General features: G+C 36.1%; 1 protein-coding gene across 1 annotated transcript; it reads left to right on the top strand.

The window, feature by feature from the left end:
• Positions 1-30,194: 30,194 nt before the first annotated feature.
• On the top strand, positions 30,195-32,778 carry LOC131067694 (ethylene-responsive transcription factor ERF098). Its single transcript, XM_058002807.2, has 2 exons — positions 30,195-30,695; positions 31,904-32,778. Exon 2 carries the CDS (start codon positions 31,918-31,920, stop codon positions 32,473-32,475), a length of 558 nt encoding a protein of 185 aa, XP_057858790.1. The 5' UTR covers positions 30,195-30,695; positions 31,904-31,917; the 3' UTR covers positions 32,476-32,778.
• The last annotated feature ends 39,311 nt before the right edge of the window (positions 32,779-72,089 follow it).

The following is a 72,089-nucleotide window of genomic DNA, read 5'->3' on the forward strand; positions in this document are numbered from 1 at the left end:
CTCAAATTCTTTCTTCATCTCCTTGGAAAAATCCATACATAAACCATCATCACCTCCAAAAATTATATCATCTACAAATACTTCAGCTACCAACACTCTGTCTCCATCAGTCTTAAGATATATGTTACCGTCCTCACTGGTACGCTGGAATCCTATCTTGATCAAGTGTGCATACAATCTTTCATACCATTCTCTCGGTGCCTGCTTCAATCCATACAGTGTCTTATGTAACTTGCAAACCATATCTTTATCCTCAAACAAAGAAAATCCATCTATTTTTTCTATGTACACTTCTTCCTCAAGGATGCCATTAACAAAAGCAGATTTAACATCCATCTGGTAGACCTTAAATCCTTTAAATGTAGCATAAGAAAGTAACAGTCTTACTCATTCCAATCTTGCTACCAGTGCAAATTTTTCTCCATAATCTTCTCCTTCTTGTGCATAGCTTTTGCATACCAACCTTGCTTTATTCCTCACAACCTTGTCTTCTTCATTCAACTTGTTTCTAAAGGCCCATTTAGTGCCAATCACATTCTCGTCTTCCGATCTGGGAACAAGTGTCCATGTCTTGTTCTTCTCCATCTGATCCAATTCCTCATTCATAGCATTAATCCAATCATAATCCTTCAATGCCTCTCTTACTATTTTAGGCTCAATAGTAGAAATCAAACAAAAGTTTTCTCTGATTTTCCTTCTTGTTTGTACACCAGCATTTTTATCTCCTATAATTTGTTCTTCTGAATGAATTTATCTAACATACCTTGGCATTACCGGTTCTAGTGTTGTGCATTTTGTTTCATGTTCTTCATTGCTTTCTTCATTTACCGGTTGAGCACCTATTTCTGCATCTTCCTGGTCATCATTCTTTTGTACTTCCGGTTCAATAAACACAAATTTTTCTTCATCTTTCTTAGGTTCAGATCTATTGGTCTTATCATATTTCTCAGAGAGTTCATCTACCTTCACATTTGCACTCTTAATGATCCTTTTTTCTCTCTTGTTATAAGATTTGAAAGCCTTACTCTTTCTAGAGTAACCAAGAAAAATACCTTCATCACACTTTGCATCAAACTTTTCAGTGAAATCATCACGTTTAATGAAACATTTACTCCCAAAATTTTTAAAGTAACTTACATTAGGAGTCTTTCTATGCCATAATTCATAAGGTGTTTTTTTGTTACCTCTCTTGATAAGTATGTGATTCAAAGTGTAAACAACAGTGCTAACTACTTCTCTCCAAAATATTTTTGGTACTTCACCTTGAATCAACATGGTTCTAGCAGCTTCAACAATTGTTCTATTCATTCTCTCTGCTATCCCATTCTATTGTGGAGTTCTAGCAGCTTGATTCCCTATTCATCAGAAAACTTCACAAACTCATCAGAAGTAAATTCTCCTCCCCGGTCAGATCTCAAACATTTCAAATTCTTCTCGGTTTCTTTTTGAACTAAAGCTTTGAATGCTTTGAATTTACTAAATTCCTCAAACTTTTCTCTTAGAAAAATTACCCACATCATCTTGGAAAAATCATCAGTGAAAATCATGAAATATCTATCACCATAATAGCTCTTAGTCCTCATAGGACCACAAAAATCGGTATGAACCAAATCTATAATTTTCTAAAGAGAAAGACTTACTCTTAAAAGATATAGAAGTCATCTTACCCATCTGACAGTCCTTACCTAGCACATTATCTAGTTTAACAAGATGGGGCAAACATCTCACAATTCTTGTGTTATGTGGAATTTGTTTTATTGGGCATTAGCTTAAGTGGTGATATTCCTCTTATTCTTGTTAAGTTTTAAGTTGTTTAAGTTGGTGATCAGATTCATATTGTTTTTGTTTGCACTGATTCACCCCCCCCGCCTCTCAGTTCCTTATAAGTTTATCATGATATACTAGGGCAGAGGAGGTCTTCAAGTGGGTGAGAGCCACATAATAGGGAAATGCCAACTCTATTGGAATCAATGAACACTGAGAGGAGGGATGAATCAGTTTTATATAATTCACAAACTTATCAAATTGATTCTTAAACCACTGGATGCATAAGAATAAAAGTAAAGTGCAAAAACATAAACCAATCAACCACAAAACCATAACACCAATATTTTTACATGGAAAACTGGAAAGGGAAAAACCACAGTAGGATTTGAACTCACAATATTATTGTACTTTGATCAGGAGTATGATAATATTACAAAAAGAGAAATGCACTTGCATTCAGGCTCACTGCCTAGAGCTCACTGCTCAATTACAAAACAAGACTACAACTCGGAAGACTCACTATCCTACAAATGATTACAAAAGATTACAATAGTGTCTGAACTGAAGAATAGCATCTACTAATGCCAAATAGCAATTTCAGTTAAGCATGATCTGACTATCTTCCTCTGCTCTACTTATCTACTCTATTTTGTTGCACAATCATATATCGAAGCACCAAATCTGCACACTGATGCTCATTCGCTCATCACACATTGAAATTCTCACATCAACCACACATCAATTACCAAAATGATCATACAAGTCGATCTTATATATCTGCATCAACAAAACAAATCAATTCTCATGTCGGCTTCCAAAAACCACATAACACGCAACATGAAACGTGTAACCAACAAGTCAGCTCAATCCGTCCAGAAATCCATATGCAGACCTAAACAAGATGATAACAAGATTCAAACATGTTGGACCAATCTCCTCAAACTCGAAACCAATCACTGAAATCATCCAGAGGATTCCAGATCACACATTACACCAAAATAGTTATGTTCTACCTAGATTACTGGTTACCGGACCTTCAATCTCGCTCATGAATCAACACCAGATATTAGGATTATAGAATAAGCTGACTCAAACCTCGAATCATCTACCTCTATTACCGCAACCAAATTTATGCAACCAAAATCAAGATCTACACACTAAATTCATACTTTGTCAGTTATTCTATTCCACCTTCTAGACTTATGCCAAATGATAATACAACTTCTGGTAAATCAAATCTACATGTACCGGATATGATTTCAGAACTGAGTTGCCATCAATGACAATTCCTAAGCATTTCTCATGCATCGATCTTCACCAGAACAGTGTCTCTTGCCAACAAACTCAGGGATGGGATTTTTTTTCAATGCAGCCCAGGAGATAGCATACTGGTGGAAATTATATGAGGTTGAAATAACAACATAATAGAGGGTAGGGAGCTTCGCGATAATCTGACAGGGTAGATCGCATAGACAACAAACAAATAGTAGAGGGGTTATGGGGCCACCTAGGGCACTATTAGGAGGATCAAGAGGGGGACCACCACCCTCAAGGATAGGAGACATAGGACCTTCCAAGGCTCAGAGACATTTGAGGTCGATTGGTTCCGAGGGCGATAACTCACCATAGCCCTATTTAGTCTATATTTAGTATCAGTTTTGTATGATGATATGTAGAAACCTAGGGTGATTTTGGGGCTCCCAATAGCCATTATAATTTTGGTATCATTGTATATGACACATTTGTTTTGATATATAGATGAGATGAAATCTATTCTTGGAAACAACTATAAGCATGTGTTCCTATATGATGTTTAATATGATGCGATGATTCTATATGCTTCCTATGATGATGGATTTTGAATGATGTACTATGTGATGTAGTTATGATTTATGTTCTATGATGCTTATGATGAGATGCATTTATGACATGATTTTATATGGTTCTTTATGATATAATGATTTTTTATATGTATGATTATATCATGATGGATACATAATAATTTAATGTGGATATGTATATTGACCTATGATGCTTCTATTTACAATATGTACGAATGATGATGAATTATGATGATTATGTGCTAACCTATGTGGATGTAGGATGTATGTTATATAATATGCTTATATATGTATGACTAACATGTGGTGATACAAGATAGATGCTAATGCAATTCATGCCCCTAGTATTTTTGGTGTGTCATTATACTTAGTCGAATAATGCAGGACTACTTGGGATGAAGGCTAAATTGAGGAGATAGAAGGAATTATGGAAGATAGAAAATATGAAGGTGATGAGCTCTTGTGCATTTATCATCATTGAGCTTATTATGGCAAATAATTGTGACCATCTATATATGATTTTGACCTAGATAGTCAATGTGCCATTTGCATTGAGATAAGACACTTTCAAACAAGGAATTCCCCTGTTTAAACAAGAATCATTATATCCTTGATGGTCATAGGCCATCATATCCTCAGACAAGCCATAGAATTACAAGAGAACAATCTACAAGTCACAATCATGTGACAATGCCCCATCCCAACCATTCTAGTCCATAGACATCCTTGAGAAGCATAATAAGCATGTCACCAAAAGATCAATCAAAGAAAAAGAAAAACCCTAACACCAACAAATTAATGAAATCGTCATGCCATATATATTTCTTGCCACAAGTTTGTAGATTTTTATTTGGTCACAATTTTGGTAGTATCCTGATAAAGGATAGATAGTGTTTAGGAAAATAGGATCATCAGACGTGCTAGTATGTCAATCTACTCAAAAGATTGATTTGGTTGAAGCACAAATGTTTCTCATGTATCACCTGAAATAGCCTCACTCCATGAAACAAACGCTTATTGCGAAGAAAAACATAAACTTCTATTATGGATTAGCCATACAATTGAAACTTTATTGTGGATTGTGAGCATAAGAAGGAGGGTATAAAAGCGATGTTCCTCATAATATGTGATGCAAAGGATCCAATCTCATCACTAGGTTGAGGAGATGCCCCTAGTTAGGGAAATGACCTCATTACTATGGATGAAGCATAGGTGACAAAAAATATTATTGTAGAAGGCAAGTGACCTTTGTAGAACAATAGCAAGCCATGATGAAGATGAAAATTTTATTATGAAAAAATAGGTGGTGAGTGTGTGCACAGTGAAAGGAATGATGGGAAATCCTGAAGGAGAGAGGAGAAAAGTCCCTACACATGGTGTCGATTGTCTAGTTTTCACCATGGTACTTTCCTAGGGTGCCACTAAAATGGTTTTCACCGTTGGACAAATTTATTTCTCTTTACTTTTTTTCAATTTTTTACTTTTTTTTCTTTCTTTTATGTATTTTGATATTTTTTATGTGTTTTGTATTTTTAAGGGATTCTTTGAAGGATTACATGTAGAACTTCTAAAGGTGCATGTTGTTGATAGGATCTTGAAGCAGTTCACCTTCAGGGGTAGATAGCTGATATGCTCCAGAGCCATAGATTGTTGTGACAATGTAGGGGCCAAGCCAATTAGGTTCAAATTTTCCTTGTTTCTCTTGATCTTGTTGATTCTTCGTATTGATTTTGAGAACCAAGTCACCTACCTCAAATGTGTGAGGCTTAACCTTATGATTGCATCTTTGACTCATGTGTTGTTGGTATCCTCTAAGATGATTGAAAGCATTTTCTCTATGCTCATCCAATAGTTTGAGATCTTGAAGTCGGGAGACTCTGTAATCCTCATCACTTATAAGATTGTGCAAGGAGACCCATAGGGATGGCAACTCGATGTCAATGGGTAAGATAGATTTAGGGGCATAGACAAGTGAGTATAGTGTGGTTCTAATGGAAGTGTGAAGACTTGTGGATAGGTCCACAAGGAAGGATTAAGTTGTGTGTACCAGTCAAGAATAGCATCATTGACTATCTTCTTGAGGATTTTCAAGATAGTTTTGTTAGACGCCTCAACTTGACCATTTCCTTCAAGATAGTATGGAGTGGAGAAATGGTGTTGGATATGGAATTTCTCACAGATCTCAAGAACATCTTGATTTTTGAAAGGATGCTCGTTATTCGTGATGATGGAAAGAGGAACACCATTCCAGCATATAATGTAATTGAGGATAAATGTGGTGATCTATTTAATGGTAAGTTGTGTGAGGGGAATGGATTCAATCCATTTCGTGAAGTACTTAGAGGTGGTTATTATGAACTTATGGCCATTGGAGGATGGAGAGTGAATCTTACCCATGAGATCAAGTCCCCATTAACAAAAGGGCCAAGGTGTTGTGATCGGTTGTAGTTCTTGTGTTGGCGCATGTATCGAGTCTTTATGAATCTAACACTACTTGAATTTTTTGACAAAATGATAGGAACATTTCTCCATAGTGAGCCAATAGTAATAAGTCCTCATTAGTTTCTTAATTAAGGTTGGACCACTAGAGTGAGCCCCACATATACCTTCGTGTACATCACGCAACGCGGTTTGGACTTTCTCGTGCTCTAGACATCTAAGGAGAGTACCATCAAGACCTTTGTGGTAAAGGGTTTCAGTAATGATTATGTAGTGAGAGGTTTGGCAAATAAAGGTACGACATTGGTTGTTGGAAATGTTTAGTGGAAGGGTGTTGTTGTGAAGGTAAGTGAAGATGTCACTGTACCAAGGGGAATCTGAACCAATAATGCATATAAGCTCAAATAGAGGGATCTCATATGCTGTAACCAAGAGATTATCCAGCAAGAACTCACAACAGGTTGTATTTTGTGTCATGTCGATCAAAGAAGCAATAGTGGCCATCGCATCAACAACTTTGTTGTTATCTTTAGGAATTTGCTCAAAGGTTATTTCTATAAAGTATTTTTTGAAGTCATCAACCATCTACTTATAAGCAATCAAATTTTCATCTTTTGTCTGATAGTCATTGTTTTTTTGTCAAATAACTAATTGGGAATCACCAAAAATATGAAGATCTTGGATCCTCCATTGAACTACAATCTGTAGACCTATAGTAAGTGCCTCATATTCTGATATGTTATTCATACAAGGGAATGATAGCCTATATGATTTCAGAATGCAATCTCCCTGTGGTTTGACAAAAAGAATGTCTACACCTACTCCATGTTGTGTGAATAATGCATCAAAGTGAATTTTCCATAATCTTGAATGTGTAACTACTAGGATGGATTCATCTAGAAATTATGAAATCAATGGGTGGTCATCTATCATAGGTGCATATGTTAACTGATCTGCAATGACTTATCTTTTGATGGATTTTCTATCAACATATTCAATATCAAATTCATTTAGAATCATTACCCATTTGGCCAATCTTCTTGTAAGATCTACTTTGTTGAGCAAGTATTTTAGAGGATTTATATTTGCTATGAGCTTTATTTTGTGAGTGATCATGTAGCAGTGGTAATTTATATGATGCAAAAACTACAGGAAGAGACACACGCTTGATAGGAGTGTAATTTATCTCATATTCCACTAATGTGTGACTGATGTAATAGATGGCTTTCTTTTCCTTTGTAGTTTGGTTGTGCTAAAAGTGCTCCCAGTTATTCTGTTGGTGCTAATATGTGGAGAAGTAGGGGCTTTCCTTTGATTGGTGGCATGAGAACAGGAGGATTCATGAGATAATATTTGAGTAATTGAAAAGTTGGTTGGTACTTCTCATCACATTTGAATATGATGTTTGTGTGTAACAAATGTGTAAATGGATGACATGTGTTTGTAAGTTGAGCAATGGATCTTTTGATTGACTTTAAATTCCCTTGTAATGATCTTAGCTAACTGATATTCTTTGGTGGAGGAATCTCTAGAATAGCTTTGACTTTCACTAGATCAAATTCAATACCTCATTGTGACAAAATGTATCCTAGGAGCTTCCCAAAGGTTACCCTGAAGACAAATTTCTTGGGATTTCATCACACTTTGTACTTTTCCAATCAAGTGAAGATTTTGTCTAGAACATCCAAATGGTTTTCTCTTGTGAGTGATTATCCCAAGAGGTCATCTACATAGTCTTCCATCAAGGTATGCATCATTTCATGAAATGTTATGGTCATAACTCTTTGATAGGTAGCACTAGTATTCTTTGAGATAAAAGGCATGACATTCCAACAAAATGTTCCCCAAGGACAACTGAAAGCACTCTTTTGTTCGTCCTCGGGTGCGATCTTTATCTAATTATAGCTGGAAAATCCATCCATGAGTGATAAAATTGTGTGTCCAGCTAGAAGATAGACAATTAAGTTTATGTTGGGTATTGGAAAATCATCTTTAGGACAATCTTTGTTGATATCTTTGAAGTCTATACATACTCAAATACGACCATTTGGTTTGCCCATGGGTACAAGATTTGAAATCCATTCCAAGTAATCACTAGGTCTAAAGAAACCAACATCTAGTAATTTCTCAAGCTCAAATTTGACTAAAAGTACCACTTGTAGATGCATTTTACTCAATTTCTATTTTACTAGTTTTGCACCCAGTGCTACCATGAGATGATGCATGAAAAGATTAGGATCTAAGCTGGGCATATCAGCATATGACCATGCAAAATCAATATGAAATTTTTTGAAACTTTTGTTAAAATTGGGACTCTCTTGTTCTAGGTCAATGATACAACAAGATAGATGTTATGCGGTTCTTTTTTCATCTCAAGATTAGTTTGTATTCTCTCTTCCATCAACACAGGGGATGTCTCATGATATCATGTTAAGGGGAGAGTATCAAGCCTTCCATCCTCTGGTGCATCAGAGAGGTTTTCACCATTGGATATGTCCTTTCCTTTTACTATCTCATGGTCTAAAAGCGTCATACTGCGATTTGTTAGTAAGATGAGAGGGGGGGGGGACTGAATCATATAAACTCACAATTCAATATATTCAATAGATTCAACCTTGGTAGCCTTTACTTTAATATGCAACGTAGACTGTAAATCATTCAAACTCATAAACTGATAACCTTAAAACATCACAACACATTTAACACCAGATTTAACGTGGAAACCCAAATAGGGAAAAACCACTATGGGATTTCAGACCCATTAAGAAATATACCCTTCTAGAGTATGCTTAGTTAAAAGCCAATCCTATTACAGATTACATAAACACATTGCTAGATGTGACCCAGTTAAGGGATTTCCCTCAGATCTGTTAGAATCTTGCACTTTGTTAGAAGTGACCTTGTCAGAGGATTTCAAACACTCAACTAGAATGTTACCTTGCTAGAGGATTTACAAATAAGATTGTTAGGTCCACTCAGTTAAGAGATTTTCTGTCACTTACAAAATAAAATAACAGTAATAAAATATATCTGCAACTTCACATCTAAAATGCTAAAGTAGACTCTATGTGCTCAAAATAATCTTGTCATAAGACTTATCTTCCTCCTTGCTGGGCTTCTCAATCAGTTTTTCAATCAGATCTTCAATCTTCTGTGCTCGGTGATCACTACAGAAGCATCACCGTTCTTCTATTTGCCCACATGCATTGTTCATCAACAATTCCTTATTTATAAACAATTCCTAACCGCTTAATCTCCTTGATCACATTTCCCATGATTAATCTTAGCCATCAGATCATCAAACTTGACTGGGTTCTTTGAATCCTTCGATCTGAAAAATGTTTTATCTTGCCTTGGAACTTGTATTCCTTCCTTGGTACTTGTGCTAGGTTATGGCTGTTTAATCTGCACTGTAGATCCAACTCTTGTATTTTCATTGTCGTAGATCCTCAACAAACTTTTTGCATGACATACCAATCATCTATACATTTCCAACTCATTGGCATCCTTCATTTAATAATTCTTTTATTCATCCAATGCGTTCTGTTACTGCTTGTTTTTTACTCGGTTAATACTGAACTTCACTCGGTAGACATTCTGCCTTCTTTAACCGATATCGATAACCTTGGGGTTTACCGACTAGCTTCATAGCTCGGTAACATAGAACAGTATTAAACCTATATTCATGTACTGAATGAAATCTTTTCTTATTCTTATTCAGTCAATGAGTACACATATATAGGATATCAAAACAATCAAAACAACAAAATCTCATCACTGTCTAACTCGGTAATAGTTGCCCATTGAATAACTTATTATTCCCCTTCATTTTCACATTCATTCTGTGTCACTTACCGACATCTTTATACTCATCAAAACATACTTCTTAAGATATGGCAACATCATACTGAATTAGAAAATCAATTTCTTGACATCAATGACAATATAATATTATTAAGACAGTAATTATCCTTTATCAATTATATCAATAATGTCCAACAACCTTCTCAATATCCTTATACCAACAAACTTATTGAAATGCCAACACGATTTTCACTAGAAGACCTATTATTATTTATTTTTTTATATTGTTGCAACTGAAAGGCTTGGCTCCCTCTCCAAACTAAGTCCCAATGTCAATTTCAATGATGAATCCTACTCTAGGGTCCCCGATAGGAAGATCATCTCTTAGACCTAGGTAATCAATGATAGCCTCGTTGTTTTGGAGTGTATCAATTTGTGGAGGCCCTTGTTGGTTCCAGTCTATGAGTTGAGGGTGCACAAGTGGAAGGCCATTGGTTTTGTCAAGATCAGAAGTGGTAAGGGTAAAGACACATGAGTATATATATATGCCAATGGTATCATCAGGGTCATCATTGGTACTCTCATTAGCTTTGATAATGAAAGAAGTTTGACTGACACTACTAGGACACTTAGAAACGAGAGTGCTCACTTTTCATAGTTTAGACCTTGAGCCTCAAGACATAGAGTGTTCAAGATCCCAAAAGGTTTTTATCCATGCTTCACCACTAGAATTCTTATCTTGGGGTGTTTCTTTGTTCTGACTTGTTGATGTTTGTCCCACTCTAATTTTTTCTTCAAAAGTAGGCTCACCAGACTCTCTAAAAGTTTCCTCAAGATCATAGTCATTGGATGACATATCTAAGTCCCATTCCCATTCATTTGAATCTATTGATGGATGATGTTCTTCAGGTAGTGTATTATCATTAGTGGAACTTCAAGGACCAATGTGTAATGTTTCTGGAGATCTAGGGCCACGTAACCTCAAGGGTGCATGTCCTAGTCCTTTGGTCATTTGTTTCTTATGTACTAATTCAGGTTGGATAGGTTCAATGATTCCTTGTTTTTCCAAGCCAAGAGGACCTTTTCCATCATATCCCATCTTTTGTAGGAATTTGAAGCCTTTTCCATATTTCTCAATAGGTATTCTAATATTACCATGATCTGAATGTTCTTCTGGGTCCTTAAATAGCATTTTGAAAAATTATTCACCTTCTATTTTACCCCATTTAGTAAAAGTTGTGGGATCCTATTTGATAAAAACTACCATCATAGGTTGTGAAGAATGCGGTTTGCCATAAATCTTAGGGGAGCCCATAAGTTGTGTAAGATCCATGGATTATTGCAAACTATATTCTCCCATTCTGTTGTTCTTGACCTTAGAATTGATATCAAGTTGCTTGGAAGTAGAAGCTTTTAATGACTCGAGATCAACATAAGATGAAGATGAACTGACCTCTCAATTAATAGGTATTGTTTCTTTTGGCTTAGGATGAATTTTATTGCAATACATATATGGATTTGGATTAGTGGAAACAATAATCTCTATTCCGGTGTGGGAATTTGATACATTAATGATATATAGAAGGAATTGCTCGCATGTCATGCATCCAAGGATGGCCGAAGAGGATGTTATAGGTGAGATCAAGGTCTAAAACTTGGCAGACCACGTCTTCTACTACTGGACCAACTCTAATTAGTAAGGTGATTGTTCCTTTGCATGAGCGTTCTCCAATGTCATAGGCTTTGATTCTTATCTTTTTCTTTGAATCTATGGCCCCTTTAGAGAATCCCAATACTAAAACAACTTTGAAAGTGAAAATATTTAGACCTACTCCTCCATCTATCAAGACTCACTTTATTCGATGTTTATCGACAAAAGCTTCAATAGGAAGGGGTGTGTTGTGAGGTTGTTAGAGAGATGTATCATCTTGCTCAATGAAGGTAAGGTGATGTGGTGAAAATAAGTGTCCCACCATGGCTTGAAATTGATCCACATTTAGGTCGATGGGTATAGAGGTTTCTTGCAAATTTTTGTCTAAGATAGCCATATGTGAAGGGGATATGCGTAAAAGCTCAATAATGGATATGCACGGGCTGGTGCTTTTCCAAGTTTCTCAACAAGGTCATACTAGTTAGAGGATGAAGAGGGTTTGGGTGTGGTTCCTTGTAGGGTGACTTTACCCCAATGCATTGTTACATTACATTTACGGGTTTTGTCCTTAATAGTTATGGTAGACGCATGATGGTCCATCTTAGAAATGTGGCTGATATTATATTCTTAAGAAACATTTGCATAATTGGTATTGGCATTGGAAGTGATCTTAGGAGCCTTTTCTTTATCATGTTTAGGGAAAGGATCCTTAAACATTGCATGTTCTTCATTGGATGAATGGCCCTCAACTTCTATTGCACCAATTCTCAATGAGATATTGAATAAGATTCTTAATCTTATGACAATTTCTAGTCTTGTGCCTTTTGTTTCTACGACATTTATAAAATTTATTATCATTTCACCATGTTGGCTTAACCTTTCGCTCAAAAGGTCAATTTATGGTAAAATAATGAGCTTAATTGCAACCAACTTTTGTAATGTTGACTCAATCGGTTCTTACAAAGGTGTGTATTTCCTTTGTGTCATAGGCCTCATTACCCTTTGGGTATTCACTTGATTTATTGATGAGCTAATTTCAAGAAAACATACCAAAGGTTTTGCCATATTTTCATTCACAACCCCATCATTGATGGTATTCTTGTTCTTGATCCAAAAGTGAGGCTTTTCCTTTGTAATAGGATGCTCTTTGTTCTCTTTCAAAAAATTGATAAGACCTTTCTTAAGAATAACCTTTTCAACAGAAAGACCTTTTTCAACAACTTCTTGAAATGTGGTCAACCATAACTTGTGAATTTCATATCCAATTTCTCGATTTAGGGTATGTGTGAATATCTTAACCAATAATTTTTGTGGAACATGACAAGAGCAACGACTAGCCAAAACTATCCATGCTTGTAAAAATGACAAAAAGGATTCTTCATTGTGTTGTTTGTTGGTACATAAGGTTGTAACTAAAACCTCATGCTCAATATTGTAAGAGAAGTATTGAATGAATTTCTTATCCAAGTCACCCCAAGAATGAATCCTAGGTGGTAATCGTGAAATCCATTCCATAGCTTGTTCCTTTAGACTATGAGGGAAGAGGCAAATTAAGTAATAATCCTCATGGGAAACATTTATACAAGTGTTGAATAATTCTCTAATGTGTTCCTTAGAATCACCCTTTCCCTTGTCAAATTTAGGCACATCAAAATTAGGGGGAAAGGGTGGCATGGGTATAGTCTTGTCAAAAGGATAAGGACAAATGTCTTGAAGTGTGTAATTCTTGATAGGTGTATGGATACTAGCCATTTGTTGTTGTAATTTCTTTACTTTTTATTGAAAATCATCCTTAGGAGGCGTTGTATTCCTTCAACCATGTCTAAGCCACTAAGTGGAGGAGGAGGGGGGATAAAATAATTATGATGACTATCAAGAGGAGAAATATAACTGAGATATTAGGTGCCATGTGGAGGAATGTAGCTATATGGGTCATAATTTTGGTATTGAGCATAAGTCCTTGGATGAGTGTGAGCGTCATGACCATAAGTATGGTTGGCATTGAAAGCATGACCTTGGTTTTGATCTTCAAATGTAACATAAGGTTTTCTAGTATAATGATGACCATGATTATGGCCTTGGTGGGTATCTTGATGTTGGCCTTGAGTATGGTCTTAGTGGTGCTCATCAAAGATAGTATGAGGTTGTCTAATGGAAGCATGACTATGGTTATGAACTTGATTGGTATCTTGATGTTGATCATATTGTTGGTCATTAGTATGTGCATTGGTAGTTCTTCAACCATGAAGATCATTAGTATGAGATTGCACATGGGTTTGTCAGGTATGCATTCAGATAGAAATATTTGGTTTTTGCAAAAAGGATGAAGGTGACTCAGACTCAAAGATATCTCATGTCTATTTTAGCTAGTACAAACATCATTTGGATTGTCCTCCACAAGTTGAGATACATTAAAATTGGGAGGTAACTTGATACCCTCTTGGGCAAGCATCATGAAGTAACGTTGTAGATTCTTGCATAAAATTATCTCAAACAACTTGTTGAACTTTTAATTAGACAAAAAATCTTGAAGTTTTGCTAAGGTTAATGACTCATCATCTGAATTTTGTACAATACTATGATTTTCAAAAGTCCTGGTATTGTAAAACTCTTCTTCATCAAAAGCGTAAGTATCCATGCCTTGAGATCTTAGAGCTTCTTGGGCTTCTCTTCTAAGTCTTTGAGCTTTGGTTTCAACTGTATTAGGAGAATGTTTGACTTTGTGTGAATGAAAGGATGGCAAAGGAGATGGATGAGGAAAAGATATGACAATGACCAAAAGTTGAGAGTTTGCCTTGCAACGGTCCTATAATGAGGTTCCAAATGATGATAAGATTAGGACTATGATAGATAGCCACAAATTGATAGCTCAAGCAAGATATGACTTCCTAGGAGATGAAAAATTCCAAAGGTAAGGTATCCTAACTCAAGAGACTATAATGGAACCGTAAATGATAGATCTAAGAGGGAATCAACCTAGTCATAATAAATTTTTAATGCAAGATAAAGAGAACAAGACAACTTTTTGATTTTGGAAATGTTGATGTTTTTGGATAAATGAAGGTCTGAAAAGGCTGAAAATGGAAAGCCAGCAACGGTGACCTGATGGTTGACTGACTAGGAATCCTAAGGAATCAATCAGGAAGTTCTTTCAATCTCTATGACCAAATATGAGGAAATATACTAGGTACGTGATAACATATGTCACATATGCATTATAAAGATCCATATGCATGCCAATAATGTCCAAATATGCATTAATAATGTTCAAATACATGGTTTTCTAGAACCACAAACATGACAATATGTTTCAAATATGCAACAGTGTCTTAGATACATGACAACATGTCTCAAATACGTGACAAAAAGTGTCAAATATGTGACAATAATGTCCAAATATGCATTTCTGGTAAAAAATGTGTTTTTCCTAATGTTTGTCCAAATTTAAATTTTATTTTTGAGTATCAATGTGACCAAATCTAATTATTTGATGATTATTGTGGCAAGAAAATACTTCTAACAAGATGACACAATGGTTGTGTGATTAATGATAACAAGGGTATGGCCTAGGCTCCTTAAAGCCCAAATTTGCATTGGTCTCATCACAAAAGACGACACTCCAAAGACTTCCTATTCCTAAGGTCAAGTCTAATGGCAGAAAACTCAGGCCCACACTTGGAATCTCCTTCAACTCAAAAGCACAACACCTAAAGGGGTGCTTTGCAATCTTGTCTTTGCAAGAGAGAATAGGTAGGGGCCTCAAAGACTGGAAGGATGACCCAATCACCCTCTCCTCAAAAATCTATGTATAGCTTATGAAAAATTGGGGATTTTTATCTCATTTCAAGGGAGCCATATGGTGAGTAACTTCAAGGTGTGATGCTACACCTTTGCACTAAGAATGACACCAACAAAGCTCAATAGGGTAGGCCTCTAAAATAAAGTTTCTAGTCATTGTTCGAGACTTAATGCCTTGCTAGCACCCAACAAGCCACTAATTAAGACTTTAACCAACCCTACTAGGAGATGTAGCTCACATAAATTTGGATACTTCCCCTTTCACATTGGCAAGGTACTCACTAGTTTGACCTTGGCTTTTTCCTTAAGCTTTTATATAGTGTCTCAAAGGAAAACTCGCTTTGGGTCATCCCCCTTGGAGTGATCACTTCTCCAAAGGCAAGCCCTCTAAAAAGAAAAAAGAAGATGTTTAGTGATTTCTCTTACACCCAAGGTCCAAAAAGGTGAGGGGAGAGGATACTTTCACAAACACCTTAGGGTTTTACAACATAAAGTGTGCAAGTGTACAAGACACTTCAAACAAGAGTTCTTTTTAATACACCAAACTGAAATGTGAGCTATCCTATGAAATCACAAACACGCACCTAGCTACCCCTGCAAATAAAATGGATTAGTAGTTTCAATATTAATCCCCAACCTGAAAACACAAATATTAGAGAAAGATAATAATAACAAGTAATGAAATGGGGCCTTCAACAAACGAGAATAAACTCCAAAAATACAGGATCCTTGCAAAATCATAGTTGCAGCAATACATACTAAAAATGTGTTAGGATTTACTATAGACACATCAGAATAAAATCGTATACCAAATATGCGCTAATAACTACCATATACATGACAAAAGTAGAAAAATCACAAAGTAGAGAAACCCTAATTTAACCAGATACGCATCAATATGCACCACAAATGCTCTTGGATCTGCGACAGACACAACAGAAAACACCAAAAATGTGTCAAAACAAAATTATAGAAAACCAAAAATGCAACAATGTGTCGTATACGTGCTAATAACAACTGCAGACGCAATAATAATGCCCAGAAACATGGTAAAAAATAGAATCTGACAAAAGATACATAAATGCAACAAAAATTGCCAAAAACGCGAAATCATTCAGAAATTGACACAAACTTTAGCCTGCAATTATGAAAACACTAAAAACTCAAAGAAAATTTTGGAAACAAGGGACAAGAGTCCCACCGGGTGTTCCAAAATGTGTATGTTGAATTTGAACTCTAATATTGATGATTAGATACTAATTATGTCTTCTATTTTGATGACATGTTGTTTATGGGTAACATGAAGGTGATGATTTCCTAGGAAGGTCTAGACTCTAATTATTTGGCACTTTTGATATGAAGGAATTGGGGGCTAGTAAACTTATTCTTAGGTTGGAGATCAGCATGGATCGAATACATAGAAACCTTGGATTAAGTTAGAGTAAGTATATTGATATGATTTTGCAAATATTTAATATATAGCATTGTAAGCTAGTAATTATTCCATTTTTATTAGTACTAAGCTTAAATTAGACATGTACTTTAATTTTGATGATTATTTTGAAGAAATGTCTAAGGTTCCTTATGCTAGTGTCAATGGTAGTTTGATGTATGCAATGGTTTGCACTAGGCCAGATATTGTCCAAGTAGTGGGAGTTCTGAGTAGGTTTATGTCTAACCTTGGTAAAGAGCATTAGACTTCTATTAACAAGCGTTCATATATTTTAACGTAAATTTTAATTATTGTTTAGTTTATTATGGTTCTAGCAATGAGGTTAATTCATTGGACAAGATTTTGTTGATGTAGGTTTTACTAGTGACTTGGATAGTAAAACGTCCACTAGTGGCTATGATTTCTCTTTGTTTGGAGGCCCAATGGGTTGGATGAGTAAAATACAAACTATATTTTATTTTTCCACCATAAAAGTAGAGTTTATGGCTTCTAAAAATGCCTCTAACGAGGTGGTATGGTTATAGAAACTTGGTATTTATGTATTTGTTTTAATTGCAAGATTGTGAAGATCGAATGTGATAGTCAAAGTGCCATGTGTTTTCTAATAATCTTATGTATCGTGCTTGTACTAATCATGTTGATGTTTAGTATCACTTTGTCCAAGAAACATTTGAGAATGGTTTGGACAATTTAGAAAAGAAATATTTAAGTCATTGGACAAGATTTTGTTGATGTAGGTTTGGCAGGTGACTTGGATAGTAAAAGGTCTAGTAGTGGTAATGTTTTCTTTGTTTGGAGGAGGCCTATTGAGTTGGATGAGTAAAATACAACCTATATTTGCTTTTTCCACCACAAAAGTAGAGTATATTGCTGCTACAAATGCTTCTAAGAAGGTGGTATGGTTATAAAAACTTGGTATTTAGGTATTTGTTTTGATTGCAAGATTGTGAAGATCAAATGTGATAGTCAGAGTACCATATGTTTTCTAACAATCTTATGTATCATGCTTGTACTAATCATGTTGATGTTTAGTATCACTTTGTCCAAGAAATATTTGAGAATGGTAATGTATTGTTAGAGAAAGTTGACAATTTACATATTGTTGTAGATACTCTAACAAAACTAGTAACCCCAGATAAGTTTTCTTGCTATAAAAGGTCATGGACCTTGATCACTGTACTTAATTATTATTTTTATATAACTTATGGATGTAATTAAAATGTATAATTTCAAATGGGAGAATGTTAGGATAAGGTGACATTAACCTCATAGTCCTGTCATTTTCATATGTCTCCATGATCCTTAGGAGGTGTACTTTAATGCCTAAGGAGATGCTAGATAAATATATTTAATATGTATTTACCTATTGTAGAGTGTGAAAAATGAACCACTACGAAGGGTAATAAACTCTTCAATGATATAAATCCTAACTCTCCATTTGGAACAAACCCTCGAGTAACTATGACCTTTGAGTTTGTTCACTACTAAAGGAGATGAGAGTTTAACCAACTAAATTAATTAGCTAAACTATTTAGTTCACAAAAGGCAAAAGTACAAGTCACAGAGACCATCTAGATAGCTTTGTGAGCTCTCTATCTAGGATACATGCATGGGTCGAGGATGACAAAGCGACAGACAAAGGTTTGATACAAACAAAACACAAAAGACCATACCAAAAAGTACAGAGCAAGATGTACTATGTTCTGTAAGCTAAATGTGACGAAAATACATAATATGGAAAGTACCAAACTTAAATAAAATGACAAGAGAGACTAAGAGGAAGCAAAGGAATGATATCATTAACCACAAATAAAGCTCCAACCAAATTCACTGAAACCTACATAAATAAGACAAAGGACAAAATATTAGGGCAATTGTGTTAAGAGGTTTGCCTCATTCAAACCCCTGCTTTGTTGTTCTCACCTCCACAAACAACCTATGGATAGTATACAGACAAAATAGATATAAATGAAATAAATGATATGTTAGTGCAAAAAAAATTAAAAAACGCAATATAACCTAGATAGTTAGCCCCCTTTGAAACCAGAAGTGAAGTTACATGCTAGAATGAGGAAAGGAAACAATCCCCAAGTTGGCATAGCTTCATTGGATGACAATGGTGGATGGCAGAGTGACAATATTGTGAGGATAAATGTAATAATGAAGGTCTAGTCTATTGTAGAAATGCTTAGTAAATGCAAGAATAGCCAAGAGAATGCTTTTATAATGTAAGGAGAATAAAAAAGGAAGAATGAAGCCAAAAAGACAAGAAATACTAACAGGCAATAATCTCGACATCGGTGCTAGCATAGAGGGGCATTACACTACCAAAATTAGAAAGTGTATCGTCCCAACAACCACCTTCAATCACAGATATTCAGAGGACAACTGTGTGGCACACAAACTTCTCTTCAACATGCATATGTCTGTGTGCAATCCAGACCTAACAGTTGGCAAATTAGATATGACAGGTGGCAAGGATACTTGGTGGATTAGGGATTACGGTCTAAGGCTTGATATTGTCTTTAGCTCAACTATAGAGAGGCTCATGTAGCATGAAATGGCATGGGGTGTAATTTATGATGTTACACCTATGAAAAATAATCTTTGCATTCATAAAGGTGGTTCTAGTCATAAATGACAATCATAAAGCATATTGGAAGAATATTGGACTTTTAGGCATTCACTTTGGGAGTGGGGTATATTTGAACTTGCATGTCTACACATGTTGACATGCCATTTACAGGTTACCCAAATTTGGGTGCCTAGGTTTGTATATTGTGCATATTAGCCATCAAAGCCATCAAGGAGTAATGAAGGACTCGAAGTTGAGCTATTCTCATTGGCTATGGGTTTGCACCCACGTAAAGTTCATGTGATGATTTATTGTAATTTACGAAGTTTACAAGTTGTCCACTATGGTATTCATATGATTTTTGTAGGTAGTTTTACCACCTGTTTTGAGATACCATAGTGGAATTCTCTCATTCAACTCTTTTATAAATTGGTGCCTTTGGTTAATATTTTTATATCATGTTTTGTAGGTTGTTGAAGTAGCAAAGTGTTGTTGGAATACTATCAAAGAGAGATGTTGTATTGATGTATTATTTTAAAAGATTAAACTAAGAATTGAGTCTCTTTCAATGTTCAATGTGGAGTTTTTTTGCAAGGGTTTCTCCACATAAATTTTGTGTCACTTGTGGTATCACTTTCTTTTTTTGTTAAATGTACGTAATCTTGGAAATCTATTTTCAAATTTGCTTCACTTTGTTTACAGTCAATATTGCAGTAGTTTCACCTTGATTTCCAACACCTTTTCCTCTTCTTCTATATCTCTCTATCTCTCTCTATTTCTTTATTCCTAACTCTACCACTACCTCTCTTTATCTCTCTATTTGTTTCTCTCCCTCTCCCTCCTCCCTTTATCTTCATCTCTACCTCCCTCTTCCTCTCTATCTCCCTCTCCCTCTCCCTCTTCAAAGACCTTTACATCAATATCTCTATTTTCCTCTCTATCTCTCCCCCATCTCTATATCTCCATATTTCTAAGGTTCTCTCTCTCTCTCTCTCTCTCTCTCTCTCTCTCTCTCTCTCTCTCTCTCTCTCTCTCTCTCTCTCTCTCTCTCTCTCTCTCTCTCTCTCTCAATACCCAAGGTAAGCATTTAAACATGGGCTCATTGTAGTTTACTCACATTATAACACTAGCATGTTATAATGTGCTCACATTTTTAGAGAAAGCAATCTAAAAAATGGTAAAAGGGCATCTGGAACCCATGATTTTAGAACCAAAAGTTATGTTTTACCCTATGATCTATGTGTTATCTAACATACTAAAACACTTTTCATGATGTCATCAAAATACCGGTGTTTAACATTTAGACCAGCTTTTCTTATTTTATCAACATACAAAAATCAAATTGCATGTTTAGATTGAACTTGGTAGTATCAACTATTATTTTCATATTTTGTCTTTGAATTTGATGACATGTAATCAAATTTTTTTCACATTTTATAATAATTATATTAGATTGATATAGAATTGAACATCATACTAAGGAAGTTAATAAAAGAACTCAAATTTTGGAGTGTGAAGCAAAAAAATAAATAAGACAACATTGTGTAACTATAAAAATTTGAATTTTGCACCAACAACGATACCGAATTTGCGGCCCTCCTTGGTGGCCTAAGATTATGTAAGGAAAAAAATCTCCTCAATATTGATATTGAAGGAGATTCCCTAAATGTGGTTCGGGTTGTTAGTTCTGGAAACGCCCCAATTGGAAATCTAATATATGGGTCAATGGTATCTGGGAGATTCTGAAAGGAATGGATTTCTTGATAAAACATGTGTATCGTGAAGCAAACCAAGAGGTAGATTTCCTATCTAATCATGCCATAGATCAGACAAACCAAGTTATCATTTCCAATGATATCATGGCTTGGACTGGTCTAAGCCTCAGTGACTACGTCCTGTTCATGGGCGCCTCTTTTGATGCACTCTGAAGCAAACAGTTTTGAGAACATCCTCATCAAGATACAACTATTATAGATAGTATAAAAGAAGATGTCTGGGGGATCTATACAAATCTTGCAAAGCCTTATCCAGAGATTGGTCTCAAGATTCTTAAGTTGAAGAGACAATTCTTATGAGAAGTTGCCAAAGATAGCCTTTGACTATAAAAGCCGATCATGCAGCTGAAGGTGTAAACATTCTGGAGTAGAGAATGGCAGGGTTGGCGTCTGAGGAGTTGGATGTCGTGATATCCCTGAATGCAAATGTGGTTGCAACCAAGCTTTGGTTGAGGCACGATTGAAGGAGATTTTTTATTTGGATGGGGAGGAGGCAGAGGAAGCGATGAAGAATATATTGGGGAAGAATGCGCTTGATAGCCTTTTCCACTGTCTCTTGGTTCCTAGTAGTTTGTGCCAGTATGTAAACAAAGCTCTCAAGAGGAACCGTTTGTGAAGGCCCTAAAGAGGCTTAAGTATGAGGCCTTTAATGGTCTAGTTGTCAATGCCTTTGACATAGAGGTGATTCTGAAAAACAAGGAGATACATGATACCTTAATGGCTTTGAGAGATGGTTTGAGCAGAAACAATCTTGAAACCAGTGAGTACATGATGGTCCTAAATGGGGATTTGTTTCCTCCTGAGTAGTTGGGAATATCCCAAGAAGTCATAAGGGTCTTGATTACTTTATGCTGTTAAAATCATGTATCTTGTTTTCTTTGTGATTGATGCAATGGGGGCTACCCTTTGGTAGCAATTTGTCAAAATTAAATTAAATTATATTAAATTAAATTTTGGAGTTCAAGGTATGTCCTCTTTGTCTTTGTCCATTTTTTAATGCCCCCTTCTCATGATAGTTCATATGGTACATATCCTAGTGCTAATTTACTTCATTTTACCCTAATTATTAACTCTTTCATGGTTCATATTCCTTGTCTTTGCAATAATTTTGATGTTTCTAATTTCATTGATTCTTGTGATTTTTATTATCATGACACTCACTTAACCAAGCTAATATCAATCAACACAACATAAAATCATTTCCTAACTAAAAGATTTGAAGTGTGTTATCAACCCTACAAGTGGACCTAGATACTTAAATTCTCATTGATACATTAGGTAGCAATTTGATTATACTCTCATCTATGATATTATCAATCTTCTTAAAATACCATGAGGAGACTAAGTGAGCTAGAGTCCTCCTTAACCACTTTGTTTTATAAGGTTTTACATATATATGTTATGATTGTAGATCAAATATGAAAAAAATGATGAGGAATTTGAAAAATTTCTAAGAGCAATTTTTTCTTAAAATAGCCTGGGGAATCTTCATATCAATCGTTAGGTTGTTCTAGAATATTGGACTAGGCCACCAAGTAGGATGCTAGATTATTTATTTATCTTGTCCTATCAAGTTTTTACACATATTTATATATTAGGACTTTAAATTTGTTCCCAAAACTTAGATCAATTGATACAAGAATAGAAAATCATGTGAAATCTTTTCTTTTCTTTTCTTTTTTATTCTATTTTTCATCATTTCTCTCATAGTTAAGCATAGTTTTTCTATTAATTTCACTTCCATTTCTATGCATAAATAGGCACTAATATTGGAAAAGTCTATTATATATATTCATCATCATCCTTGAATTTATTTACACGTGTACCACTATAAATTAGGTGAAATCATTCATCTTTTTCCATTTTTGGGATTCTAATTAAATGTAATTGCATGCCATTGTTTTATTTGTTTCAAACAAATTCCATAGATGAACATATATGCACTTATTATAAGCCCTTATACATTATTATTAACCACTCTATTAAGTTTTAGGGTTGTACCATTTTCTAGGACAAGCTAACCATCCTTGGACTATTGTGGAGTGTTGGGTGTAAGGTGAGGACAAAATTACCCTCTTAAATGCACGATATAAAATGTCCTCATGTTTTAAAAGTTCAAAAAATTGATAAACAACATAGTATCATTCTTGAGCTTTTTCAATATGACCACTTCTTTACCAAGGTGCATATAGATCTACCTTTTCAAATTTTTTTCTCTTTTAGTCATTTGCTTACAATTTTGCACTTCCACTTAAAAGAAAATCCCACTTTAATTTTGTTTATTCATTATCTTATGAAAAATCAGTCCCAACTCTCATTAATTAGGTAATTAATGTTAAAATTGGTTTTATTTGCACTATTTTACACACACACAAATACCTAACAATGAACAAAAATAAACATCACATTTTAAACAATCTTTTTCCATAATCAAAATTCTATTCATGAAAATTTTGAACCACTTGTTTATAAAACATGTTCATGTGACAAATAAACTATATCCAATGTCAATCAACTATTTTGAATCCGATTTATGAACAAAGACAATATTTAGAACATGTAAGAAAATAATATCTATTTTAGATTGTGACGAGACAAGTTATCAATGCTATTGGACTTCTAACATAAGCCCTTTCTTATAGTAATGGTAGTAAGGGGTGGAGTGTAATACGCGATTGTGTTAACAAAAATTCTTACCTTGTACCTTAAATTTGACAAATATTTATGTGTCAAAATATTAATATTCAATTATAACATAATAATTCTAAAATAAGTAGCACATAACATATATTATATTAAAATGCATTAAAAAATTACATAGACATGAGCTTGAACAAAGAGTTCAATGATGTAGCAAAGTATGTAATCCAGTGATCACTTCTTGTAGACATTCAATCTATCCTAGGGTGAGGAGGTTGTCCTAGTGAGCATGTTGCAAGGTGTGTGCCCTTGGTCTCCTTGTGTTGTGCAACGCAGTGCTCGTGTTTGTGACATGGTTTAACCACCTCCTATGGATTCTATAAGTCTAGTGGTTGTATCGAGTATTAACATGTCGATCATTTGGTGTAATGACAAACATACTTCTAACAAGTGGTATCAAAGCCTAGGTCATGGATTCAAACCCCCTCGCTTGCGTTGGGGGGGATTGTTGCAAGGTGCGTGCCCTTGGTCTCCTTGTGTTGTGCAACGCAACGCTCGGGTTTGTGACATGACTTAACTGCCTCCTATGGATTCTATAAGTCTAGTGGTTATATCAGGCATTAACAGGTCGATCTTTTGGTGCAACAACAACCGTACTTCTAACAGAGCCTTGTAGAAGTCATATGTCTTCATGTTATTTCTTACTAACCCATATCTTGGAAGGTGGTAGCTTTTTTCCATGTCCTTGTTTCTCCTTGCAATTGTGATGCATATTGTGTCACCATTGATTCTTATTAGCAAGAGAAATGGAGAAACTATAGTCTAGAGATTTGTAACCCAATATATCTTATTGTAGTCTTTATACCCTAGAGGAAATAGTAAGAAAAAGCAGTAGAAGCGGAAGTCGACAAAGGTTGTAAATCAGCCAATCATCAACATACATAAATAACAATCATAACACAAATAAATGGACTATCTAAAACATCATTATATCATATCTTTAATCTCAAAATACCTTACAGATTTTGAATATCAATCTTTGTTGTCCTATCAATTCTCTCTATTCTTTCTCTTCTATTCTCTATCTCATATTCTATATTCTCTATTCCTGATATCAATTCCAATGTTGTTATATACAATTCCCAAGATGTGATATCACTCCTAGAGTCGGCTAGAGTTCTATTTCTATGCCAAAAACTATATGTGGTAGCTTTGTTCCTGCTCCTTTGTCCTGCCAACATAATTGCCCCCTTTAAAATGATGTTTTGTCCTCAAGAAATAAAACTTAGGGTAGGAGTCTTAGTTAACCCGTCTTTAGTTGTTTTGGGTTCTTCTCCCAGTTAGTCTTGGCTTGTTGTATCATTGAAACTTGGTCATCTATCAGGATTAGTGTTGTCTTTGTAGATGTATTAGACGTGTGTGTACTATCTCTCAGAGCTCATTGATTTAACGCTTGAGTTGCTCCCTTCGGATATGGGCTTGTTGTAGTTGACCATTCAACACTTTTATCCTCATCCACTCTGCTCCATCCATATCCGCCTACAAGTTATACTTTTGGCCAATCTATGTTATCTGATCCTCCAACTGTAAAATTTAATATTTCAGATTCTTTGTTCCTACAAGATGGAGTCAGTCATTTTGTGTACAATGGCCAAATACAATGAAGAATATAAAAAACCAAATTTTACAGTTGGAGGATCAGATAACCTCGGCTGGCCCAAAGTACAACCTATTGGCAGATATGGATGGAGAAGAGCAGATGAGGATAGAAGCGTTGAATGGTTAGCTACAACAAGCTCACATCCAGAGGGAGCAACTCAAACACCAATGATGTTGTTGCTGGTCCATTTACTTGTGTTATGATTGTTCTTTATGTGTGTTGATGATTGGATGATTTACTATCTTTGTTGACTTCTACATCTGATGATTTCCCTTACTGTGTCCTCTAGAGTATAAAGACTACAATAAGATTTATTGAGGTTAAGACTTCAAAATGTAGTTTCCTCATTCCACTTGCTAAAAATTCCAAAATAAGGATCCATACTTAAGGTTGAAATGACACTGATCACTTCCTTTCTTAGTTTTGAAACCACATAGTGGTTAGTTGCAGAAATCACCCATTTGTCATCCCTCATAATTCTCACCATAGTATATAAGAATATCTCCAAAAGGATTGCGTCATGGATTTGAGTCTGTTGTAGATGAATATTCCCATTGATTTCCTTGATTACATTCCCTTCCTCATCTATGTCAAACTTGAAGATCATTCAAAGCTAGATCTCTACATTATGAATTCATTTTAACCACATCTTTATTTTCCAACTAATTGCGATTGGAGAAGCCACTACTTTGATAACAAACTATGAATCCAAATAAAAGTCAATCAACCTCAACATTTTACGCATCCAGTCCCAACATTCCTATGATAATGCAATGGGGCATTGTAATAATAAATTATCCATCATTTCTTTGTGGAGTTCACAAAAAGGGCATTGGAAAGGCCCAATGAACCCTATTTTGATTGGTCTATCCCCAATTAATATCCTGTTGTGTAGCATTGAACATGTGAATGCTCTGGCTTTTGGGAGGACATCGAAGTTCCAACATAGATCAAAGGACCAATGTTGTAATTTTGGGAGAAGATAAACACTTTTCACTTTGTTGAGAGTAACAAGTGCTGACAATAATTCATTTTCTTCATTTTTTATTATGGTTGGTACATTCTCTAGGATATCATTATTAATTGTGTCCACTAAATTTTCCTTACCCAAGAGATCTTTGAAGTAATTTATTGCTTTGTTCTAAATTTTTATTGGAGTGGATAGAGATCTACTCTTGGTAGTTTGGATGTTTGATTAGGGGCATTTAAGTCCCTAATATTCTATTTTAAGATCTTCATGGCTCTCTAAGGGAGGGGACTCCTTTATATCTGATTAGATTGTTTTCTTAATCATCATTTAAAGCTTCCTCTTCTCTTTTATGCTTATTTGTTTTTTTATATTGACAAATTTTTACTAATATTGATAAGATTGGTCATCAATTGATTGATCCTTATAGGATCAATGATGTCCATCTCATCGTTCTTATCGACATCCTCTAATTTTGAGTCCCCCGTTTCTTCATGTTCAACATTATTTCCCTTTGTTTCATAGGGTATGACATTCAAAAAGGTATGGGAGTCTAATTCTTGCTTCCTTGTGTTGTCCTTAGGTGCTTCTTGAGTCAGGGATTGATAAAGGACTTGTCAACATGTATCTTTGGGGACTTGTCAACATGTATCTTTGGGGATCCATCGTGTCATGGTCATGCGAGGTCATCGAGTGCAAGAGCCTTCATTGTGAGAATGCCATTTGCATTTCAAGCAAAAGATTTTGGGATCTCTCTCTTAATCCCATGTAACTAACTTCTATTTGTTGTAATTTGAGTCAAAATTTCCACGATTGCTATCAATTTGGATTTATGCATAAATTAGTTTTGCACATATCAATCTCCAAGGTTTTTCTTAGCACAAGCCCAATTTTTGTTAAGCACTCGGTTGATTGGAACTCCAATGGAAGGTTGTATAACTCAAACAATGTCAGTTCCTCTACAAATTAAGTCCTTCTAGGATAGAAATTGGGTATCCACCTTAGCAAATAAAGGAACGATTCATCTTTCTTCCAAGGACCATTATTTATTACCTTTCCCTTTCTTCAAACTGTTGGAGGATTATCATAAGGAAATCTTTGGGAAGGACATTTAACACTACATCGAATTCTTAGTTTTCTCTAATCCATTTCTCAATCACTACGCTAAGTAATTAAGCACCAATAAATTTTAGTTGTTTTTTAAGTTTAAATTTATAAATTAAACATTTTTAATATATATATATATATATATATATATATATATATCAAAGCACAAAAGTTTGAGGTGATAAGTAGAGTTTGGAAAGGTACACGTCATATGTTACGACCAACGTGTCTGGTCCAAAACTCTTCCCTTTCGTATGCTCACACAAAGAAAAGACTTAGAAAAGTGGAAAAATATTCTAATGAAAATACCTTGAAATTGACTTTGAGGATGATATCTTTGACCTTTTAGGCAAAAAGAATAAGGAAAAGGGAAGGACGGATAAAATTTCTAAACGATAAAATTTGCATTGGTCTCACCACTAGTCACTTTCCACATAATTTAGTAGTGGAGGACCAAATGATTTTTTAATTATTGGAATGGGTAAGGGTTCCACCGGGGCCCTTTATCTTTGAATTATAAATTTATAGTATATAAAAAGTAATAGAACAATTATCAAGAATCTAAACAAAAACTTCCAAAATACAAGTATAGAGAACCACTATTTAGAAGGTATCTTTCGAAAAAATAATTAAATAAACAAATTTGTTGATAAGTGACTTTTTTTTATAGAATATAGAAGGATTTGAATATGTTGTGTTTAAAACATATTTAGATCTAGTCGTTTAATATTATGTTCGACTATTGTACTTGACATTAACTAGACTTTCGTTTATAGAATTGGTGCTTGTAACTCTACTTTTAAAGATAGTTGAGAAGGTGAAGAGGCCCAACATATAGCATTCAATTGATAAACAAAGCTAAATCTTGATTAGATAAAGCTAGCTCTCCTTAATAAGAGTATATAACTTGAATTTCCCTCTCCTTTTTGAGATTACATAATTTGAATTTCCCTATATAGAGTCATTACCTCCTTAATTGGTCTTTGAACAAGGCCTTCTTCTACATCATTTAACCCCTCCTCTAACCCATCACATAAGATCATATTCTTCTCTCCCTATGAACCCTTCTCAATATACACTCCTTTACTTTTGCATCTGGAACCCAAGGTCTCACTTTGGCCTTGAAATCAACTAAAATAAAATCCTTTGTCCTAAGTTTTCATGTATTTCATAGTCTATCTAACTTAAGAATTGAGTTGACGAATTTGAAGGTATCCATATAAGTGATGAGAAAAGTATATCACATGTAGTGATCCAAAATAATCTCTCCATAGCATGAATCACACAAAAACTATACACATTGCATTTTGTGAATAATCAAAATGGTCTCCACACAAGTACAATTATATTATTGAAAAACCCTACAAAATGACACAAAGAAGAAAGAGGCAATCCTTGCCTCCTTAATCAACCTCTCAAACGTTCTATTCGTGCACAACCACCTTCCACATGTATCGTATGGATTATGTTACAAATTTAACACACAAGCATAGCCCCATGAATGATGTATAAAAAGCTAAGGCACTTAAACTTTGATATTTAAACTAAGATGGAGTTTCCATACTATACTATGCTAATTAAATATTTGTTGGTGTCTCTCTCTCAAATTCATGACATGATTTTAGATATTGTAGGGCCCTAATTTACTTTACACCAATACATGCTCTTTCTTGATCAAAATTTAATTGACTATCATTGTTACTTTAGAGCATTTAGTGAAACTATTAGTGGATGGGTGAGCATGTACTGTTAGATCATACTACAATCAACAATGGTTGCTACCCTGAGCTTCATATTATGCCTCTACTTATTTTGTTGTATATGGTGGGATGTGTTTGAAATGTATAAGACAAAACCTTGGTATACTGAATTTTCGCTATATATGTGGAACTAACTTTTTAGAAGAAATCTATAAAATGATTGGGTGTGAAAAAATGTTGGCATGTGTCCAAATTGGGATTCTATTCCAACTAGATGTTGGTAGCACTATAGTTGACCTTATTTTACATAAGCAAACTCACAAGATCCTAGGTGCCATATTCTTCCAAGGCCATTTCTCCTCCTAGATGACCTTCAACCAAGACTCGTTATTTCAAAGAACAAGCTTATACACAATAATGTTATGAAAGGTGTCTCAACCTTGCAATACAATGTTAAGAATGCACAATTATAGTTTTAGGCTATTTAATAGAAAAGCTTAATTTTAGATTAAAGAGGTTTTTTTGCCTTAATTTTTGTTTGGTGGTTTAACATTTGTTATTAGAATTTTGAGACATATATCTCTTTAGGCTTGTTAGAAAAATGGCGTCTCAAGCTTCAATATACATAAGGTTACTATTTTTAGAAAGTTTTCATTTGATCAGGGATTGGTCCAAAATTTTCTTGAAAGCTTCTAATTGACTAGATAAGCATGCCGGTAAATTTGGTAGAATAAACAACCCTCAATCTTTGGCTCTTAACCGAAGAAGTTTCAACCTAAGATTTGTGCCCCTGTATCGAATAGCGAAGAAAATGACATTGTGAATAAAGATTCTTCCATAAAAAAACAATGTGAAAACCTAATCCAATCAGATAGTTGGAGAAGATAATTGGAGAACCTGGATAATGATAACAGCCTTGATTTTCTTGAATATACCCCACATAGATGTAAGACAGCTCATAAACACAAAAGTTGTAGTACTTTATGTCAAACCTTCCACCAAATAGGCCTATATGGGCAACACTTCAGGAAGGATAGAGAAAAAATAAAGTAAAAAGTTCTAGGGGTTCCGTGGTAGGAGTTTCAACATAGGCCTTTATCATATTCCCTTTTAGCTTTACTTTTGGAGCAAAGATACCGCTCAGTTTATTGGATGATAAGATTATGTCACGATGATTTCACGTGGCCTGGGCTTGTGCGCACCATGTATTTGATACTAAAGCGTCATTGTTTCGTCTCCACTGAGCACAAAAAGAAGATTCTCTGATCTGCTCAACCATCCATCACTTAATCTGATACGAAGGTTCGCTTCAATCTATTCACCGTTCGCCATTGGCCGATCTATTCCTTCACAGTTTTTGCTGCTTCCTAAGTTTACCTAAAAAGTATATAACAGGTGGAGAACAGAATGTCCAAGTCTCACACAAATTTCGCGGAACAAAAAGATTTTCTCTGCAATTCTCTCGCGCTTTTTTTTCTCTGCAATTTTCTCGCGCTAATTTTTCTCTGCAATTTTCTTGTGAGTTCTCTTCTTCTTTACTTTTGTGTTGAAAATTCGTCGGCTCTTTGCCATTTTTCATCTTCTGTTGATTTATTTGTGCTCGTTCTTTAAGTCTGTTGGCCGGAAATTCAAGTCTGAATCTTGAAGTTACGGAAAATTAGGTTATTGTTGAATAATTATATGCTCTCCCAGGGTTTAAATTCTAATTTTTCATGTTCAAACTTATGGCCAGTGCCCTAGGGATCTTTGAATGAAAATCCAGGTATTATAGGTCAGGGTTTAATTTCTAAATTTTTTAATTTTTAATTCAAGAGTTTGAACAATTATATTTATATTTAATATTGTTTTTTTTTTTTTGGTATAATTTTAATAATTTCTTTTAGATTTTATTTTTTATAATTATATATATAAACTTAAATTTATAGTGAATTTGAAATTTGATCAAATTTTGTGAGTGAATTATGGATTTATAAGAAATAATCATAAGCTATATATATAATGTTTTATGATTTGTCAAAAAAAAATCTTTTTTTAAATAGTTTTGTAGTATTATATGATCATCAAAATTAACTGCAATAATAGTATATACATAAGATTTTTACTCTCTTAGTCTTTATATACAATCAACTCTTTTTTCATCGGCTTGTTAGTTAATTTTTCTTAAAAAATCTTATAAAAAGAAGAAGTACACTATAATTACTTTACCTTCTTTATAAGAGAAGTGGGGACTAAAATTCTTCAAAAGTTCAACCTATCTATTTGAACAACTGTTCCACATAACTATTGTCACTATTGTCTTGATTATGACATTAAGACAATGTTTATGTGATGGTTGTCAACTCTATGTAATATTATATATTGTTAGCTATTGACTGTCACCTTTATGACAAATAGACAATGTTTATATGATGGCTATGCCTTGACAGTCTATTGACAGTTTCTTTTTATTCAAGTTCTCCATTATTTTTTAGACATAACACTTAAATATTACAAAATAAATATAAAACCCAGACTTTAAAAAATTATTTCAAAACATCTGCATCAAACCCTCAGATAATAATTGTTTTTGAGGACAAACCTTCTCTTTCATGAGATAGAGTCTTTTTCCTGAAATTTTAGCTATATTTTTTACGAAAATGCTTAAATACGACTGTACGGCCATGTAAATTTAAAAATTGGCAAAGATGCGGTTTTCTTGTTCTGATTCGGGACACTTTTCTTCACAGGATTTGGATTTTGAATGGCGCCGCAAGCAGGCAAAGAGCAAAAGAGGGAGGAGCATGATGGGAAGCGCGTGCAAGGGCAGAATTACAGAGGAGTTCGGCAGCGGCGGTGGGGAAAATGGGCGGCCGAGATGCGACTCCCGGGGAATCGATCGCGCGTCTGGCTTGGCACCTTCGACACAGCTGAAGGCGCTGCCTTGGCATATGACCAGGCCTGTTTCCGCTGGCGAGGTGACCCTAAACTTCTCAATTTCCCCCAACTTTTCCCAGAGCGGAAGCAGCAGCAGCAACAGCAGTCGAAAGAAAATTCTTGGTTCACAAGCAGCAGTTTCAGAAACCCTACCTGCAATTCCACGCAAGATGATGAGAATTTGCCGCAGGAATCGCTCGAAACGGACACGGCCGCTGCCGCTTCAACGCCGATTCGCGCATCCCAAGATAAGAACCCTGAATTTCTCCCCAATTTTATGTGGCAAGACTGGGACGAAATTTGGTTCAACAGCGTTCCTCCTGTGCAAGAAATTCATGAAAAGGAGGAAGAGGAGGACATAGTTTGGGAATCTCTTCTTTTCTAACTATCACGCTCACTGCTAAAGCTTCTTCTTCCATCAACATACACCAGTATTAACTGGATTGCGAGAAGCTTTCAAAGAACCAATGCTTCAATTTGAGAAGCCATTTCAGCGTGTCAATGAATGTTTCTTTAGTTAGAATTAGATTTAGTCGTACTTCCACTACCATAATGGCTGCCTTCCCATTCACATTTTGCACACCTTTGTGACCATAGTAAACAACTGGAACAGATGAAAGTACTCTGTTCAGCTTCTGAAATGTGATAAGTCAGGGTTAATCTGCGCAGAGCCATAATTTTACAGTCACCCCTGCTTCTTATATGGAAATTTTATGAGGGTTTGGTTAATGAATTGTTTTGAAAAATTATAATTTAAAATTATAATTTATTATAATTAGTGGAAGAGGTTCAACATTAAGGCTGGCCTATGAAAAATCGTCTATAAAATTAATTTTTTTTTTTTTTATATATTATATTTGCTTAATATAATAAATTATATAGTAATTTATTTCAAATATTTAAATTAACAATTTATATTTTATTTTATTTTTTGATCGGTAAAAGATCGAGGCCAGAGAGATTTTATTAATAAAAAATGATAATTACAACTACATTCAGTGTGGGCATCGGTAGGAAAGAATGGAGGGAAGAAAACCTCTCGTCTAGCCCAGATCCATTAATGGATCAAAAAATTAAAGTTGATAATAAAATTAAAGTTGATAACAAAGAACATGATACATGAGTCCCTGGATAGTGCAAATTCAGGTGAATCTTCTTGAAAGAATACTAAAGGATCATCCATATTTTTCCTTAGTGTTGTGTTTCGGCCCTTCCCTAGAGATGATACCCTCGATCATGATTATCCACACAGCTCAAACTTGAATTCTTATTTTGCCCGGTTTGGATCTAACCAATCCATTGTTCTGCATAAGAACCTAATTGCACCTTACAGCCTAGAACAACGTTAGAATGTTTGTAATAATAACAAACTTCTAAAAAGACAAAAGCTTGAAACATAAATTTCTAATTGATTATTAAAGACAACTTCCCTCAACCGATACCAAGACTTAAAGTTTGTCGAGATAATACCTGCAAGAACCCTAATTCCTGCCATACAACAAAATACTACAAAAAGTGTTAGCCAGAAAATATACCCCCATCCGTAGTTTCTAGCCTATACCAAAACATCCGCTGAATAGATTAAGAGTTGAGAGCACTATTTTCACATCCAATAATGAAGGATATGCAATCAGAGACAATTTTATTGAAAAGACTGGTCAGACATTTGTTTCCAGACAGTTCTCCCATTTAGAACACTAAAAACGATTTAAACAGAGAGAAACCTACCAACCATCACAGATCTAAATCATAGCGGTAATCCATCTTAATTTGAAAAACCTTCCTTTCATAAGACACAAACCACTTTGCTTATAAAAACCTGCCAATAGAGTGTTATTACCAGAAGATGCCTATATGTGTGTGTGTGTGTGTGTGTGTGTGTGTGTGTGTGTGTGTGTGTATCTATATGTATGTGTATGTGTATGAATTTTGATATAGGAATTTAATAAAGATAAAGCAGAGAGCAGAGCATATCATTTCTAGCCCAGAGCTAAAGGAGCTTCTTGATGAAAACTCCTTCGATAAAAGGCCTTAGGGATTTGAGAATCTTCCCTATTGACGGAGTACAATCTATGCATAAGGATAGTATGCTGAAAATAGAAGAACGAATACAAGAAGATAACTATATATATAAATATATATATAATGTATCTCTATAAACGTGCGTATCTATGTTAGGTCCCGAAGGCAACTGAGGGGGGGGTGAATCAGTTGTCCAATAAGAATTTAAACCAAAACAACTTAAACCAAATTATTGCTTAATACCGGTGAACCAGTCAATGGGGAGGGGAGGAGGGGGTGAATCAGTTGTCCAATAAGAATTTAAACCAAAACAACTTAAACCAAATTATTGCTTAATACCGGTGAACCAGTCAATTATACTGGTGGACAGATTTAACAGATAAGTGTAATATCGGTAAAGATTAATGCATGAAACAAAAAGACAAAGTCATCCACAACACATAACACCAATATTTGTACGTGGAAACCCTGTAAGGAGAAAAACCACGATGGGAAACCTTACCCACAATCAGATGATACTACTGCAGATATTAAGTGTACATAAATGGGGTCTGCACATGCAGAAAGGCCAAGCGGCTAGAGCTCACTGCTCAATCACAAATGGGAGTCACACTGACTATAGTTGGATGGTTAAATCCAATAAGAATGTACTGCTCAAAATAACATCTTCATATGCTGGATTCAGTACCGATGTAGTTCTGATATGCTTTCACAAATCATCTTCAAATGATGTCTGTGCGTATAACTCTTCTTAATCTCGCATATACCTTCACACAAATCTTTTCCGCATTCCACACCTGATCTTACAATTAAGATGTTACATTTATACCATAACCTAAGACCAATTTTAGTAGGTCGACTCCACAAGATAATAAAATCATTTTACAAACAATATAATATCCGATGCAATAACCGATTCAACATGTCGGCTTAATGTATTTATAATCAATAATTAATCATCTCCATAGCGTGCCTTGTTGATCTGGAAAAGATAAACCTGTCGGTGCATAACCTGGACCTATTTGCCAGTAACAGCAAATATGCAAATACGAATATGCCAATGATCAATTCACCAAGATAAGATGTCCAAACAATGTCTTCGACATTACCAAGTGTTTTCCATGCCATTCCAAGTGTCGGTGAACATTATATCCTACCGGTGTACCACATACCGGTGACTGTGCAAAAGTCACTTGCTTGCCGGTGAATGTTGTTGGATCTCCAAAGTGCTAGAGTTTTAGTAGGTGTTGACGTCAATGACAAAACCATACCAAAATACCAACAATCTCCCCCTTTGGCATTGATGGCAACACAAGATTGAAAAACCATCAAAGTGCCAAAACAGAAATGCCAAATACAAAAACCAACAATCTCCCTAAAGTAATAATTTCTCCCCCTGAGAGTAATATGAGTTTCCTTATGTTTTTTTTGTACCAATCTCTCCCTGAAAGATAATGTGTTTTAGCATAGATATCACCCCCCCTTTGACATCAAATGCCAAAGTTGCAACAAAACCAAGTTCATATACAAAATACCAATCAATACAAATATACCTACTCCCCCTGTGAAGTAGCGTCCTCATCAAAACCGGAGTAAAATATTTCTCTGTGAATTCTGTTGGTTGATGATAGACACCAATTTTCTAAGTATCTACCGATGGGGGTATGACCCCAAGCTGTTCTCTAAGATATTCAAAAGTCTCCTTAGGCAAAGGTTTAGTGAAAATATCTGCAAGCTGCTCTTTAGTATTCACATAAACCAATTTTATTTCTTTTGCTTCAACATTCTCCCTTAGAAAATTCAATTTGATTGAAACATGTTTTGTTTTAGAATGTAATACCGGATTCTTAGATATATCAATTGTTGTTGTGTTGTCACAATAGATATTTATAGGTTCCTTGCATTTTACCTTTAGGTCTTTCAACATTTGTTTAAGCCATAGTACCTGTGTATAGTTAGTTGTTGCTGCAACATATTCTGATTCTGCTATTGATAAAGATGTACAACTTTGTTTCTTACTCAACCAAGAAACTACTCTGCTTCCAAGAAAAAATGCTCTACTGGTGGTGCTTTTTCTATCATCAATATCTCTTACCCAATTTGCATCTGTGTATGCACATAGATCAAAGTTTTCATCTCTAGGATACCATAATCCAAGATTTGTAGTGCCTTGTAAGTACCGGAAAATCTTTTTTACTGTTGATTCATGATTTTCTCTAGGATTACTCTGAAATCTTGAAACAATACATATTGCATTCATAATATCGGGTCTTGTTTGTGTCAAATACAGTAAACCTCCTATCATAGATGTGTACCTTGTTGGATTAACAGGTGTAGATTCATCCCTTAAAGATAGTTTGTCATTTGTAGTCATAGGTTTGCTTACCGGTTTAGAGTTCTTCATCCCAAATTTCTTAAGTAACTCTTTTAAGTATTTAGATTGACTCAAGAATATACCTTTGTCAGTCTATGAAATATGCAATCCCAAAAAGAATTTTATTTCACCAATCATAGACATTTCAAATTCTTGTTGCATTTTAATAGAAAAGTCTTTACACAATCCATCTTCTCCTCCAAAGACTATATCATCAACAAAAACTTCTATAGCCAAGATGTCATCATTAGTCACTTTATAGTATAAGTTACTGTAAGCATTACCTTTAGAAAAAATGATTTTCAAAAGATACTTATCCAATCTGGCATACCAAGCTCTTGGAGCTTGCTTTAATCCATACAAAGATTTCCTTAACCTACAAACCATATCTTTGTCATCTGTCAAGGAAAATCCATCAAGTTGTTCAATGTAAACTTTCTCTTTAAGATCTCCATTCATAAATGCACATTTAATATCCATTTGGTATACTTTGTAGTTCTTGCGTGTTGCAAAAGCCAAAAATAATTATAGCTACCAGTGCAAAGGTTTCATTATAGTCAACTCCTTCTTTCTAAGAATATCCCTTACACACTAGTCTTGCTTTATTTATGATAACCTTACCATCTTCATTAAGTTTGTTTCTGAATACCCATTTTGTTCCAATTACATTTTTATCTTTAGGTCGGAGAACTAATGTCCAAGTGTTATTTTTCTCAATTTTTTCTAATTCTTCTTCGATAGCTTTAGTCCAATATGTATCTTCACATGCCTCATTAACTGATGATGGTTCAATTTGAGAAATAAGACATACCTCTTCATTTGCCAATCTTCCTCTTGTCATAACTCCTTTGTATTTGTTTCCAATTATCTGATCTTTAGAATGATTCAGTCTTACATACCGGGGTGTCTTTGGTTGCTGTTGTTCCTCAGTCACAGTGGAATTTTCAGATGATATCGGTGTAACTGGATCTTCACTTTGTACCAGTGGATTTGGTATAGGTTCATTTGTTAGAATTTTTGTTGCTGGTTTAGAATCTATATACCTTGAAGTTCCTCTGAATTTTTCATCAATCTTTACATTTGTACTCTCAACAATTTTCTGCAATCTCTTGTTAAAACATCTATATGCTTTATTCTTAGATGAATAACCAAGAAATATTCCTTCATCACTTCTAGGATCAAATTTCCCAATGTACTCATCTCTTCTAATGTAACATTTACTTCCAAAAATTCTGAAATATTTAAGAGTAGGAGTAATACAAAACCATAATTCATGAGGGGTCTTACCGGTTTCACCTTTGATGTGAACTTTGTTGAATGTATCGACCGTTGTACTTACTGCCTCTCTCCAATATACATGTGGTAGATTTGCTTCTGATAACATACTTCTAGCTGCATCCAAGATAGTTCTATTTTTCCTTTCAACAACTCCATTTTGTTGTGATGTCCGAGGTGCTGATAGTTGTCTTCTAATTCCATTCACTTCACAGAATGCATTAAATTCCTTAGATGAAAATTCACCTCCTTGATCTGATCTTAAACATTTGATTTTCTTACCGGTTTCATTTTCAACCATTGCTTTGAACAATTTAAACTTTCCAAGTGCTTTTGATTTCTCTTTGAGAAAAGTAACCCAACACATTCTAGAATAGTTATCAATGATTAGCATTAAATATCTATCACTTTGTAGGCTTTTAGTTCTAGCTAGACCACATAAATCAGTATGAATTAAATCAAGAGCATTATTGGATTTTTTTGGAATACTTTTGAAACTATCTCTAACTTGTTTTCCAAATTGACATTCCTTATATATTGTATTGTGAGGTTTGACAATTTTAGGTAAGTCTCTAACTGCCTTAGTAGTACTGATTTTTACCATGCAATCAAAGTTTACATGACAGAGTCTCTTATGTCATAGCCAACTTTCATCAATGTGTGCAACCAAGCATATCTTTTCACTGTTATTCAAATGAAAGATATTACCTCTAGTCTGATTACCTATTGCAATTTCTAAACCAGTTCTATTCATGATCTTGCATTTTCCATTTTTGAATTGTAACTGAAATCCTTTCTCAACTAATTAACCAATAGTAACACTCAAAAGATTATGTTTTAAACCTTCAACATAATAGACATTGTCAGTGTTATGCTTACTATCAAGAGATATTGAACCCTTACCTTTGATTTGACAAGCTTTGTCATCTCCAAATCTCACTAAGCCTTCATTATATTCTTGAAAGTTCAAGAATTTACCTTTGTCTCCTGTCATATGATGTGAGCATCCAGAATCAATGATCCATTCATCTTTTACTTCAATTTTAGCTGCCAAGGCCTGCTCTACCCGTTGGATTGCAGGTGTCGGTTGATCTTCTGTTATAGCAACAAAAACCCATCCATTGTCTGTCGGATCTTCATCATAATCTTCAGTCACTCCTCCATCAGCTACATAACAAGATTTGTCTTTATTCTTCTTGAATCTGTATCTCTGATATTCAGGATTAGGCATGTATGTCCTTCTAGCTTCTTCTCTTTGTTTAACATGTCTATCAGGGCATCTTGAAGCCATATGATCAATCTTATTGCAGTTAAAACATTTAAAGGGTGCTTTACCTTCATACTTACTTCCAACTGGACCTTTAGGCATTTTTCTTGCAAATAGTGCTTCAAGCTCTTCAAGTTCTTCATTTTCTTTCATGTTTTCCTCAAGTTTTCTTGCATAAAAGGCTTTCCAATTAGATTTGTCAAATGATGATGCAGATGATGTTGATGCTTTAAAGGCTAAATCTGTCTTTATAGTAGCAACATGACCAAATTCCTCAATTTCAAAGGCTGAAAGTTTTCCAATCAATGTATCCCTAGTTACTGATGTATTAGGCATTGTTATTAACTCATTTATAGCAATAACCTTCATTTTATATGCCGGTGGCAATCCTCTTAAAACTTTTGAAACAATTTCATCTTCACTTAGGGTTCCTCCACAACATTTAATACCCAAAACAATTTCATTAACTCTTTCCATAAAAACTGAAATCCTTTCATCTTCTTCCATTTTCAGATTTTCATACCTGACTTGGAAGCTTTCAAGTTTTGCAATTTTGACTGTGGAATCTCCTTTATTCAGTGTTTCCAAATGATCCCAAATAGCTTTAGCAGTTGATTTGTCTAATAATCCCATGATTTGCTGATTTGTTAATGTGCTCAAAAGTGCTTCTCTTGCTTTGCAATCATTTTCCTCATCTTTAGTCAAGTTAGGTGGATTAGGCTGACTAGAAGTAGCAACAATATAACCATTCTTTGTAACTTCCCAAATGTCCTTTCCAATGCAGTTTAGATGTGTCTCCATTCTGATCTTCCATATGCCATAGTTGGTTCCATCAAGTTTAGGACTGTCCTTTCTGAAATAGTTAGTAGACATTGGATCTCCTCAAGCTGTTAAACTTCTGCAAAAGAGGACTAGGCTCTGATACCAATTGTTAGGTCTCAGAGGCAACTGAAAGGGGGGGTGAATCAGTTGTCCAATAAGTATTTAAACCAAAACAACTTAAACCAAATTATTGCTTAATACCGGTGAACTAGTCAATTATACCGATGGATAGATTTAACAAATAAGTGTAATACCGGTAAAGATTAATGCATGAAACAAAAAGAAAAAGTCATCCACAACACATAACACCAATATTTGTACGTGGAAACCTTGTAAGGGGAAAAACCATGGTGGGAAACCTTACCCACAATCAAATGATACTACTGCAGATAGTAAGTGTACATAAATGGGGTCTACACATGCAGAAAGGCCAAGCGCCTAGAGCTCACTGCTCAATCACAAATGGGAGTCACACTAACTACAGTTGGATGGTTAAATCCAATAAGAATGTACTACTCAAAATAACATCTTCATATGCTAGATTCAGTACTAGTGTAGTTCTTATATGCTTTCACAAAAACCTAGCTTCATCTTCAAATGATGTCTGCATGTATAGCTCTGCTTAATATCACATATACCTTCACACAAATCTTTTCTGCATTCCACACCTGATCTTACAAATAAGATCTTACATTTATACCATAACCTAAGACCAATTTTAGTAGGTCAGCTCTACAAGATAATAAAATCATTTTACAAACAATATAATATCTGATGCAATAACCGATTCAACATGTCGGCTTAATGTATTTATAATCAATAATTAATCATCTTCATAGCGTGCCTTGCTGATCTGGAAAAGATAAACCTATCAATGCATAACCTAGACCTATTTGCCGGTAACAACAAATATGCAAATACAAATATGCTAATGATCAATTCTCCAAGATAAGATGTCCAAACAATGTTCCATGCCATTCCAAGTGCCGGTGAACATTATATCCTGTCGGTGTACCACATACCGATGGCTGTGCAAAAGTCACTTGCTTGCCGATGAATGTTGCTAGATCTCCAAAGTGCTAGAGTTTTAGTAGGTGTTGACATCAATGACAAAACCATACCAAAATACCAACAATCTATATATATGTATATTTATATATATCTTGTTGGAACCGTTTTGATCATAAATTAAGAGAGTGGAATAGAGGCTAAGATGACAAATAAAACAAGCTAAAACCATAAGCAGAAAACAGTGAGCTAGATAGAGAAAATCATAACTAAGCCTAGAGAGTATATAGATTAAACACCCATAAGTCTTTAAAATATGTCTGAGATAGAACGAAAGCAAGACAAAATGGTTAAGAGTTTTAAAAGGTGATGAAAGGGAAAACCCTAGACAAAACCTTCATTAAAGGTCCAACAATTCCTTGCCCGCAACTCTGATAGACAAAAGGACCCAGAAATGTAAGAAGGCCCCTCCTTCGGTAGAAGCCTCATCCTTTCCTTCCCTGCTTATGAGGGCCCCTAGTTCCCAAGCACTCTGGTTTTACTGAAGAGGGGGAGGCAGAAGAGGGAGGAATTGGCATATCGTCTGGGATCACTGTGATGTTCTCAGCTTCGAGGTAATTGATAAACCATTTGTCGCGCAGGGGATTTTTAACCCGCAAGAGCCATAAAAGGAAGGAAAAATTCCTGCTCCTAATAGGGCTATAAGTTTCAAAGGCCTAAAGATCCTCTATAGCCAGAATGGGGAATCGTGGCACCGGTTTATTCATCCTGATAAGGATATCGTAATCCCAAGGCTTTAGAGCAGAAAGTTCTTCATCAATGTTGACCACCACCCTCTCCAATTCGCCCAACATTTTCTTTTTGAAGACCTTTTTGCAAAGCTTCACCACTACATTTTTGTCTTTCTCAAGATGCATAGCTATTGCTAAGAACATCACTGCAATGTCTAGATTAGCTCTGGTCCAGTCCTCATTTAAGATATAATCCCTCCCCAAGATTTTCGTAATAGCACCGATAACCAGGGGATTTGGGTGAACCAAAATGCCCTTCAATCTCTCCTCTTTGATTTCACCTACAAAGGCCATCTGTCGTTTTAGCCCTAGAAGTCTTATCGGAGTATCCATCTGAGCTAAATAGAGGATAAACTGGGACCTCGACCAAACGGTCTAAATATAGCAGCAGAGTTAATGCTTCGTGAAAAACAACTCATCTAGGCGCAAAGAAAAGCAGGATGCAGATAAATGATTGATATCAGATGGTCAAGATGCAAATGGAGCGATCTTAAGGATCTAAGAAATAGTTACTGCCGACTAAAAGCATACAAGCAAAGGATACTTATGCCTTCAATCGTGGTAGGAGTGTCACATCCTCATTACTAGAGTATCGTCACATTGGTACTAATTGAGGAGGAGTTGTTGACGAAGGACATCCGAAATAGAAAAGCCAAAGCTTAAGCTAAAAGCCAAAACTTAAGCTAAAACAGCCAAAGCTTAATACTAAAGAAGGCTATATTGAGCCAAGAAGGCTTAAAGAAGAAGATAAGGCAAACTCTGAAGGGATTAATAAAATTTTATTCCTATTAATATGCAATGAATATGTAAATATAAATACCTATATATCCATGTATATATATTTCAGTTGGAATGATATATATGAATACATGTCTATATACATATGCATATTCCTATATACCGTTGCATACTGCTAGTCATAAAATCTTACGTATCATCTGATACTATATATCAAAAATATATATACATATGAATAGATATATGTGTACATCTATGTATAATAATCATGGTTTATACATATACAAATAACTCTATACTTTATGTATATAACCATATTGATATCTAGCAGGGTATAAATAAGTTTTGGATTATGACTTGAATGCATACCTTTATATATGATAGAAACTGCTAATCAGATTATAGGTGTTAATTGTATACCTATATAATGAGAGGGTAGGCAAATATATATATATATATATATATATATATATATATATATATATATATATATATATATATATATATATGAGTGGCTGAGAATATATAAATTTATATGTATATATAAATACATATACCTATATGAATTTGTATGGGAATGACTATATATAAATCTGACTCCTATAAATATCAACATATATATATATATATATATATATATATATATATATATATATATATATATATGAGGATATATGTGTGTTTGTGTGTAAAAGTGAGTATATATATGAATATATATCATGGTTTTGCCTAGGATTTTAAACTCCATGCCTGTTGCTTCTAAGTAAGCCATCTCAACTGATCAGTTGTTTCCTTGTTTGCATGTGATGTTGTTCGACATTTAAGAGAAGACCTAAGAAAGAGCTTCAGGGAAGATGAATGCCATCCGCTCCCAACTTAGCTAACTCATCAACCCTTTTGTTGCCTTCCCTATAGACGTGATTGATCATGAATCTCTCAAAACCTTTGCATAACTCAATGACCCATGTCAATAGAGAGTTGAGTCTCCAATTGGGCATACTACCTTTTCTTAGAGCATTGATAATAATTGTTGAGTCCCCTTCAATATCCAAATTCTTCACTCCCATATTTTTGCAAAGATTAAGGCCTTCCAGTAGGGCAACCAATTCAGCCCAATTATTAGTCTTGTTACCTATAGGGTGAGCCTTGAGGGCAATTTCCTTTCCTTCCCACTTATGGATAGAACATCCTATCCCTGCCACCCTTGGGTTGCCCTGGGAGGCTCCATCAAAGTTTTGCTTCAACCATCCCTTACTTGGAGGATGCCACTTACATGCAACTCTTTTCCTTAGATTAGCTTCAGGTCCATCCCCAATAAAGGGTGGGATGGATAGTTCCTCCCATATCCCCTTCATCTTCTCATCCCAATAAGTTACTGTAGTATTCTTCTTTAGACCGAAGTTGATCAAACTGTTGATTTTTTTTATCATAGCAGCCTCAATTTTATTCATTACCCGATTCACCTCTAATTTTTCATATTTAAAAAGATGCCTATTCCTTTCCCTCCACAATTCCCAAATTATGGAAGATGGAAGATAAATCCATAAGCCTTCAAAAAGACAACCTCTTCTTAGGATGGGTCAGGCTTTGAGTATTCCTAAAATAGTTTGGGGAAAGGCAGAGGACCAGCCTAGTTTCTGGGTAAACTATACCCAACATTGGTTAGCATAGTTGCAATTGAGGAGGAGGTAGTTTGTGTCTTCTTCATGCTTTTCACAAAGAGGGCACCTAGTAGGTCCCTCATACCCCATCCTCCTGGATTTATCAATAGTTAAGAGCTTATTCTGGAGAGAAAGCCATGTGAAGACTCCATCCTTGGGTAGGCAATACCTGTCCCAACAGAGTTTCAGAGCCAGCTCAGTATTGGGTCTAAGATGAGCTTTAGTGATGTGATAATACCCATCCTTGGAGTTATATTCCCCATTCATGGAGCAATCCCACACAAGCCTATCCTTGCCTAGACTAAAGGAGATGTTTCTCGCTCCAAGAATTGCCATGAGTTTGTCTTTGTCTCTTACAGGGATATCCTCATTCTCTCTGACAATCCATTGCAACCCCGCTCCATCCTCTGAGGGGGAAATGTAGTTCCCAATCAATTTCCCTCTATTTGATTCTAGGAGTGCTCTTGTAGGTCTGAAGTCATGGATTTCCTTGATTGCCTTACACCCTCCCCAAGAGTTTGACCAAAACAAGGCATCTCCTCCTGACCCTAGGTTCCAAGTGAGTTTATCTGTGATAACATTTCTACATTCCAGCATAAAGTTCCATATGTGAGAGCCTCTTGACGGATTTTTTTCTCTAAATATCTAGATAGGGTTATCTTCATTAAGGTATTTATGGTACATGATTCTAGCCCATTTTAAATGGGGATGTTTGAACATTCTCCATACTAACTTAGCCTCAAGAGCTCTGCTTTGGTCATGGATATTTTTAATGTCAACACCTCCTTCTTCTCTTGGTCTACAAATCTTATCCCAAGATAGAAGTGATAATTTCCTCTCTTCACTTGCACCTTGCCAAAAGAAAGTCCTAAGGTGTTTATTTAGCTCATCCCGTTTATTTGCTGATACATTGTAACAAGAAAGTTGATAAATGGGCATTGTTGCCAGAACGGATTTAACCAAGGTTGCCCTTCCTGCCGAGGACAACCATTTCCCTTTCCCAGTGTTAATTTTCATCTTGATTTTTTCCACCATGTGGTCCCACAACTTAGATGTCCTATTTCCCTTATCCAGAGGGATGCCTAAATATTTGCAAGGGAGGAGATTGGGTTTGATCTCCAAGACCTTGCATATCTCCTCCTCAGATGTGGATTCTATGTTAAACATGAACACAACTGACTTCTCCAAATTGACCTCTTGACCTGAGGCTTCCATATAGAATTTGAGGATACCTTTGAAGGCCCTTGCTTTGCTAATGTCACCTCGCCCAAAAAGCATTGTATCATCAACAAATTGATGGTGGGTAATGGGAGTTAGACTGCTAGTAATGGGTAAACTTATGATTCCCCCCTCTACCCTAGCCTTTGAGATAGACCTACCAAGAGCCTCTTCCATAATGATGAAGAGGAAAGGAGACATAGGGTCTCCTTGCCTAAGGCCCATAGAGCTACTTAAAAAACCTTTAGTTGTGCCATTGACCATGATAGAGAATTTGGGGGTGGATATGCATTCAAAAATAAGGTTGATCCAAGATTTGGTAAAGCCAAATGCTTCCAAACATTTGCATAAAAATCTCCAATCCACTTTGTCATAAGCTTTGCTAATACCTAATTTGACCAGCATGCTTGGTGCTCCATTAAGCTGGACCGAATGAATAGCTTCTTGAGCTATGATTACCCCATCATAGATTGATCTATCAAGCACAAAGCCTATTTGTTCTTCAATAATGATGATAGGGAGAAGTTTCAAAAGTCTAGTTGCTAGAGTTTTGGTAAGTAGTTTATAAAGGGAATTACATAGGGCTATGGGCCTATATTCATTAAAGCTATCAAGTTTCTCTTTTTTCAGAATCGGAACTAAGAAATTATTGTTGATCTCCTTCAGTATCTTACCTAAGTTTCTAACACCTTCTAAGGCCTCTCTTATCTCCAGACCCATAAATCCCCAACATTTTTGGAAGAAACTAGTTGGGAAGCCATCTGAGCCCAGAGCCTTATCTAGATTCATTTTCATGAGGGCAGATTTGACCTCCTCCTTTGTAAACTTCTCAAGCAGACATCTGTTGTGTTTTGCATCAATTAGTTTTGGAATATTTCTAATTATATTATGTTGGCCTCCAAGGTTTGAACCAACAGTATTGTTAAGGATGCCTTCAAAAAACCTTACTGCCTCCGCTGCCACCTTTGACGAGTCTTCCAGATTTACTCCTTGGTAGCTCTTAATGTTAGAGATTTCATTTACCCATCTTCTTTGCTTGGTGTTGTTATGAAAGAACTTTGTGTTGCGATCACCATCTTTCAACCATGTTTCTCTGGATTTTTGTCTCCAAAAGATTTCTTCGTTAGCCAGAATCTTTTCATACTTTGTTAGTAATTTTTTTTCCTTTAAGAAGAGAGGTTCATCCATCCCCCAATCCAAAACTTCCCTATTAACATCCTTGAGGTCCTTTTCTACTAATAGTTTCTTATCAAAGATGTTATCGAAGTTCTCTCTATTCCACTCCAAGAGCTTCCTTTTGATTACCTTCAGTTTGTTTGCAACAATATACATCTTTGAGCATGAGAATAATGATTCACTCCACCATTGTTCAATCAGGTTGATGATGTTATCATCCTTATACCACATGTTCTCGAATTTGAACGGGCAGTTTCTTGGTCCTTGATCTACCATAATATTAAGTTGGAGTGGATAATGGTCAGAACCAGATAAAGGTAGGATCTTTGCTTCCATAGTGTAATTGAAATTCATAATCCCACCATGGATAAAAAACCTATCGAGCTTTTCAGCAATATTGTTAAATCCTTTCCTCCTATTGTTCCAAGTAAAGGTGTTCTTTGTTGTCTGGATTTCCAATAAAGAATTTTGATTCATCCAATCATTGAAGTCCAATGCCAATGTAGGTAGCTTGTTACTACCTCCTCTTTTGTCTAATGTCTTAGTGATGGCATTTAAATATCCTCCAATAATACACATCTCATTCAAATTGTCTCTTAAGAAAGTCTCAAGTTCCAACCAAACTTGAGCTTTATCCCTGTTCTGTATAGGACCATATACATTGATCAAGTTAAATCTTAACTTATTATTATAGCAATTTACCTTTCCGCCTATCCAATTTTGTTTTATCTTTGATGGTGTAAAATAGGAATATCTAGGATCCCAGATGATTGCTAAGCCTCCTGAAGCCTCCTGAGCTAGGGAATACTTCAGTTTTTTAAAACCTAATTTCTTTTCAAAGAGGTCTATCTCGGTTGAGTTCATTTTAGTTTCTTGGATTAGAATTATGTCTGGTTTTGATTCAGATATACAATGTTTTATGATACGTTGCTTGTTAGGGGCATTCATGCCCCTAACATTCCATGATAAGAGTTTCATGGCTCAGTGGGGAGGAACTTCCCCTCTCCTACATTAAATAGTGATGAAATTTTGGGTTGGCCCATAGCTTCCCCAGCTTTGGCTCTTAATTCATCAAGGGATCTCCTCCCTCTCCTTTTAATGGGCTTGGCGTAGTCAGGAGAGTCTTTTCTCTCCTCTATATTATGGATGCCTAGAATGTTTGGGTTCTCATTTTCCAAATTATCTAGGTCAATGAATAATTCTTCTATTTCCATGTTAACTCTGGTTCATTCCAATAAGTTTTTCACATATAGCTCCCTCTGCCTTTCCAATTCTTCGAAGTCACAAACCTCATCAACAAACTGTTCCATTAAGTCATTAACTACTTCTTCCCCAATAAAGTTGGCAATAATGTTGACTTCCCTTTCTACTTGTTCTTTCTCGTCCACTTCTGCCACCACTGGTTCACTATTCTGGGATGGACTATATTCCTTTGCTCCCCACTTTCCTCAATATCATTATCTTGTGTTGTTGGTTGTTCATACTCAGATCCTTTATCCTGAATGGGGGGACACAAATCCTTCACTGGTGGTTTCTTAGAAGGGACTAATTTTACTTATGTTGAAAATCCCAGGGGGATCTTACAATCATCCTGTCCCTTGTTAATGATAGATTCTCCTTCTTCAATATCCTCAGCATCCTTAGTTTCCTCAATATACCTAGATGGCAAAGGGATTTCCTCAACCACAAAACCCCCTTCTCTAGATTAAAACTAATGGCAACCCTAGGAATCCTACTGGAACTCAAATGAGAAGGAGGCAGAACTGGAGTCGATGCAGGGTCTAGATCGATAATCCCTTTGAAGAATTCAAGATAGATAAGGAAGGATGACACCCCTGATTTAATCTCAATAGGTTTTAAGGTTTTAACACTAATGTCCATATTAGTTATCATCACACAGTTCGCATGCTTCCTATATTTATCACTAAGTTCTACAAATTTGCCAATGTGATTACCAATTTTCCTAATAATTTCAATATCCATTAATTCAACAGGTAGGTTAGGTATCAATACCGGTCTATCTATCTTTAGAGATTGCATCTTATTAGGGTTAAAATCCGGAATCCAATCTAAAAAAAAAAAATCAAAACCTTTGAAAGTCAGAGATTTACCTGTTAAGAGTTCCTTTTTGTGTCTTGAATTACCATAATCAATATACAGAAAACCTTCAGACACGATAGCTATACTTACTATCCAATTGAAGGATGACATAAACCAATCTGCAATAGCCTTCGATGAGATTCCAAGACCCTGCCATCTCACAAAAACTCCGAAGGCCTTGCAAGATTGTTGAATCCGCTTAACCAGATTCTCATTAATCTCTAAAACATTGACCAGGTCTATGTTAGGGTCCCTGTTTGAACCCAATCTCGCCATTAAGGGTTTAGGAGGCAATAGGGTTGTCTTACCCTTGCTAAAAGAAGCTTTAGGTTCAGATTGAGTTTGAGCTAACCTTCTGGGTTTATTAATTTTGCTTCTATTATTACTTTTTGAAAAAAGGGTAGCCCGGGGATCTAGTTTTAAATAACCTTCCTCAAGATTTTCTAGTTGATTGAACTTATTGAAAGTGGTCAACCTAGAATTTCCTAGGCCGCAATCCTTGCCAATCGCGACCCTTAGAGGGTTTATCATGGCTGCCCTGGGAGCCCTCCTAGATTTCACCACTTGCCATTTCGTCTGCTCCTGAGGCAGGGGAGCCCTAATCCTCAGGTTACCATAACTGAGCGCATATTTAGTCCGCTCAAAAAACCATTGTTGATGGAGAAGATCTGGCAATTCCCTCAGTGGAAATCAGGATGAAAAAATCACTTGATGCCTTCTCTACCTATTTTTGCACATTTTTCACTTGAAATCTCAAGCTTAGATTATTATACAATAAAAAAATTATATTTATTTATAGTTCATAAATAACAATTTATAAAAGCCTATTTGCGATATTTAATTTAAAAAATATATTTTAAAGTATTCTATATTTACATAAAACTAATATAAAATTAAAATATTTTTTTCAATTATTATATTTAATTATTAAATAATAATAATCTTAACTATGAAATATAAAATTATAAATAATATTAAAAGATCAAATTATACAGTTTAACCATTTTTTAAATTGTAAGATACGACTAAAATTGAAAAATAAACCATCAAATTCTAGCCCACTTAGAAGGTAATCAAAACTTTAAGCTTAAGAATTGTTGGGTCCTAAAGGAAAATCTCAAAATGTTCTCGTGGAAATTAAATGTTGATGATGGACATATATCTTGTGCCACTGAATAAGGGAGTTTCAATGAATAGTGGTAGCACCCATGGAGTGGAAGAGGGTTTTTTTTAAATAGGGTCAAAGTGGAGGGTAAGAGGATTTCATATTTTGAATCAAATTTAATTTTATTAAAAAAAATATGAAGGTTGGTTAATAAATGAGAATGGAGATTGTAAATTATTTACACTTTTATCTGTTTGAGTAGTTGTAATATAAAATAGATATGGAAGAAATCAAACAATACGAGTTAGCATGTAGTCTACATCTAAAATACAAGAATCAAGTGTTGTTTGATATTGTGTCATTAGAGATATGCAATGTATTTTTTAGTAATAGCTACTTACAAATGAAGGATATTATTTATTTTAGGTGTAAAAATGAATATAGGCTTTGATTAAAAATAGGAGGTTCTTTGTGAATTCTCATGCTAGTAGATCCAAGTTTGCCATTATGAGTACCTCGAGTACAACAATGCTAATCAATATCATTAAACAATTCAGTTGCTCAATGAACAAGGGATAACATATGTATGAAAAAAAAATTGTGGGGGTTGATCTACAGACTCAAATTGATATAGGATAGTGAGTCCAGGGCTAATAAGTGTGGTGATGTTTACTACTATCATAAAAGAGAAAACATGCTCAATTCAAGAAGAGGAAGAGCATACGATTCAAGTGGAACCTACAAAGGTCAACAAAATTTTCCCTTCAATTTTGTTGATATATGAAGTGATTTAATCAACTGGTAGATTGGTGCCCATGACTAGTTCTTGTATGTTTGAGAGAGTAGAGTGGGCTTGGATGATGTTAAGCCATATGAAGGACTCTTAAATAAGGCATGTAGATTGAGAATTCTTCAATTTAATTTGATGGTATCTTTAGGCTTTTGGGGAGCAAAAGCTCCTTGTTTAGGGAGTTGTGATCAATAAATGGATTTGATCAATGATTGCAAGTATGATATAGGTGTTGAAAAGTTGTTACTAGTGTGCAATAAGCTACTACATGTGTTAGTAGGTTTCCACAAGTGTACAATAACATACAATAAGTTAGTAGCATCATTCTTAATCTATTTCATTCTTCTTGTAACTTTGAACTCTCTCTCATGATTCTACCATTGGTACCAACATTCTTGAGCAATTTACTAGTGTTGTCAAGCACATGTGAATACTCTCCAATAAATTAACAAGATCATGTATTGTTTAATAACATCTTGCATCCAAAAGGAGATGGCATGTGTGCAGGGGTTAGCGAGCAGCCGAGCTAGGGTTTCAAAGCCCTAGCTCCCAGGAGGAGTTACAATAGGTGCAGAGGGGGAGGGAAGTGTAGGGAGTCGGGGGAGAGCAGAGGGTTGGGTGAAGTCGGGGGTGTAAGGGCTGCTACGCTAGTCGCCGGGGGGAGGTTGGGTTGCGCGGGTGTTGTGTTATGGACTGCTGCGGGCAGTGGGTACCACGCGGGCCTCCTGTGGGGTTGGGGGGTTCTTTTGGATTCTTCCTTCGGAGGAGCTTGGAAGGGGTTGAGTCTTGGGGGCCATGCTTTCTCAAGGGGGTCTTCAGGTTGGGATCCTTGGCTGTCTTTTGTCGTCTTTTAACTCTTTTTATGTCCCGATGTCGGGTTTTGGCGGTGAGGCCTCGCAGGTGGCTCCAGCCATGGACTTCCGTGCTGCGGTGGGTTCAAAACCCCCACTTTAGAGTATTAAGACATTTTCCAATAATCTTTTCTCCTCACAACCAGGGTCTGGAAGTGCTGGTAGTTCTTGCCTCATGAAGGTTAATGGGTGTCTCGAGAGATGCAGTGAAAGACCGAAGTTGGTTATTCCTCCTCAGATGATAGTTGAAGACATTGAGTACTTTTCAAAACAGGTTTGCTATACTGCAAATTTTTGGGAATGAGGGTCTCCCTACAGTTCTTGGAAAATTGGGCGTAGAGGACTTGGGCACCAGATGGGGAAATGGAGATTATGCTGGCGAACAACTATTTCATGGTTACTTTCAACTGTATGGAGGATCGCAATAGGGTCTTTGAAGGAGGCCCATATTTTTACAACCAGGTGGGGTTGTTTATCAAACCTTGGCATGCAGGTTTAATCCTTCGGAGGAGCTCCCAACAGGGTTCCTCTGTGGGTTCATTTACCACATTTTTCAGTGGAGTGCTGTCGGGAGGATGTGTTATGGATGTTGGCTGCACTGCTTGGGAAACTAGTGGGATCTTCATCGCAAACCCTAGGGAGAAAGGTAATGACCTTTGCACGCATCTGTGTTGAAATTGACCTTAGTAAACCTTTGCCAGATGCTATAGATATGTGTGCAGGTTCTTACTCATGGGTTCAACAGTTAGATTATGAGACCTTACCTTTCTGTTGTCATTTGTGCCATGAGTATGGTCATTTACAACGTAAGTGCCCTAGATATAAACCAGTGGTGCACCAACCTCAACAACTGGCCTAGAGCCAAGATAGGGCTGATAAAGGAAAAGCTACTATGTCGGCCGAGGTTGTGGGTGCTAATGGTTTTGTTTCAGTTAAGACAAGGAACAGAAATCATGGCCAGAAGAGGTCCCTTCAGGAGAGATAGGAGGAGGATACCTTTAATAGATTTGAAGCATTGGATGACCTCAGCCAACAAAAAGTGAATCTGGGGTTAACCCCTTTGGACCAAGGTGCTTCAGGGGGGTCCGGAAAGAGTTATGGAGGATTTTACCCAGGCCTTGCTAGTGACTGGAAGCCAACAAATAGAGATGGAACAGATTGCAAGGGCCGAGGTGGGACTCACTCCTGTTTCAGAGTTGAATTTGGTGGTGGGGGGGAGGGAACCCCGATAGATCTGAAAGGGGAATTGGCTGGAGATAAAACTAATAAGTCTTCTGTTCACCTGGGTCTTCATCAGAAAGATATTAAGAAAAGTGCTTCGGAGAAAATCTCCAAGGTTGGCAGAAAGAAGGATTTGGATAAATCAAATTTATGGGAGAGAATTTGGTTGAGTCGGGGTCAGTAAAGACTTTGGATTCTCACTTTTCCAATCCTCCTAAATGATTGTGCTTTCATGGAATGTAAGGGGCTTGAACAACGACCCTAGACAAAAATTTGTTCGAGAATTGATTAGGAATCATTCACCCGATGTCATGTTCTTGCCAAAAACTAAACTTTCGGTGGAGAGTATGATGGGGTTGGTGCCGAAGCTATGGGTTCAAGGTGAGTGTTAGTGTATTGGGGTTGCTGGGTCATCTGGAGGAGTGGCATGTTTGTGGAATCCTTCAAAGATTCACCCTATCTAGTGGGTGGCTTCCAGATCATCGTTATCTAGGGTTGCCTCGAGTCTTGAGACCGGAGACCATATCTTGTTTACTAATATCTATGCACCCACCGATTTTCTGGGCAAGCAAAACTTATGGTCTCATATTTCTTGTATGCGAAGGTTGGTCCCTTTTCATCCTTGGATTATGGCAGGAGACTTTAATGCTATCATTGAGTTGAGTGAGAAGAAGGGGGGTGTCATGCGATTGGATCCCTCTTCTTATCTCTTTCAGGATAGTATATCTTCCCTGCATTTGGTTGACATAAGCCTGGCAATGGTTTGTTCACTTGGAACAATAGGAGAGTGGGGGAGTATTGGATTGCTGAAAGGCTGGATAGATTTCTAGTTTCCAATTCTTGGGTTGGTGGGGGGTGGTCCACAAGTTCTGAGATTCTTGACTGGAGAGGGTCTGACCACTGGCCTATCAAGCTGGTCTCTTCTTCAGCCCAGGTTGCTCGCTCTCCTTCCTTCAAATTCCAACTTATGTGGCTTCGGGATCCCACTCCGCACGCTCTTGTTGAGTAGTGGTGGAGGAAGGGGAGGCTAGCCTTTGGCACTGCCATGTATACTTTTGCCAAGCAGCTGTAGTTTATTAAGTTTCAGCTTAAACAGTGGAATAGGCAGGGTTTCGGGAACATTTTTCATGCTAAGAAAACTGCCCAAACAACGTTAAATGGCATTACCAGCAAAATCAGAGAGTAGGGTTTGTCTGAAGCCTTGCTTAGGGAGGAGGACAGGGCTCTCAAAGTTTTAGAGGAATGGGAACTCAGGGAAGAAATTTATTGGAAATAGAGAGCTCGCATTGATTGGCTTCAAGTGGCCGATAAGAACACTGCTTTCTTTTTCAACTTTGTGAAAGCGAGAGGCCATGGAAACTCCATTTCTGCTCTGGACAATAATAGAGGTGAGATGTTATTATCCTTGCAGGAGATTTCTAGGGAGGCTCTTCAATATTTCCGATCCCTCTTCAGTGAGGATTCTCAGGGGGAAGTGGTGGAGGAGAACCAGGTCCTCACTTGCATTCCTCCTCTTGTGTCTAGGGAGATGAATGAGTAGCTTATGGGTCCTATCTTGTTGGAAGAACTCAAGCTGATTGTTTTTCACATGAGGAAAGGAAAAGCTCTAGGACCGGATGGGTTTCCGGTTGAATTTTTTCAAGAGTTGTGGGATATCATCAAATTGGACTTACTCAAAGTTGTCCAAGAGTCCCAGAGGAACAAACATATGCTTTGGGCCTTGAATGCGACCTTCATTGCGCTAATCCCTAAGTGTGATGTAGCCGATAGGTTAGGCCAGTTCTTCCCTATATCTCTCTGCAATGTGATATACAAGATCATTTCTAAGTTGATAGCAGAGAGGCTGAAGAAGTGTCTGGGGGATGTTATCTCAGAGGAACAGAGCGGGTTTGTGGAAGGGCGTCAAATTTTGGATGGTGTGGTCATTGCTACGGAGACCACTCATTCTATGGCATCCTCCAAGGAAAAAGCTATGTTTATCAACTTGGATATGGCTAAGGCTTACGATAGAGTTTGTTGGTCCTTCCTTTTGAAGATCCTCAAGTCTTTTGGCTTTGTTGAGGAATGGAGACAATGGGTTATGAGTTGTGTCATGCCCACCTCTTTCTCAGTGCTTATTAACGGTGATCACACTGAGCTTTTTGGTGCGTCTAGGGGCCTTCGACAGGGGGACCCCCTCTCCCCTTACTTATTCATTCTCTTGGTTGAGGGTCTGGGGAGGCTGATCAAGCATAATGTGGGGCTGGGTAGTATTCAGGACTAGAGTTGGGGTAATGATTTGCAGCCTCAGTCTCATTTGCAGTTTGTTGATGACACGACCTTGATGGGTCTTGCTCGGATCAAAGAAGCTACTAATCTGTGGAAGGTTTTGGATGTTTATTTGGCGGCCTCAGGTCAGTTGATCAATGAAGATAAGTCTTCTATTCCTTTCTTTAATACTCCTAGAGCTATTCAAAGGAGGATTGCTCTTATATTGAGGTTCCAAGTGGGTACTCTGCCCATGACTTATCTGGGTATTCCTATCTCTCCTGGTAATCCTCCTCGGGAGTCATGGCAGGGTATCTTGGATAAATTTCACTTGAAGGTGGAACATTGGACGCACAGATGGTTATATTTCGCTGGGAGGGTGCAACTGATTGAGTCAGTGGTTCAGGCTCTTCTGATTTATCGTTGTATGCTTCAAGTGGCTCGTATGTGGTTCTTGAAGGGCTTGGACTCTTTGGCAAGGATATTCTTATGGGTAGGCAATCTATCCTCATCCAAATGGAGTTTGGTTAATTGGGATTTGGTGTGTAGCCTGAAACAATCGAGGGGGCTTGGTTTACAATGGGCTATTTTATTCAGGGAGGCTCTGGCGGCTAAATTGTATTGGACGTGGTGCATCGAGCAAGATCATGGTTGGGCTAAGCTTTTGGCTTAGAAATATATGCAGAGAATCCCAGTTTAGGAGGTTCCAAGATATCCGCTTGAGGGAAAAGGCTCAATGATTTGGTATACTCTCAAGAAGGGGGCATCTCTCATTAAGGAGGGACTCTTTTGGATCTGTAGGAGGGGGAGGAGGTCCTTTTCTGGAATGAATCTTGGGATGGGTACCCCCCCGTCCTTGTTCAGTTTCCTAATCTTGGGAACCTTATTCAAAGATTTTTGGAGGCAGGGTGATCAAGGGTGAGTGACTTCAAGGCGGTTTACCGTGTGGGCAGTTGGAGATGGAGAGATGGAAGGCCCCTAGTGAGTGGCTGGTTGTTGGGATGGAGGAAGAGTGTGTTGAGCTGCAAGGCATTTTGGCGAGTAGACACTGTAGTGCTCTCAAGGGTAGGGATGGACTAACCTAGTCTCTGAATCCTAAGGGCATCTTTACTATTGCTATTGGTTACCAGGTTCTTTTGAATTGGAGTTTGGAGGGTAGAGAGTTGCACTGGTGGAAACAGGTATGGAACAGTTTCTCTTGGCCAAAGTGCAATTGCTTCGCTTGGACTCTGGCCTTGAATAGATGCCTAACTTGGGATAATATTCGCAAGAGGGGATTCTTGGGGCCTTCTATTTTTGCTTTGTGTGGTAACGGGGAAGAAGACTCCTCACATTTGTTCTTCAGATGTCCCTTCTCTATGCTTATTTGGCACTACTGCTGGGGGGTGTGGAAGTGTCTGTGTGTTCATACTGATTCTTTGGTGGAATTTTGGAGCAGTTTGGGCAGACCTCCTATCCTGTCGTCCTTCCTTCAGACGGTTTGGTACATTGGGCCCATCTTCATACTCTGACAGATTTGGCTTGAGAGGAACAAAAGGATCTTTCGTGAGGCCAGATTGTTAGTGCAACAAGTATGGAATAGAACCATGGTTATGATTCGAGAGATGATGGAAGTTAAGTGTGAGGTTAATCTTCCTTTGAACAGAGATGAGGCAGACATTGTTAGCAGGTTGGGTTGGCATGAGCTCTCTCCTGCCTCCGCTTGTATCAGAAGAGGTAGTGGTGCTAGGAAGAAGGTCCAAAGGGTGGGAAAGTGGAGCCCCCCTCAGGATGAGATTATTAAGATTAACACCAATGGCTCCTCCAGGAGTAACCCAGGCCTAGCAGGGGTGGGTGGGATAGGTTGGAACTGTATGGGAGAGGTGGTCTTCCTCTTTTCGGTGCATAAAGGGAGGCAATCCAATAATTATATGGAGGGTCTTGCTATTCTCTATTCCCTAGAGCGGGCTTGGGAGTTGGGTTGTAGGAAGGTTATCTATGAATCGGATTCACAAATTATTGTTAATTTTTTGACTAAGCAGAAGATGAGTGGGACTCATTGGCAGCTGGCAGGGATGGTGCATTAGATCCTTCAGATTAGTTCATTGATGGAGCAGGTGTCTTTCATCCACATTCCTCGTGAATGGAATAGAGCGGCAGATTGTTTGGCTAAGTGGGCCTCAGAACATGATAGTGATTGGAAGTTTCAAGGCTGGGAGCATCTGTCCCCAGATTATTGTCAAGTCTTGCGAAAGATTCTTGATGAGGACATGGAGAGTTATAATGTTGGTTGAGCTTGGTCTGGGTCTAGGGCTCTTTTTTGGGGGGCCTTGGGGCACTGGTCCTCCTTGTAATTTTTGTGTCTAACCTTCAATAAAGTTTTTACCCCTTTTATTCAAAAAAAAAAAAAAAAAAAACTTCTTGCAGCAATATTCTTGCCTTCATTGATCTCAATGGAATTTCAAGTGATTTATATTGTGATTTTTCTCTAGATTCTCTTTATATTTTTTGTTTCTATTACTATAGAATCCTATTTATTATTTCCTTTATCACTGGGTATCTCCTTCCCCACTTTATAAAAATTTCATTTAAAGTTTTAACATGTTCTACTTGCATTTGTCACTACTCTCTTAATTCCAAAGACACTTAACATAAAAGCACACACAATTCATTCATTATTTTAAAAATATTCATCGTTGTGGAGGTTGGGAAACTAAAATAGTGGCTTGATCATTAAAGATCATAAATAGCCTTAATTTTTTTGTAACTATCAATTTCCCTCTAGGTGAAGATATCCAACTTCATAGTCCAATTTGTTGATATCTTTCCTATTATATTTTTGTCATATTTGTCATTACCATTTAAATATATCAGTAAAAAAATTATTATTTTTACTTCTATTATATCTCTAGTGATCTTCCTAATAGTTTCTAGTTTTATATTTGTGGAAATTGGAGACATCTAAAATTAATTAAATTAAATATTTAATTAATTTAAGTCTTTCTACACAATTAATTAATTTAATTATGTTTATCCTTATTCCTCTTAAAATTAATTAAATCAAATTTAATTAATTTTATCACAATAGTTTGATAATTAATTTGTCAATAAATTAATTATTCCTCATTCTTCTAAAGTCATCTCAATCATTAATTCTTCTAAATTCCTCTTAGTTAATTAATTTTAATTAATTAACTTAAGTCGCGTGATTCCTACAAATCACTTCTTCTAATCCTCACTTAGCCTAATTAATTCTTCTAGAAGCATAATTATCATTATTCCTTAATTTTAGACTCATCAACTCATTATCTCTCCTCATGTCACATCCTCCTAAATTTCCCACTTGCACTCTAATCACTCATTAAGCCACCTAACCAATCTCTTTAATCATTTGCACATCCCTAATCACCTTGATTAGAGATGAGTCAACTCTTTGCTATAAGTAGTTTCCACATCTCATCCTCCAATCTTAAATGCTACCAACTTTGATCCTTTCAAAGAAATTCAAATTCTTTGAATCTCCCTATGCATCCTCTTCTCAAGGAATTTTTAATTCCTTTTCTCGTTTAGTCTTCCCACACATCCTCTTATTTTAAATTTTTTAATTCCCTCCTCCCTTCCCCCATGGAATTTTATATTCATTTTCTCTTCCCAATGTACTTGGGGAACTCTTCCCCATTTACCTTGAGAGGTGTGGAGACAAGAAATGTCTTTATGGAATATCTCTTGGATCCCACACCTTGTCCTCTCAATCCTCTCCCACTCTTTCATTCAATCCTTACCCTTCATTCCAAATCAATTTTGGCCCTTCATTTGGACCTCCTCCAATCTATAAATTGGAGTCTCTTCTCCTCACAAATTGTCCACCTTTTGTGCAATCTCATGTTGTTAGTTTATGTTTAGAATCATCATCATAGCATCCAAATTATAGCCATTTTACTCCATATCTAGCTAGTTATCTATTCCATCCATCATTCAAGCATTGTTGTTGTGTAGTGGAGAGAATTCCACATCTAACCTTGGAGCCAATCCAATCAAGTTGAGGAGAGGTGCATCCTTGACTTCACCGAAGGCTCAATCGGAGAACAAGAGACAACATTGTGAAGGTTTAAAGGTTTTATTGGTATTTACTTATGTGTTTATGTTTATTTTGATTTAAACTAACCTTTATATCATTTCATTGTTTTCCCTTGCTATCTTTCCTATTATATTTTTGTCATTTTCATCATTTCCATTTAAATATATTAGTAAAAAAATTATTATTTCTACTTATATTATATCTCTAGTGATCTTCCTAATAGTTTCTAGTTTTATATTTGTGGAAACCAAATACATTTTCTAAGAAAGATTTGGACATTGGCCATGTTTTCTTTGCAAACTATAGTGCACCATGTAGACATTTATACTATGCATTGGCATCTGATCCATTGACTCACAAATTTTGTCTCCAAGTTCTTTTTTATTAGTCATTTACAATTTCCCTTTCAAATTATTGATTTTATAATTTCATTTTTGTAAAACAACAACAATTGCATCCCTTATAGTGTTTTAGCTTGTTTAGAAAATTAAAATCTTTTGAGGTTAGGACACATTAGGATTAATTAGAATAATCTACTTTGTTTGAGATCGTTTGATAAAGGAAACTAGCCTCTCCTTTCTTAAGTCAAATTTCACTCACTAGATTTTGGTAAAATTATCACTTGCACTTAGAAAACCTTCTTACAAGCTACATAAACATTTTTAAAAAATACCAAACAATCTACAAACTTGAATTTCAATATGCTAGATTGTGTGTTGTAAAGCCTTACACAAGCATCATGATCTAGTCTCTTTATTCAAACAATATTGTTTGTAGAAATTATAACAATATAAGAACGTCTCAAATTCTAGAATTGTTACCACTCTAACTCATATGCTCTCAATTTACAAATTTTTATTTTGATCTAATGACAATAACTCTAACTTCTCTTTCTATTATTCATCTTTTACCTACATTATTGAGCACAACTTTTAATATATTGATATTGGATTTGACCATGAGGTCACCTTGGGCATTTATTTTCACTTTAAGGTGCATGACCTTGATCAACACCATGGACACTTTCATAATTTTCTAATTAGTGAAAACATATTTAGTGTTGCTACATCTCTAGGATTATCCTTTTATATTATGCTCATAAAACACCTTGATGGTCTTGGGTTCATATAAGGGTTTTCTCACTTTATGCATAATAATTATCCACTCTCAACAACTCTCCTTGAAGGTACTTAAGAATCTTAGTATAAAATTATTAGTAAACAACTTTCTATGGTCATGTAGATTCCTAGTGCCCATTTATCAATCAACAAGACTATGACTACTAGTGTTACATAATCTGGTATAGTAGTTTGTTCATCTTTTGGAATGGTGTGGAATCGATTCCATACTTATATTTTTTTCTCTCATTTCCCGAACCTTGACTTTAGGAATTTCTACAAGTAGGATGCAATGATCCACTACCTCCTCTTTGAGCATCTATTCTAAAACTCTTGACTTAAACTCCTCTCTCATCCAAACTTAGATTAAAATGGAACATAGATAACCCTAGTCAAGGCAATCCTGCATAATATTCATACCAAAACCAACATCAAAATCTACCTCCTTCAAACCCTTTGAGAAGTAAAAGTCTATTTGCACCATTTGATCAAGAAAAATTCCTCCTTTGAATTCATCCCAATCATCACTTACTCTAATGAAAAGTCATGTCCAATCACTTCCTTCTTTATCTATTCTGCATCAAATAATCCTAACATAATCTATGATCTCATCATACATTCTATATTACTCACATCAATATTGTAGAAGAAAACAAGAATCGCCAAGAGTGAACCAACCACTGAAGAAAGAGATGCAAAATAAATACTAATTTCTTGATGATATAAAGAGTACAACAACTTGCTTATATAGGCAAGGCGAAAGAAAATGAAAAACATAGAAAGAGACATGTGTCCCAATCATGTGCAGCAGTAGCTAAGCTACACCTATTGACAACTATCAAGTGCAAATAATAATGCACTTATGAGATAAATACAACTAATAAAATATACCTAAGTTAAACTTAAGTACATAAATAGAATTAACCATTTATTCTAACACCCATCCTTAAGTGAAACAACAAGAGTAAACACAAAGAAAGCAAGATGAGATGATGGAGGCAATGTAGAACTAAATGAATTAGATCATAAAAACTAATTACAAATAACCGATAACATCCGAGCTAAAAGATTTAGCTCACTGGCCTCCTACATACATGCTTAATTAAAGAATTAGTCAGCTTCGAACCTCTAAATCTTAGTATATGTTCTCTCTGATGATTTATTATGCCAAATTATATTGATTTATATGGTCTAGAGGGATCCGGTTGGCCCAAGAAGATTCAAACAATGATGAACATGATGAAATATGTAAAACCACTAGGCCAGCCTCCACCAATGAAAATTTGATGCAGACAAGGTAGGGAGATCCAATGAAGGACAACCCATCCTTGCAACTTAAGACAAATAACATGCAAGATATACTGGTAACTGGTAACACAATGCCAGAAATAGCAGAAAGAACAACCAATAACAACACAGAATACACAACTGGTAAACAATATGAATAATTCTTATTACAGTCTAAAGAATTACACATGTTGGATCGCAGTCTAGTATACAAACAATGCTTACAACACAAATATAAGATCCACAGATCATCCACATATCAAATCGGCCTCCAAAAATAGTCTGTCGATTCTACCCTAATCCGGACCTCAGCCCTTCCGGCTTCAATCCACCGGACCAGAATCTCGCCAGTTCTACATCTTCACTCAATATCTAAAATCCATCCTCTATCTTCTAACTTTTATCATCTCAAATGATTCACAAACTTCCATTTATACCATCCACAAATAATAACAACTTAATCAAGTCATCCCAAAGACCAACTAGTTCATGAAACATGCTAACGGTAACATGTCAGTTCAAATCACTAAGAACAACTTCAAAGCATGAAACAATGCGTGGACCTCCGTAAATACTGATCAAGGCCCAAAAAAACATCTCCAATGATCCAAAAGTCACGAAGATCAACCGCAACCCAATCCAACTTCACTCAACATATTGCCAGACTAACCGGTAAGAACATATCAACCGGGCCAATACCGGAATCGATAACTCATCGAGATTAAATCCAAATTCCATGAAACTCAAACATGACAAAGACAATTAATACAAGGGAATAAACCCAAAACCACAATGTTAAACTCCAAACAAGAAGAAATACCATGATCTCCAAGCAATTCCACTGCAAACTGCTCAACCAGTAAGAACTACACCGGTGCTCTTGCATCAAAATCCTCTAGAAAATCCAAAGAAAGTAGTGTGGATCAAAGGGAAGGTTGGCCACACACTAAGGAACATTGGGATCAATAAACTGGTGCTCCACAAGCTACATAAAGGATCCACAAGATTCACCAATAGCAAATAGGTCCAAGCGGTTCTGGTGTTCTGAGCCAGAAAACTGTCTTGGAATTCAGAAGCGATAACTTGCCAAAAAATGATCCAAATGTACCGTGGCTTAGGAATAAGGAAGATAATCATGTTCACAAGAAAAAATACAACTCCACAATATCTAATGAGCAGATGCAATAAAATACATAAAGAAGTGTTGAAACTGCAAAACAAAAAACAAACTAAAAAGAAATATTTTTGGATGATGCAAGATTGCCAAGAACCGGGGATGCTCCTGTATCAGGACATACGGGGTTGTTAAAAAAGTGATTCCATCACTTTGTTGGTGTTAGAAGGAAACCAAGGTGGTCCACTTCTACCTGAGAATTCCAAGATGAATCGTCAACTAGTATGTCCTTCCATTTCACAAGATACTCCATGTACTAACTACTCTGGGTACTATGCCCAATCCTACTATCCAAAATGTCTTCAATCTAATCTAGTTCCTTTTGGGGAAACTGTTTCTCCAAGTCTTCAATATTATATTCATTGAATTCTAATTCATGATACTAATGTAAGTCTACAATGTTGAATATAGGTGAAATACTTAAACTATCTAGTATCTTTACTTCATAGGCATTTTTGGAACTGAATTTCCTCAAGATCTTGCAATGTCCAAGCTTCCTCATCTGTAATTTGTTATATGTTCCAACTAGAAATATTTCCTTTCTCAGATATACCATCATGTCATTGCTAACTTCAAATTCCTTATGTCTTCTCTTCTCGTCTGCTTTCTCCTTATACTTGTTGTTCATGTCCTCCAAATGTTGCTTAACCTAAACATGCAAGGCCTTCATATGATCTGCAAATTCTTCTACCTCTGCACTCCACTTATCTTCATTACTAATATCCCTTAATTCTGATATACCTCTAGGGTGTGCTTCGGTAACAATTTCAAAAGGTGTTCTTTCAGTACTCCTATTCATTGAATTATTGTAGGCAAACTCTACTTGTGCAAGGATCAAATCCCAACTTTCGGTCTTCTCTCCAACTAGGCATCTCAACACATTTCCCAAGCTCCCGTTTACTACCTCTGTTTGTCCATCAATATGTGGGTGAAAATTGAAACTAGATTTTAAATCTATCTTCATCTTCTTCCAAAGTGTCCTCCAAAAATAACCAGCAAACTTGGTGTTTTTGTTTGAAACTATGCTCTTAGGTAATCCATGTAATCTCACTACCTCCTTGAAAAATAGGTAAGTTATATGCACTGCGTCTGATGTCTTCTTACAAGGTATGAAATGAGTCACCTTCAAGAATATATCCACCACCAAAAATACACAATCATTCCCTCGCTGTGTCTTAGGTAAGCCAAGTATGAAATCCATGCTTATGTCCTCCTAAGGTCTCTCTGGTATTGTCAAAGGCTTATACAATGCCATATTCTGACTACTACCTTTTGCAACTTGACAAATTCTATAGCTCTAAACAAAATTCCTAACATCCTTATGAATCTAAGGCCAAAAGTAATGTTCACTTACCAATGATATTGTTTTGTTAATACCAAAGTGTCTAGCTAATCCTCCACTATGCTTCTCCTTTATCAGATTCTACCTCATATAACTCTTAGGTATACATAACTAAACTCCTCTGAATAACATCCCATCCTGAATGAAATATTATAACCACTAACTTCTATCTACCATAACTGGTGCTCTACATGCTTTCCAAGGTTCTCAAAAATCTAGATCATCTTCATACAAGTTTTTTAACTCTTCAAAGCCTAATACTGTCACAAATTCCTTCTTCTACTTAATGCATCAACAACTTTGTTTGACTTCCCACTCCTATGCTTTAAGACAAAGGTGTAACTCTACAAAAACTCTAACCATCTCATATGTCTCTGATTCAACTTACTCTGACTGTTGAAATACTGCAAGGCTTGATGATCAGTACACAACACAAATTCCTTAGGCAACAGTTAATGTCTTCACTTTTTCAAGGCTTGAACTATGGCATAAAATTCCTAATTATACACTGAATATCTCCTTCTTGCATCATTCAACTTCTCACTAAAATAAGCTACTGCTCGTCCTTCCTGACTTAACACGACTCCAATTGCATTCCCACTTGCATCACAATCCACTTGAAATAATTTGTTGAAATCCAGTAAAGCTAATACAAGTTGTTCAGTAACTTTCTATTTCAACAATTCAAAACTCTTGTTTGCTCTGATGGTCCACTTGAATTCCTTGTTATCTCCTCTCATTGTCTCAATCATAGGGCTACAAATTGAACTGAAATTTTTGATAAACTTATGGTAGAAACTAGCCAATCCATGAAATGATCTTACCTCTCCAATTCTTTTTAGTGTAGGCCATTCAACAATTTATTTTACCTTCTCAGGGTCCATCTTCAATCCATTCACAGATATCACATATCCCAAATAAACTAACTCTTTCTTCATGAAAGTACACTTCTTAAGATTTATCAACAACTTCTCTTCTCTCAACCTCTGCAAAACTTGTCTTATATGCAACAAATGCTCCTCTTTTGTCTTGCTGAAAATCAGAATGTCATCCAAATATACAATAACAAACTTATCCAAGAATTTATTCAATACCTCATTCATCAATCTCATGAAAGCACTTGGTGTATTGGTCAACCCAAAAGGCTTCATCAACCATTCATACAATCCCTTATTTGTCTTCAATGTTGTCTTCCACTCATCTCTTTCTATGATTCTGATCTGATAATATCCACTCTTCAATTCTATCTTTGTGTAGTATTTGGCTCCAATCAAACAATCCATTATTTCATCCATCCTAGGCAAAGTAAACCAATACTTCACTATGATCTTGTTTATTGATCTGGAATCAATACACATCCTCCATTCTCCATTCTTCTTAGGTGCTAACACTGTTGGTACTGCACAAGGACTCAAACTTTCTCTAATCAAACCGTTCTTCAATAATTCATGCACTTGTCTATTCAACTCTTCATTCTGTACTGGTTTCATCCAGTGTGTAACTTTGTTAGGTAAACTAGCTTCGAGAATCAGGTCCATGCAATGAATAATACTCGTTACAGGTGGTAATCCATCAGACACATTATCTAAAATGACGTCTTCATACTCTGTTAGTAACTCCTTTATCTCTTTTGGTTGTTCTTCATGCTCTAGTTTCTCAGTCTTCTTAGGAACTAAGGAAAAACACATATCCTCATGTCTCATTCCATCCAAGAATTTCCTTCCATCCACAAAACAAATTCTAGCATTTGTACAGAATTCACTCTTCAGGGGCTCCTCCAAGGGTAACAAGGTTTGTTTCATCTCCTTTGCTACAATAGTGTATATGTTCTTTCTTCCATCATGTACTGCCTGTCTATCAAACTACCAAGGCCTACCCAACAAAAGGTGACAAATATCCATAGGCATAATATCACACAAAACTTCATCATGATAATTTCCAATTTTCAATTTCACCAAGTATTGCTCACTCACTAACAACTTATGATCATCCTAAATCCAAGATATTTGGTAAGGCTTAGCGTGTTTCGATCTTTCCAACTTCAATTTATTCACCATCTCTTGAATAACCACTTTACAACACTTACTGGATACCTTACATCTGGTCTTGAACATATTTCTCCTATGTGAGGGCTCTTCATCCTCTCTGGTATGACACAAAGCTCTCCTCATCATCAACGACTCTCCATCTTCTAATTTTTTAGCTAATCTGGTAGGGATTTCTTCTACCAATGTTGTTCTCCTAGTTTTCTTTGTCTTCTTACATTCAAAGGCACAATATCCTTCTCCTCCACACTTAAAGCAAGTTCCTCTAAACAGTCTCTTATCTTGTCTTCTATCATCTTTTCCAAAACCCTCATTCTGATAACCATTAGGTTCTCTTCTCCAGTAGAAATTTTTTTCATCCTTTTGGTATGAACTACCATCTTTGCTTACTTCCTTGTCCTTTCTCTAATCTATACAAGTTCCTCTTCCTTCAGAATATTCTCTTCCTCCTTAAAATCTTCCTTCGGAAAACCTTCCAGCCCTACCTCTCTGTCTCTACGCATGTCTTTTGTTCAACTTCTCTTCTTCTTTCAGGGCATATTGGTAGGCTTCTTCAACACTTTGCAACTTTTTCAATCTCATCATCGACATGTCCAGATCTAATATTAAACTTGTAGAATGCTTCGGTATACTCCTTCACACTAGATTCTTTCTGCTTCAAGTTGTGTAACTTTCCGAACAAATTTACTTGGTAATCAGCTGGCATGAACTTCCATTTCAACTTGGAAACCATCTGCTCCCATGACTTGATCTTCTCCTTACCCCTTCTCTGACTATCAACTTGCAAATATTCCCACCAAAGAGATGCATGACCTTTCAACTGAGTATAGGCATTTTTCACCTTTCTTTCTTTTGTGATGTTCTCAAAATCAAAGTATTTCTCCATCTCCAAGATCTAATCCATTAATTCATCTAAATCCAACTTTCCATCATACTCCGGTGGGGTAAAATGTGGCTTAGTGTTCACCCTACTCAAAACCCTCAAGAACCTCTCTTCATCTAGATCAATCATCGGTGGGTTTGCTACTTCTTCTGTCGGTGCTTCTTCTTCTTAATCTTTGCTCACATCTTCAATATGTTCACCTCTTCTCTAGGTTGTCTAGACAACTTCCAATTGGGCTGCAATTCCTCTCAACATTTCCATCACAAAAAGGTCTAAATTCCCACATTCTCCACCATTCCTATTTCCTCTTCATGTCATTTTCACGCCAGTCCTCTACAATTGCAGATCAGATCCACAATCTGCCACCCTACAACAAAAATCCTTAGGACAATGCAATCTCTAGAACGGAATCTCGCTCTGATTCTACTTAGTGCAGTCATGGTTAGGAGGGACCTCAATGAGATCTATCCAGACCATGTAACAAGAGTAAACACAATGAAATCAAGATGAGATGATAGAGGCAATGCAAAATTGAGTGAATTAGATCATAAAAACTTATTACAAATAGCCGGTAACATCCGAGCTAAAACATTCGGCTCACTGGCCTGCTACATACATACTTAATTATAAAACCGGTCAGCTCCAAACCTCTAAATCTTAAGATATTTTATTTATGTTCTCTTTGATGATCTATGATGCCAAATTATATTGATTTATATGGTCTAGACGGATCCGGTCGGCCCAAGAATAATCAAACAATGATGAACATGATGAAACGTGTAAAACCACTAGATCGACCTTCGCCAATGAAAATCCTTTGGAAAATCCAAAGAAAGAAGTGTGGATCAAAGGGAACCTCGGCCACGCACCAAGGAACATTGGGATCGACAAATTGGGGCTCCACAAGCTAAGGAAAGGATCTACAAGATTCACCAATAGCGAATAGGTCCAAGCGGTTCTGGTGTTTTGAGCCAAAAAATTATCTCAGAATCTGAAAGCGATAACTTGCCAGAAAATGATACAAGCATCTCGTAGATCAGGAATAATGAATATAATCATGTTCACAAGCAAAAATACAGCTCCACAAAATTCAGTGAGCAGATGCGAGAAAATGCAGAAAGAAATGTTGAAACTACAAAATAGAAAACAAACTGAAAAGAAATGTTTTTGGTTGATGCAATATTGTTGAGAACCGAGGATGCTCCTTCATCAAGAAGATTATTATGAAATATGATTTGATGATGGGTCTTGACAACTAGGTCATATTAGGCACACATGTATATTGTAAATGATCTCTTACAAATGAAGAAAAGGAGAAAACCTCATGGGACAAAATTCCTCTCCAAAAAAGAGATATGGAACTCATGTAGTGATGAATGAGGTGATGTTTGGAGTCTTCATGCAATACCCCCTAAGAACAACATCCATCAAAAGAAAATAATACAATTAGCCCTCCAATGAATGAAAAGATGGATAAAACATTGGTACTCATAATGAAGCATCCTCAAAACCATGGAAGCATGTTGGAAGCCAAAGGAAATGTCCCTAACAAAAAAAATATGTCTCCCCTTGGGAAGATGAGGATCCAATGGTACATGTAGAAGAGACTCCATATCCATGAGAAAAGGACAAGGAAGAAGTCACATCAATGAAATTTTGGAAGAATAATCAAGCGCCTCTAAAGGTACCTCATCAAGAATAGGAATATCTCCAATCAAAGAAGAAACAATAGATGTATAAGAATCAATATTGTCATCCAATGAACAATCTATAAAGAGAAATGATTCCTCCTCAACCCACTTCAACCTATCCCATCACATCATATCAACCTACAAAATCATGATTCACATTGCATCAACTCACCTATCAACTAAACATCTCACTTTCCAACCCCATGTATTTCATCTATCAACAATATTTGCCTTATGGTTGCATTCCATACTAACCTCCTAAATCACCTCTTGGGGACCCCCTCGACCAAGAGTAGTAGGAGATGAAAATTCTCTCAAAGAGTTACAAGAAGGGATAATCAATAAAAATTTTTTTATAAATTTGAGCAGCTCTACCCTTGCCATTTTAACTAATTAATAACAATGGTACCCTTTCCCCTTCACTTTGAAATACCAAACTATGACAATTATAATGGAAAAGAAGACCTATGAGATCACTTCAATAAATTTTCATGGCTTTCCAAGAGATCATATACAACATATACTTATCGCTCGACTCTTCCCTTGTAGTTTAGGAGGACAAGCCCTAGAGTGGTTCATTCACTTAGTTCTAAAATCTATTAGTATTTTTTATAGCTTTCTAAAGAAATTTGTAATTCATTCCCCTACAATGTTGAGCATGATCTAACAATGATAGATCTTTGATATGCTAAGAAATGTAATAGGGAAAGCTTTGCCACCTTTCTACAATGCTCAAGGATCCTCGCAAGCTGTCACTTTATGTGCAAACCCTTTCAAGAGAAAGCCACAAATAAGGATTGTTTGGTTGTACTATCCAAGTCTAGCCTCACAAAATGATAAAAGGATATTACAACATTTGCATGCACCAACCCATTGGAGATATCAATCTCTACTTACAAATTTTATAGGCACCAGACCATTCGAGACTCCAATCCCAACAACTAAGAACCAACTCAACAAGAGACACCAATCTCTTCATTTAGGAGGTTCCAACCTCGTTTATTACTTCTTCAATGGAGGATGAGTATTTATCTTTTCTTTTGCAATTTTCTCATAAGATTAATATAAACTTTTATAGCATAATCTACATTTTGATCTTCTACACACAAAAAATTGCTTACATCAAATCTTCTCAGGATTTGATCTACTCTAATATACTTTAATAATGATCAACTTTTCAAATGATGTATTTTTTTTGTGCAATGATCTAACATGCATCATACTTGCACAAATGTTATTCTTTATATACCCCTTTTGTGCACCCAAATTCAATGCAATAAACACATAGGCCGACCATGTTTTTAAAAAATGTGATTGTTACTAGGTTAGCCAAACAAGTCATTCTCTTTTTATCTTGGAAATATTATAACTTCACAAAAAGAAGTTGGCCAATCGAGGCTCGGGGTTCACCTCTACCACATGTAAAAAACAAGTCACATTTTCAACCACCATTGTCGAAAGTAAGAAATCATTTAAACAACTTAGAAAGTTTTGCTTGCCGACCCATTAGGAGTTGAGGTCCTTTATCTAATGCCAAAATAGACAGTCATAACTCAATGAGAAGTGTCAAACACCAATGGCCAATATGGAGGAAATATTTAACAAAAACTGCAATAAAATAATATGCATTAAAAGTCAAATGTTTGTGATACATAATATCACATTCCAAAATATCAAACTTGATAGCCCAAATGCTCAAGCAATGATGGTCGAAGACCAAATTGGTGGTCGAGGGTTAGATATCCACCATATCAAATATTAGTAATGAAATTTTCAAGTATTAAATGTTAGGTTCAAATGTCGAAGAGGAGTAGGTACATTTTTAAGGTCGAGGGTTGGTCCTACCTCATACTATTTACCAACAAAACACTTAACAATAAAATATTAAGGGTTAATGCCAAAATCATTCTTTCAATCTGACATTTATGGTTGTACATTCAACAATCTCATTCTTGCTTAACCAAAACAACCTTTAAAATAAATATATCAATGTGTCAAGAACCTTTGACATCAGATCCAAAGGAAAAATACCACATCAACCTTGGACATCAATGACAACATTTCCAACAACTCAAAAAATACATCAAGATGTTATCAATCATGGAGATATTGAAGTAGAAGGGGAATCATCCTCCTCACCTAGTGAGAAATTGATCATCTATGAAAATTCTTCCAAATAATCATTGAAATGAGTCTTCTACATCCAATCAAGGCCATTCTCATAACAAAATTGCTCACAACGTCAATTCCAAGAAATCCTCCACCTTCTATGATTATTTTGGGTTATATTAAAGGAGCTTCCAAATGAGTTGTTATTGTTAAAATCAAGACATCTATTTTTTTCATCACCACTAGGCATGGTAGGGTCACCACTCAAGGGGCCTCCTTGTCCTTGTGCTCCTACTTTAGTGTGTCTTATCTTCATTCCCCCTAGGCACATCTTGGCTCCTTTTCACTCCAGATCTGATGTCACTTATGTACATGGATGAGTGGATCTCATCCCAACGCTATGCCCACTTTGTTTGATGGCTTCTTGTCCCACTTTTGGAGGACAAGGGAATTGTGACCATAGGACCATGGCACCCTGGTCCTCCTTAAACATGACCCATTTTAAATGTGGGAAAGCACTCCCCCTCCTTGATGGATTTTGGTCCCCATGCCTCAATGTGACAGTTGGAGGTTAGCCTAATCAGTAATTTACCTAGGGAACCCTATATAAGGACATCCTATTAATTCATTTTAGATCTAAGACTCCATGACATACATACCCCATCATTCATACATTTGTCAAGCATTCATCATCAAGAATTCTCAAACATTCAAAGCAACATTTCATATCCTTCAATAATCATGGAGCAAAGTCATGTCAATCTTCATCCAAGCATGTGTATTTGATTATGTCTTCCGTGTTCATGTGTTTGGCATACTATTACATCCAATATTGGTGATTATATCTAAAGAAAATTACATCATCAATCTTCTTATCAACCATTGCAAATTTGAGGTATCCTACAGCATTTACTTTAGTACTTACATTACTCAATTCAAGGTTAATTCCTAAATGGGGTTTGACCCAAGGAAAATGGCTATCCACAACCCTTTTCCTCTCTTTTTGTGTGCAGGAAATTGATTCAAGAGATATGATCAAATATTTTGATAGAATTAGCGATGACCAACAAGTTCAAATTTTGATGAAGTGAAAAGCGGAAGACCAGGGAGACCTAGCACCATGGTCTTGGCAATTCTGCTCGAGCTTCCAAGAGTGGATATAGTCTGTCTCCTTGATCTAGAAAAGATCTCACTTACCTGTTTCAAAGTTACAGGACTAGGGCAACCTATCACCATGGTCCCAACAATTTAGCCCAAACTTCTAGCAATAGGTTTTGATCTTCTCCTTCTGCTTAGATCCCTATCCATGGCTCTGTTTGACATTTTTTGAATTATGTTATTACTTTCTAATTCCTATTATTCATTTCTATCATAAAATTCACAATTTACATCCAATTTCAACTCAAAAAGGGGAGACAAACAAACACGTGAATCTAATCAGTATTTCAGCCCTTTTCCTAATTGAATTGTGGCTAGATCTATTAGATTCACCCTATTTATAATGTAATGATTAACTAGGTAAGATTACTGGTTTTATTATCTTAGTTGGTGAAACCTTCATTTTACCACCATTACATTTTGGTGAACCCGACGTGTCTTATACTTCCATCTTTTCATTTTTAGATAT

Source organism: Cryptomeria japonica, chromosome 2 (genome assembly GCF_030272615.1).
Source record: "Cryptomeria japonica chromosome 2, Sugi_1.0, whole genome shotgun sequence".
NCBI lineage: Eukaryota > Viridiplantae > Streptophyta > Pinopsida > Cupressales > Cupressaceae > Cryptomeria > Cryptomeria japonica.

Bases quoted from the DNA above. Each gene is read 5' to 3' on its own strand.
- LOC131067694 (XM_058002807.2), top strand. From the start codon at position 31,918: ATGGCGCCGCAAGCAGGCAAAGAGCAAAAGAGGGAGGAGCATGATGGG.